Source organism: Pyrus communis, chromosome 7 (assembly GCF_041283825.1).
Source record: "Pyrus communis isolate YQ-2024b chromosome 7, ASM4128382v1, whole genome shotgun sequence".
Classification (NCBI taxonomy): Eukaryota; Viridiplantae; Streptophyta; class Magnoliopsida; order Rosales; family Rosaceae; genus Pyrus; species Pyrus communis.
Genome location: NC_142571.1, coordinates 18451804 through 18512751, shown reverse-complemented (window position 1 = coordinate 18512751; position 60948 = coordinate 18451804). Strand labels below are relative to the sequence as shown.

The 60948-nt window shown below is 38.7% G+C and overlaps 3 protein-coding genes, 1 long non-coding RNA gene and 1 pseudogene across 9 annotated transcripts; 3 read left to right on the top strand and 2 right to left on the bottom strand.

The window, feature by feature from the left end:
- Window positions 1–2037: 2037 nt before the first annotated feature.
- On the top strand, window positions 2038–4969 carry LOC137735035 (uncharacterized). 6 transcript variants are annotated; one of them, XM_088696365.1, is made up of 5 exons: window positions 2038–2338; window positions 3708–3854; window positions 3949–4068; window positions 4334–4436; window positions 4516–4969. In XM_088696365.1, exons 2-5 carry the CDS (start codon window positions 3760–3762, stop codon window positions 4765–4767), a joined length of 570 nt encoding a protein of 189 aa, XP_088552491.1. In that variant the 5' UTR covers window positions 2038–2338; window positions 3708–3759; the 3' UTR covers window positions 4768–4969. The 6 variants fall into 6 exon arrangements, with proteins under 6 accessions (XP_088552491.1, XP_088552489.1, XP_088552487.1 ...); XM_088696363.1 differs by lacking the exon at window positions 2038–2338 and adding an exon at window positions 2479–2626; XM_088696361.1 differs by lacking the exon at window positions 2038–2338 and adding an exon at window positions 2502–2626 and having other exon boundaries at window positions 3608–3854.
- Window positions 4970–8455: 3486 nt separating this feature from the next.
- LOC137733813 (putative glycerol-3-phosphate acyltransferase 8) lies at window positions 8456–11080 on the top strand. The gene is made up of 3 exons (XM_068473005.2): window positions 8456–8856; window positions 8960–9272; window positions 10030–11080. Exons 1-3 carry the CDS (start codon window positions 8537–8539, stop codon window positions 10897–10899), a joined length of 1503 nt encoding a protein of 500 aa, XP_068329106.2. The 5' UTR covers window positions 8456–8536; the 3' UTR covers window positions 10900–11080.
- A 4581-nt stretch (window positions 11081–15661) lies between these two features.
- On the bottom strand, window positions 15662–17032 carry LOC148695813 (uncharacterized). Its single transcript, XR_015964707.1, has 2 exons — window positions 16372–17032; window positions 15662–15863 (listed from the first exon to the last, which is right to left on the bottom strand). It is a non-coding gene; the product is annotated as an uncharacterized LOC148695813 (long non-coding RNA).
- A 5573-nt stretch (window positions 17033–22605) lies between these two features.
- Window positions 22606–24701, top strand: ISI1 (binding protein). The gene is made up of 5 exons (XM_068474049.2): window positions 22606–23030; window positions 23109–23314; window positions 23406–23504; window positions 23609–23682; window positions 24147–24701. Exons 1-5 carry the CDS (start codon window positions 22736–22738, stop codon window positions 24370–24372), a joined length of 900 nt encoding a protein of 299 aa, XP_068330150.1. The 5' UTR covers window positions 22606–22735; the 3' UTR covers window positions 24373–24701.
- A 28087-nt stretch (window positions 24702–52788) lies between these two features.
- On the bottom strand, window positions 52789–54974 carry LOC148695812 (protein CORTICAL MICROTUBULE DISORDERING 3 pseudogene; annotated as a pseudogene).
- Window positions 54975–60948: the final 5974 nt, after the last annotated feature.

Below are 60948 nucleotides of genomic sequence, written 5' to 3'. Positions count from 1 at the left end.
ACACATCTTTTTTGGAAAAAAAAAAAAAAAAAAAAACACACACACATCTTTTTTACTCTCTCACATATTCATATTTAATTCTGATCATTATTTCTGTTTAATTTATTTAATTTAATGGCCAAAAATAAAGAAAGATATATGATAAGCTAAAAAAGATTGGAGAAGTCATTTCCCTAATGTTTATATATATATATATATATATATATGAATACATTCGATATTATCAATACTAAAAGGTAGAAGAGTGGACTAAACCTCACAATAATCGAGTCATAATAATTTGGTTCAATTTCGCCTTTGGCAGCAATCAAACCTAAGACCTTTCACTTACCAATGAAAAGGAATACAATTAGACCATAGTACTAACTGGCAAGACACTCGTTTGTTTGTAATTTGTTTTGTTTTACCCCATGATGTTTTTTCAAGCATCATGTCTTTTTAAAAGGCGCAACTTTTATTCTTGATTGTCACATTTTGGGTTTTGGATATGGAAAAGGATCTTCGCTGGATCCTTTTCTTGAGGATCTTCTGATCGTGGCCGTTCATCGTACATCGTACGGTCAAAAATCATTTGAAAAATTTAAAATTAAATATAAATAGTACCTAACGAAAACTGACCGTACAATGTATGATGAATGGCCATGATCACAAGATCCCTAGGAAAAGGATCCGGCGAGGATCCTTTTCCTTTTTTGAGAACTGGGAATGCAATATAACTAGGGTAAAGATGCCGATTGTACACAAAGAGGCCTACAACGTGGCAAGCAATAGAAAAACCCGGGTAATGTAAGGGGGTGAATGAAACCAGACGCATCAAGTAGAGCTAAACACGTCACCCCTTCCATTACCACAACTAAATTACGAAGGGCAGACAAGTCCATCATTACATAATTCATGAATAAGTGAAGATGGGGGCCTATCGACCCAAGTAAAGTCACACATCTCCACATTTCTTCGCAATGCCAAAAGGTCTGCTACCATATTGGCTGATCTTGGAGTCCAAGACCAGCGACAGTCCTGAAAAGGATCCCCAAGGAACTTACACCTTGTCAGTGTTGGGAAAGCCTCCCACCTGCCATTTGTGATCTTACCCTTAAGGCAAGAAATTGACTCAAGGGAGTCAGATTCAATCACTACATGACTCACACCCAAAGCAACAGCCAACTCGCAACCATGGCAGATTGCAAAAGCTTCAGCAGCTGCAGCCGAATGAGCATCAATACTACATCTCCTAGCAGCAATAAAGGTGCCAACAGAGTCCCTAGCAACAACCCCAGTAAATCCCGTGTTCGTTGCCGTCACCCAACTAGCATCAACATTGAACTTGATATATTTTGTATGTTATCTTATATGTAGGTAGCTTAGTGATTGGTGATGAATTTCAGGCCCGTATTTAAACGACATATGTTGTAATTGATTCCTAGTGCTAGTGAATCACATGATGGTGGTCAGGAAAGGCTCAAAGTCTCAAATGCCTCTATAAGTTTTTCTGAACCCCAAAAAGATGGACTGTCGTGGCGATTTCAGTAATTTCTATTTTATAAATAAATATAAAAAAATAAAAACAAACAAACAAACAAAAAGAAAAGTTGGGTGGCAAGGTGCCCAAAACAAAAGTTTCAATTCCACCCCGTCACCCTTCTCCCACTTGTACGGTTCTACCTCGACATTTCTCCATCATTTCTCAGCCCGTCTTCAGCCTACACACCACTAATGCCAGGTGAAATTTGGAAAAATAACCAAATTTTGGATCACAAATAGAATTCTAACCATCATTTTAAATTTTTAATAATTATAACCAAAAGTTGATATGAAAATGCTAATACACCCTTAAAATAAAGTTTTCTAAAAAAAAAACAAAAAAACAAAGGCTCGACTGTCTTTTACCGCCATCTCTATCCTTTCTAGACGATAATTCAAAACCACATAAACCCAACCCAAGCACAGCTAGTCATGGCGTGTAGCACGATCCCTCTCTCTTCCTCTTCCTCTTCCTCTTTTATACTGTCACACACAACCTTCGTTTAGTTCTGAACCCCCAAAAATTTTTTTGACCCCCTCCACATGAAGACGACTCTCACTCTCAGTCTTAGTTAGCTTCCTCCTCTCCTCTCCAATTTTTGATTTTCAACTACAACGATGTAATCCTTGAGTTCGAGTACTTGCACCACCAAGCTCACAACGAGGCCTTCGCTCACTTTAGTGCCCACTGCCCTTCCTCAACATCTCAGCCCCTCAATTGGAACCTCCACTTCTAAGATCAGCTCCAGAACCAAATCGTTGGTAAAAAGCCCAAAATGCGGTGGTCCATTCTCTTTTTCTCTCATTTTCTCCAAAGGTTGAACTTTGGATTTTGTTTTATTCTATGATTGAATTAGGGTTTTGGGTTATTTAAGGAACTTCAATCTTGCTTTGTTTGATTTCAATGGATGATATTTTTTCATTTGGTTTTTTGAGAAAATTTTATTCGAAGGGTGTATTAGTACTTTCATATCAACTTTTGATTATAATTATTATAATATTTAAAAAGGTGGTTAGAATTCTATTTAGGGTCCATAATTTAGTTAGTTTTCCAAATTTCCCATATGTCTCAGCCCGTCTTCAGCCTTCACGTCACCACTACCAGGTAACACCGCCACTCACCCTCCACTGCAATTGCAGACTTTTCAATCTCTCGGTATTTTTCCAACAGTAAATTCAATTTATGTATTTTTGTTCATTTGGTTTCAATCTTCCCGATGCGTATCTAATTCTCACAAATCAACCTTTCTTTCTGCTTTGTTGTGTTAATTGCTCCTGTGCTACGATGCACTTCTCTGTTAAGCAAATAGAACCCATATAGTATAGAGCTTCAATTTTGATTTTCTTTCCAGTAATATAATTGTTTTCTTTTCAATCTGGGTATCTTGGTAGACAATTCGGTGAAGTGGGTAGTTCCTGTTCCTCTCGAATTCACTCAAAAATTTGAAATTTTAGTTGTTGTTAGGATTCTGGATATGGGATTTGGTGGATTTTGATTAATATGACATCAATTAGATGGGTTTTTGACTAATGATGGATTAAACTGGTTTTCGTGCTTAGTGTATCTTTAGAAAATCTGTGAAGTAGTTTGTTGTTAGTACCAACATAAAAATTAGTTGATATCAGGGGTAGTTTAAATAGGGTTTAGTAGACCATGGAACTTGTTTTTCACGGAATTCTTCTTGTGCTGTAGTATTTGTAAGCCATTCAAGTTCGAAAGATGAATTCGTCTTTTGATGATTTAGTTCTGTGTTTAAATCGTTTCCTGGTCTTAATCTTCCTTTTGTTGTTCTTTGGATTACAGATTCTACTCTTTTGGTACATTTTTAAACCTCTAATTTGTTGTAATACTTGGTTGTTCTGTTGATTCCGAATTTTTTTTTTCTTGTAAATTTTTGATTTGTTATCACTAGGAACAGCACATAGTTTCCTTAGTAATGGCAAAGAGAGATTTTCATAAATTGCCTTGCATAATTTGCTAATCCTAGTAAACCTTTTGATTTATAATGTACATATTGTAGGAAAATATAAAATAGCCTGGTCGACATTAAAATTGTGTTTATCTTCTTTTCGTGGTTAGTAACAGGTAATATCAATATGGAAACACTGAAGAATCCGTAATCTTCTATAGACAACCAAACAGCGTATTGCACTGCTGAGTTCATCTACTGCTTTCTCGTTTCTAGGTAGGAAAAAAAGAAAAAGTCATTGCTTGGAGATCCCCAAGGGGAGGCAACTATGTCGTTCATGAAAGGAGATTTACTTACGAGAACTAGAAAGCTGGTGAAGGGCCTAGCCAAGGCCGAGCCTGTTTGGCTCAAAGCGATGGAAAAGTTTGTCTCTCTCTTTCTCGCTATTCTTTTATTCTTGCAATGCCTTTTCTTTTTATTTAGTTGTTAACAACATAATGTATTGTGGTTTTTTCAGGGCACCGCCTGTAACATTTCCTCGTGCGAATGCAATTCAGAAAATCACTCTCCCAGAGGATGTTTACATAAAGAAGTTTTTCCAAAAGCATCCAGATTCCAAACATGAAGATGCCATAAAGTATGATTTATCTTTGTATTCTGTTGCAATGCCAATACTCGGTGTTCATTTACATCCCATTTCGTATGCTGTTTACCATCCAGTGTGTGAGCATATGAGTTGTGCTCTCGTTACAAATAACAATTGGGTCTTGTTATGAGTTTATCCTTGGCTAATAGATGTGGTTAGTAATTCAGGATTGAGTGTGTTGTATGAACCCGGAAGACATATTAACTTCTTATGAGAAAACGCAAGATGCATTAACTTATCCATTATGTTTGAACAGGATTTCTTCTTTTGATCCTCCACCAGCCCGTATATTTGGTTTGCGGGTGCTTGAGTTGAAAGAGCAAGGGGTTTCTGAGGAAGAAGCAATGGCAGTAGCCGATGTATGTATTTGGATTTCCTGTCCCCGTATGTATGTGCTTTCTAAGTTTTTTCTCACGTTTGTTTCATATTGTCTTCTAGATGGAATACCGGATGGAGAGAAAAGAGAAGAAGAAGGCATATTCCCGCTTGAAGAAAATTGCACGCCTTCAAGGGAAGAGGCCTCCTCCCAACCCATATCCCAGCGCTATCAAGGAAATACAAGCTGAGGAGAAGAAGTATGTTCGCGACCGCTTCTACAATCCCAAAATTATTCAACTTGTAAGGAAATTGCAAGAGGAGAAGGTAGCTGAAGCGCAGGAGAGATCCAGAGGAGGAGGAGGTTCCTGGTAACTTAAAGTGCCATCTTTTGATAATAATTTTGGTCCGTTAGTTCTTGAGATTTCTTACTGATTGACTTTAGCTTTTGATCAAGTATTAGACAAGTGCATTGGAAAGGATTCTTAAATAGTTTTCTTTCGCATCCATTTATTGAAGGTTGATGAAATGCTATACATTTGTGAAGATCACGTTATATGATTGTTATATTTTCCGATTTGTGTATTTTTATGAACTGCTTTTCCTTCTTGCTCACTTGCAACTTCTTTTGTAAGGCCTTACTCGATAATAGTTATTTCCAGCGTTTGAAATGTCTAACCTCTTGGTTTTAAGGTGCGACTAACAACTCTAGGTCTAGCGATACTTCTCTTTCTAATTAAACTAGCGGCGTGGGCAATTCAATTCTTATAGAGCTTCAGTTTCATTTTGTATAAATCCTTAGTTATCAATCATACCATATTTAATTTATCAGACTTGCATCCAAACTTGTTGAAGATGGAAGAATACGTATGCTAGTAAAGAAGGGACAATGTAGAACACTTCAATGGAGAACTTGCGTGATAGCATCCAATGGGGACGCCGAGGTGGCTGTTTACCAAACCAATCATGTGATGCCATTCGTTAAAGCACATGACTTTGGATGATAGGCTTGAGATAATGTCACATTGGTGTCGATGTAAGCCTCTCATGGTGAATGGCTTTATATGACGGAAAGAATCCAGCTACTCTTGAATGTGTATATAGTATGCATCCCGGGTGAAAGGCTGCTCAGCCTATCATAAAAATCTCTGTCAACATTGTTGGGCAAACTAACTAGTAACTACTGACCTTGTAGCACCTCGAGCTATCATACGATCAGTCGCCTACACGTGAATGAGCGCAAGTTCCGTTTAATCCTACACCCACTATCAGTATTTGACTCTCATTGGTCATAAAAGTCATCTCCACCGTTGATTTCGATTAAAAAGTTGTTGAGGTGTTTTAACTGTGTTTGATATTAAAGGTTCTAGAAACACAATTGTTTAGTCAATGTTTAGTTCAACGCGGTCACCTTCTACCTCAATCAACTCCCACCAAAGCATAGCAGCTAATAAATAACACATTTAATAACAATCAACTTCTATCAACAATTCTAACATTTTTCATTATTTGACAAAAGAATATTTTTTTTCTAGAAAAAGGGAGTAAAAAGGAAAATATTCGTGGTGAGAGTGATAAACGATATACTTAAACAAAAAGACAGAAGAGAATAATGGCTCGTTTGAGATTGCTTTCGTATGAAGTACTTATACTTGTAAGCACTTTATTTAACAGTCTTAAAGGTAGTCCCAAAGATGCCCTTAAAAATAATAAAGAAACTTTTTCTTTTTGTATGCCCATAGGGCCATAAGAAAATAAATGACCAGAAACAGATTGGAAATCAAAAGAGCTTATCATTTCCCTTCATATAGCTGAAAATATCATGTATTGGCAATTGCTATTAACTTAAGGATTTCGATCGTTAATTTTATTCAATCAAGCTACGTCATTCTTAAATACAGAATACGGAGATATGTACATCACCACATGGGAATATGCAAGTATTATCCTTAACCTAATGGGTGGTTTTCCTTATAAACAATGAATTTAACAACATTCTTACACATAATATAAGGTAGCAAAACTTTTCTAGGCAACCAAACAAGTCCTAAAATTAAAACCTTGCACGCAATCACAGAAGTTGAGACGGATTGATAAGATAGATGGAACAAACATGAATGGGAAAGCATGGCCACCAATAAAAAGCAGAGATGAAATAATCATTTAACCCCTTTTTTTTTTTTTTTTTTTTTTTTGGAAACATTAACCCCTTTAAGACTTCACCAACTCCAACCACCGCCCTTAAGATATTATTAATATTTGCTGGGACTGATCATCAAACCCCCAACGGAATTCTGTGTCCTCTATGCTTCCTGCATTTAATTTCTTGGGACACAATTTTCTTCTCCACAAAGTCAAATACATGGCAAGTCTAGATGAGCTGCAAAGGCAGTGTTTAGGTTGAATATATATTTTTTTTTTTCCGTAAATTAGAGCAGTTTATAATATTATTATGTTAAAATAATAAAAAAAAATAGCACAAAGTTTTGTTTTTCGTTGGAATGAATTAAGGTATTCATACTTTAATTATATTTACTTAGTTGACCTAATTTGTTACCGAGCAAATGTTAATTATGACAATTGGCTAGAGCAGTACACTTTTGCTTCTTTCCACTCAAGTTCGAATCCTTATTGTTTTAGATTTAACATTATACGAGTCCTTAAACTATCCTTTACTTGATGAGAAATATTATTTTTTATGAAGAATGAAATATCCATCGCCAAACTTGAGTCCTTAAACTATCCTTTACTTGAAGAGAAATATTATTCTTTATGAAGAATGAAATATCCGTCGCCAAACTTGCACATCATCATAAGTTTGATTGTTATGTTGAAAAACTTTGTTGCACAACAATGTTTGCCATCAAAATGTGTCTGGTTCACTAATTTTTTTCGTTCTGTATATTGCTAAACTGCATTGTGTGACCTAGCAAAGGAACTTTTATAGCATACAAGATACAACTCTTACATACGACATCACCCTCATAAAACCGATCACATAAATAGCATGTGCGGATTTTAATTTAATTTTATAAATAGTTACATTATTTTTTTTTTCTTGTAGAAAATGCCTACCCTAACATGCAAGCATTTTTTTTTTTTTTAAGGAAAACTAATGAAAATAGCTTGAAAACTTTGAGTTTTAACGATAAAGACAAAATAAAGGGTAAAGTGAATAGTACCATGATTGACTTTTTAGTGTAAAAATATGATTTTTCGTTAAGGTGAACAGTATCAGGAGTTTTTCGTTAAAGCTTTTTTTTTTTTTTTTAAACGACATTGGCCGATGGTCCCAAATGCAGAGACATCTCGGGTCTCATAGCCATTTTGGGTGGTTTTCCTCATAAACTAAAAATTTGTGTGTAAAGTTTTAAATTGAGTTACCGAAAATGACCATTGCTTCACAGTTGTGATAAGTTCAGGAATGAAGACCAAAACTTTGATAGGACTAATATTGAGAGACTTGTACTTCATAAACCGAAACTCCAATACAACTAAAATTTAGAGACGAAGATTCCAATTATCTCTGTTTACTAATAAATTGAGCTGTTTACCTACTTGCATCTCAATTTGTTTACCCATCCATGCATTCTTTCATTTAACCGTCATTACGCAGGTAACGCATTCGACTCTCTTCCCTGTTCATTTAATCGTCATACTATATCTGTCCATAATTAAGCAAACAGTAATTAACTTACTAACTAAGGAAACAAAATACAGCAAATAACATACATTTAACAATCGCATATATTCAACACCAAAGTATGTGAGGTTTTGGGTTCGATATTCTGAATTAGTGAGTCTGTTTAGCTCTGGGCCCAGGCAAAGTAAAATTTCAATTATCTCTTCGGATCTGATAAAAATACATAGCTGCAACTTGCCATCAGTTATTTTATTTTTTTTTAAATATTAATACCTCCGAAGTCAAAACCTAACCATATTTCCAGCCAAAATCATGAAAAATGCTTACAGCGTTAATTAATTTCAGTAGACCCACTAGGGGTACCACGGTAATTTCATTCCCACCACCCTCATTTAAAACCCCCGCTTAGTTTCTCCCTCTCACTCACGCTACTCCTCACTCCAAAAATTAGCCAAACGGAACAAACGCGTTGCTTTCTAGGAAGAGAGAGAGAGAGAGACCATGTCGTCGCAGAAGCAACGGCGGAGCTTCCCGTCGATCGCGGCCTGCAACGTGGGCGAAACGGCGTCGTACGAGTCGATCGCCGCCGACCTGGACGGGACGCTGCTCATCTCCCGGAGCTCCTTCCCTTACTTCATGCTGGTGGCTATCGAAGCCGGAAGCCTCCTCCGCGGCCTTGTCCTCCTCCTTTCCCTCCCGCTCGTCATCGTCTCCTACTTCTTCTTCTCCGAAGCTGTCGGCATCCAGATCCTCATCTTCGTCTCCTTCTCCGGCCTCAAAATCCGCGACATCGAGCTCGCCTCCCGCGCCGTCCTCCCCCGGTACAGTAAAATTATATGGATATATTCGTATATCTATCTTTCTCGTGTCGCGTAAATATTTTAATTTGAAATGTTAATTTTGAATTTATGAAACGATTGTTAGGTTTTACGCGGCGGATGTGAGGGCGGAGAGCTTCGAGGTGTTCGACAAATGCAAGAGGAAGGTGGTGGTGACGGCGAATCCGACGGTGATGGTGGAGCCGTTCGTGAAGGACTTTTTGGGCGGGGACAAGGTGCTGGGGACGGAGATCGAAGTGAATCCGAAGACGAAGAAGGCGACCGGGTTCGTGAAGAAGCCCGGGGTTTTGGTGGGAAAATTGAAGCGTTTGGCGGTTCTGAAGGAGTTCGGCGACGAAGTGCCGGATCTCGGGATCGGCGATCGGAGCTCGGATCATGACTACATGTCACTTTGCAAGGTATGGGTAATGTACTTGGCAATATAATCTAATTATTGTTATTTTTTAGTTAATTTGTTGTAGTAAAATCATGGGACCCATAACCTTAACCATCCCCAACTACCTGCCAGCTAAAACGTTGATCCCTGTGTGGAGTGGTCAAATCAAGAAATTACGGCGCGCTTGCAAAAGCTAAATAAGATAATTAAGGCAATCATGCTTTTGGATGCAAAAATATATCGGTAGTTGTTATTGAGACTATAAACTAAACTGGAGTCGATGATCATAACTTCTTATGTACAATTGTTACTTTTCTAGTACTCCACAACTATATATTTAGCGTTTTAATAAATTACGTTACTTATATCGATAGTTGTCATTGACATTGAAAAAAAAAAAAAAAATAGTTCTATTTAGCCTTTAAACAATTATTTTTACTTTTCATATTATTTTTAATTTTAGGTCAATGAATTAAAGAAAAGTATCAAAAAATTAACAAGGGTTCGGAGGTGGTAAAAATAAGTGTGTAATTAACACTCTCCTAAAAGAATAAATTACCCATTCATGAAATGTAAGGCAGTTGCCATAACAGGGTCTAACACATTACACATTCATGATATGAAAAAGTTCATTTACTTAATGACATTGTTGATATTTCATATGCTGGATATTACGAGTATCATTGTTATTTTCTGGTGAAATACAAACTCTCGTTTACTATGGAATTATGTTTGGTAGATTTTTGCTCACCATGTTTGTTCTGATCAATATTGAGCAGGAGGGTTACATGGTGCCGCCCAACAAATCAGCCCGTCCAATTTCAAAGAACCGTCTCAAAAACCAAATAATATTCCACGACGGACGACTAGTGCAGCGCCCGGACCCACTCAACGCCATCCTAACCTATCTCTGGCTGCCATTTGGCTTCATCCTATGCATTATGCGTGTGTACATCAACCTCCCTCTCCCCGAACGCATCGTCCCCTACACGTACGCAATGCTCGGGATCAAGCTCAAAATCCGCGGCAAGCGTCCCCCGCCGCCCTCCCCCGGCACCCCCGGAAACCTCTACGTCTGCAACCACCGCACGGCGCTCGACCCGATCATCATCGCCATCGCGCTCGGCCGCAAAGTCTCCTGCGTGTCGTACAGCGTGTCCCGCCTCTCCCGGTTCCTATCTCCAATCCCGACCGTCGCTTTGACTCGCGATCGCGAGGCCGACGCAGCCCGACTGTCGTCGCTCCTCCAAAAGGGGGACCTCGTGGTGTGCCCTGAGGGCACCACGTGTCGCGAGCCGTTCCTGCTGCGATTCAGTGCTTTGTTCGCAGAGATGAGCGACAGGATCGTCCCCGTGGCGGTCGACTGCAAGCAGAGCATGTTCTACGGGACCACCGTCCGTGGGGTCAAGTTCTGGGACCCGTATTTCTTTTTCATGAACCCGAGGCCGACGTACGAGGCGACGTTTCTGGACCGGTTGCCGGAGGACATGTCATGCAAGGCCGGGAAGTCGTCGATTGAGGTGGCGAATTACGTGCAGAAGGTGTTGGGGGATGTGCTGGGGTTCGAGCGCACCGGATTGACGAGGAAGGATAAGTATTTGCTGTTGGGAGGAAATGACGGGAAGGTGGAGTCTATGTACAAGAAGTGAGCCTTGTGGGTGGTCATTTTGGGCTGACAGATAAAGAGATATGTTCGGCTGTTTGGGGTGTTTTGCTAGTCTATTGGGAAGGTGTTGAGAAGGGTATATTGGTCTAAGTGCAGAGAATTTATATGTGAATTTGGTTAATGTCATTGATTCAGCTTTTAATATAGCCGTTTCTTGTGGTTAACTATGTTGATCTATTTACAATAGGGAAGTTTTGTTTAAACCCATATAATCTCTTTTTACACTCAACTTAAATTTTAAATGTTAATCGTCTATTTTACTCTATTGCATAATTACTATTAAGTACAAAATAAAATTAATAATAAAAATCAAATTTATCAGTAGACTCACATACCATAATTAAACCCCTAGCATCACCCTTTGTTTATCCTATGTTTATTCCGATTAAGACCCTAATAGCTCTGATAGAGAAAAACAAGTTTTTTATATTGATGGATGGTGATTTTGAAGTTTTTAATCCTCCAATTAAGGTATGACTCGATTTATAGATATTTTGTTTGTTTGCTTCTTCATTGGATTAAATTTCATACTTTTTATAATTGTATTTGTTTTTCTCTACCGTATGTATGCGTCCCAAAACACTAATGCAAGGACTTTTGATTAGTACTGCAAAGACATAAAACTTGATTCTTGGTGCAAATAAATATTGTTCAACCTTAACCACAAACTAGCGGGTGCCATGTCTTGCACCTTTTTTATTCGAAATAATTCCAATTTCTTTATTTGTTTATTAACATAGTAGCAAAACACTTAGCCCTATGTCACTTCAAAGTTTCTTAAAAAATACATGAAAATGCTCGATTTAAACAAGACTGAACTGGAGCTTGCATAGCATTCTCTTGACAAATTCAAGTCTATGGAATGATCTCTTGAATCCCAAGTCCATGGATGGGTTGTGGTAGCAACAACAAAAAAAAACCAGCCATGGAAATGCTAGTCTTATACGGCAAAGGACACCTCTTTGGAAAAAAAAAAAACAACCGTCAATTAGAAATGTTATTTTATAAGGAGAATGAGTGTAAAGATAATTTTACATTTTAAATTGGGTTGAGAGGGTAGTTTAGGTAATAAATTTGGGTTTAAACAAATATTAATTCTTTAATAAAAAAAAACAATATGGGTGAAGAGAGTAAATTTGGTGTAGAAAAGAAATTAGATGGGTTTAAATAAAATTTTTCTTTATAATATTGTTGATGGAAAAGTCAGTCTCGGCCTCAACTTTGTTTTTTTTTTTTTTTTTTGGGAGCTTAGTCTAATAATGAGTTAGCAATAATCTCTACTAATTAATAAAACACTCATTGTCAACCAAAATCTTATGAAATTACTAGTTTAACCCTCTAATTAAAACATAACATGAATAAGAAATATAGGGTAGAAATATAATTTCACACAACCAAATTTTGCTGTTTTTTTAAGCCTCACATACATGTAATCCTAACATATCTTTAATTAAAAAAAAAAATTCCACTCTCACATTCTCTATCACTTCATCTCTCATTCTATTTCAAAATAAAAAAAAATCTCACTTTGTGTGTGCCCATATGCTAGTGTGATTTAAACGAACTTAAGACTTCTCACTTACAAGTGAAGAGGAATATCACTAGACCGTAGTATTAAATGGCAGCATGCAAGTGATTTCTAAACCATCCGGAATCAAATAATTGTGGGACCCGCATAAAATCAGGATTTCTGAATCTTCATACTTTTCAACCTAGAGAGAGATAGGATGTATAGAAAGAAGGTAAAAGAAAAATAGCCATTTTCCAAGTTTATTTTTCAAACCATTGGCCACTAATTTCTTTGCCCCAAAACCGTAGACGCTAGTATGCATTTCCAGCCTTTTCCAGTCGAGCTTTGTATGTTGTCAATTGTTTTCTCTACCCAATAAGATTCTTTCATGCCCCAATAGGATCTTTTTTGGATTCTCCACATGCTTTAAATTACATATTCACCAAGAAAAGCTTAGGCTGTCTCTAACCAATCCGGCTAGAGGACAGTAGGGCTAAAAATAGCCCGAAATGACATGAAAGTCGTCTCCAACCGAAGGCTAGGCCAAATGGCTCGTGGGCTTCATCGGGCCATAATTGTACAATCAGGCCAACCGACTGGCCCGAACCAGCCAGCCAGCCCTGAGCCGATCTAGAAATTCAAGCCCAATAGCTAACGCTAACTAGCAACGGCTAGCTGACGTCATGTTGATGTAGGTAGGCGTTCGATTTGAATTTTTTTTTTTACAAAATAAAAAAAAATTAAAAATTCTAATTTTTTTTTCCCTATAACTACCTAAGCCATTAAACAACTTTAAATAACATTAAATAACATTAAACAATATTAAACAATATTAAACAACAATAAATAACATTAAACTCAAACAACATTAAAGAACACAATATCCACCCTAGTACTAGTTGGGGAAGTTATTCAAACTTAAACAACATTAAAAAAACATTAAAGAACACAATATCCATCCTAGAGCCAATCACTGGCCGAAAGTATGCCGACGAGGACGTCGGTCCCCTAAGGGGGTAGATTGTAAGATCCCACATCGTCGAGGGGAGTGGATCATGTAAGCCTTATATGTATATTCCCATCTCTACCTAGCACGATGCCTTTTGGGAGCTCATTGGCTTCGGGTTCCGTAGAAACTTTGAAGTTACACGAGTTCGCGCGAGAGTAATCACAGGATGGGTGACCCATTGAGAAGTTGCTCGTGAGTTCCTAGAAACAAAACCGTGAGGGCGTGGTCGGGGCCCAAAGCGGACAATATCGTGGTATGGCGGAGTTGAGCCCTGGATGTGGTAGGGGCCCAGGCCATGATGTGACATATTCAATTAAGATTTTAAAGAAGTTTATAACATTCCAGATATATTCAATTAGAATTTGATTTTAAAGAATTTGACAAAGTTAAGGAATTAGTGGGAATTTGAGAGATTTTGCAGTGTATTTTTAGCATCCACAAATCCTACATCTCCCCAAGAGATTTTGAGGGAATTGAATCAAAATTTTACATGAAATCTTTACAAATCAATTAGACTCCATAAAAATCCATACATTTATAAATCTATTAAAATCTTTCAAATTTCCAATTGAATACACCTTCCTAATTTTAATGGTGAGGCAACTTCGGGTTTTCTAATTAGAAATTTAAATGGTCACATTATTATAGCTAGGTGATTTCCTTTTAATATCGAAGAGTTTACAAGATCATTATTCAGGCCATAAAGAAACATGTTTAGATTCCTTAGAGATTTGCTTCAATCACGCAAGACGTTTGGCATCTTCTTGACCAAATTCCTCAAGAAGTGAATATGGTTGCAGAGGCTTCGCAGCTGTTGGTCATTTTTGTGATCACTCTTACACCTAGTTCAATAACTTTCTCAATTTAAAGTTTGTTTTGGAATAAATTATATTATATAAAATTAAAAAAAAAGTGTAAGTTATTTTGGTTTAGTTTCATAAATAGCATGGGTTATTTTGCTATAGTTCCAGAAATAATGTGGGTTATTTTGGTTTAGTTTCATAAATAATGTGAGTTATTTTGTTATAGTTTCAGATATAGTGTGAGTAATGTTGGTTCAATTTTAAATAGTGTAGGTTATTTTGCTATAGTTCCAGAAATAGTGTGGGTTACTTTGGTTCAGTTTCATGAATAATGTGAATTATTTTGTTATAGTTCCATAAATAATGTGGGTTATTTTGAGTCAGTTTCATAAATAATGTGGATTATTTTGTTATAGTTCCAGAAATAGTGCGGGTCATTTTGATTCAATTTCATAAATAGTGTGGGTTATTTTGTTATAGTTCCAGAAATAGTGTGGTTTAGTTTGCGATAGTTCCAAAAATAGTGTGCGTTATTTTGGTTCAGTTCCATAAATAATGTGGGTTTTTTTGCGATAGTTCCAGAAATAGTGTGAGTTAGTTTGGTTCAATTTCATAAACAGTGTGAGTTATTTTGTTATAGTTCCAGAAATAATGTGGGTTATTTTGATTCAGTTTCATAAATAATGTGTGTTACTTTGTTATAGTTCCAGAAATAGTGTGGGTTATTTTGCAATGGTTCCATAAATAGTGTGAGTTATATTGGTTCAATTTCATAAACAATGTGAGTTATTTTGTTATAGTTTCGGAAATAGTGTGCGTTATTTTGATTCAATTTCATAAATAGTTTGGGTTATTTTGTTATAGTTCTAGAAATAGTGTGGACCATCTTAGTAATATAGTAAAGGTGATGGGTAAAGCCAATTAAGCTATAAGGAAAATGAAGCTAAAAACTAACATAGATTTTTAGTTTTTAGTTTTTATGTTCTTGCTAGAAATAGAGGCTTACATGAAACTGGAGGGATGAATAAGGATATAGGAAAGGTGATGGCTAGGATACATAACAAATGCAGATGGAATCGTACACAACATGAAAACAAAACTAAACAAATTTGAGTAGGTTGTCTTTTTTCTGCCTTGGTTAGCATTTTATGTCATTCCATGTGCATTTCTTCCTCCTACCACACGGTTCACAACAATTTTTCTTTTTTTATAATGAAGGACTGGATGATGCTTTCGAGTAGAACAATGTAGGAGCGGAGACAAAATATATTAATAAAGAGATTGCATTGCCACAACTACATACGAAAAGTGAATCAACAAAAAACCAGATCGTATCCATTAGGCCACCCACTGTGGAAGTATGATATACGCCGGTGCGGCGATCAATCACGAATGCAAATGCAATTTGTAGCATGAAACAGGGTGGATATCAAAAATCCCAATGAGGTATTATTACACAAGTTAATGACATTAAATTTATAATCCGACTTGTAACGTAAGCACCACTTCTATGGGATTTAAGAAATGGAAGAGTTGACAAAATAACTCATTCAGAAATCAACAAAAACATCACCACGGATGTAGTCATTATCTACCAAACTGACCAAAAAGTAGCTGCTCTGCACCTGCAAAAGTTGAGAACAAGATCGTGTCAATATTACTACCTTGATTTCCATCAAAAGATGGAGTGGAAAGGTGTCTGGGTGGGGGATCTCTGTGTAGTAAGCATACATTTCAACAATCAAATCATAAATATGTTAACAATCAAAATCATAAATATGCTAACAGGCAAGAAGAGACATTTCAACAATCAAATCATAAATATTAAAGGTTTTTGATATGTAGCTCTTGGGGGAGCAGTTGGGTTGCATACCAGAAAATTGGACAAACATCTTCTTTAACACGGAATATATTTGCAGGGTTTTTCAATCAGATCAAGATTCAGCCAAAGTAGTTAGTACAATTGTCAGGGGAACATATTTGGTGGTAAGTTTTAATCAAACAACTCATATTGTTTTCATGTACATCTGAAGTCAAGCCAGACAGAAAAAGAAAGATATGAAAAGAAAACCGTTAATATAGCCAATGCAGATTTCTCCATGTTGAGAGTATAAAGATGCAATGTCCTAATACCATGAGCCAAAATCTTCTTGCACATCTCGGTTCCAAGGTGAATTCCGTATAATCTCACAACTTCTCCGTTGTCCTCAATAGGCTCCAAGGCAGCGGTAACCTTAGTTGGTATCTACAGTGTGCCATTTTCTTGTTTGTAAAGTGGGGTGTTGAGGAAGAAAACAGCAGAGTGAAAAGTAATTCCAGGAGCAATGGGACAAGTAATTCCATTTGGCTACAGTCATTCACCAAGTTGGCGACAGTCATTCACGAATTCAGGGCGCCATCATCAACCTTTCTCTTCGAATAAGGTAGATCACTCTGATACGCTTCTGGAGAGGCGAGCCCATCAGCTGCAATGGTGTCTGAGTGGCTTATCTTTAACTACAATTTCTTCATCCTCAAAGGCTCCTAATATGGTGATTCAAAAAAATGGTGGAATACTGAAATTCGAATGGAATTGAAAATGAAAACAGAGATGAGGAGAGATCGAGAGAGAGAGAGAGGGGTAGAGAGATCAATCCGATTACAAAAGTGGAGGAATTGTTTCTGTGCAGAGGAGAGATCGAGATTAGGAAGAGAGATTGAGAATGAAGATCGAGAAATAGGGATTAGGGGGAAAGACTGAGAAACGGAGAGAGGATCTGACGTGAAAGGTTTGCTGTTAGGGAAAATTGGAAACTCATTCTTGGGCCGGCCTTATTGTGTTGGTTTGATGTTGAGCTTTGATTTAAGGGTAAAGTACAAAAAATTACCTCAACTATTTGGGTCACGACAGTTTCATACCTCATCTTTTAAAATTGACAATGTCATATCGCATCTTACGAATTTGTGATAATGTCATACCTCCGTCAATTTTTCTGTTAAATGCTGACGTGACAAGAGACGGAGACCACTTTCTATTAAAAAATTATTAAAATATTATTAAAAACTAAAAAAAATATTTAATATTTTTTAAATATTAAAATAATAAATAAAAGTAAAAAAAAAAAAAGGTAAAGTACAAAAAACTACCTCAACTATTGGGGTCACGACAGTTTCATACCTCATCTTTTAAAATTGACAATATCATACCGCATCTTACGAATTTGTGACAATGTCATACCTCCGTCAATTTTTCTGTTAGTTTTTCTGTTAAGTGCTCACGTGGCTTGATTCGGGACATACTTTCTATTAAAAAATTATTAAAAACTAAAAAAAAATTATTTAATATTTTTTAAATATTAAAATAATAATAAAAAGCAGAGAAAAAAAAAAACCATCAGTTCGTCCCTCCCCTCCCCCTCCCCCCTCCTCTTTCTTCCCCCCACCTGCAAACCCAAAAAAATAAAAAAAATAAAAAAAATTTGAAAACCCAACAACCCCCCCTGCGGAAGAACAAGAAGGAGAAGGAGGCGGAGGAGGAGGAAGAAGAAGAAGAAGAGGAAAAAAAGGAGGAAGGAAAAAAAAATAAAAAAATTCCCCCCTTGTCGGCGCGGAAGAAGAAGAAGGGAGAAGGAGAAGGAGGAAGAAGAAATAAAAAAAAATTTGAAAACCCATCAACACCCCCCTGCGGAAGAAGAAGGAGAAGGAGAAGGAGAAGGAGGAAGAAGAAGAAGAGGAAAAAAAGGAGGAAGGAAATTTTTTTTTTTTTTTTTTTTTTTTTTTAAACCATCAACTCCCCTACGGAAGATGAAGAAGAAGAGGAAGAAAAAAAGGAAAAAAAGGAAAAAAAAATAAAAAATTTTGAAAACCCATCAAACCCCAAATCCACCACTTTCATCCATTCTCCACATCCTTTTCCGCACCCATCCTTCACCTTCTCTGCTCACCCATCTTCCCGCCGACGGGATCTGGGTTTTTTTTTTTTTTTTTTTTTTTTTTTTTCTGGGTTGCAGGAGGGAGAAGAGTGTGGGTGTGGGTGTGGGGAAATTGAGTATGGGTGTGGGGGGAAGACAAATTAGATTTTTTTTTTTTTTTTTGTTGGGATTTGCAGGTGGGGGAAGAAGATGAAGATGGGGAGAGGAGAGAGGAGGGAGGAGGGGGGAGGGGAGGGACGAAATGAGGGTTTTTTTTTCTGCTTTTTATTATTATTTTAATATTTAAAAAATATCAAATAATTATTTTTTAGTTTTTAATAATTTTTTAATAGAAAGTAGGTCCCGAATCAAGCCACGTTAGCACTTAACAGAAAAACTAACAGAAAAATTGAAGGAGGTATGACATTGTCACAAATTCGTAAGATGCGGTATGATATTGTCAATTTTAAAAGATAAGGTATGAAACTGTCGTGACCTCAATAGTTGAGGTAGTTTTTTGTACTTTACCCTTTTTTTTTTTAATTTTACTTTTATTTATTATTTTAATATTTAAAATATTAAATATTTTTTTTAGTTTTTAATAATATTTTATTAATTTTTTAATAGAAAGTGGTCCCCGTCTCTTGCCACATCAGCATTTAACAGAAAAATTGACGGAGGTATGACATTGCCACAAATTCGTAAGATACGGTATGACATTGTCAATTTTAAAAGATGAGGTATGAAACTGTCGTGACCTCAATAATCGAGGTAGTTTTTTGTACTTTACCCTTGATTTAACCATTAAATAAACGTATCACCTGGTTTTTTTTGTTAAGATTTAAAATTTTGAAATCATTTCCATTAATTTTTATTTTTTTATTACATTAAATCTTTGTCATTTTTATTAAAGTTCAAGTTATTTTTATTAAATAAAGTCATAAAATGATTCTTGGTTAAAATAAATTTAATCCAAGCCTTTTTCATTAAAGCTTTCTAAAATTAGAGCTTGAATTTGTAGGAAGTGTAGTATATGGTCGAGAGTTTATACACTAGATTCATTATTTAAAAACAGCTTGAGCGATTGCGCAAAATAATTAGAAATTAAATTATAATTGTTGAATTCATGAAATTAAATATTAACAACTTATTAAAAAAATATTGACTACACAGCAAACGAAGATTGATGACAATAATGACGCAGCACAAAGCCAACAGGGGATACAAACGTAAACCTAGGCTTGGCATTTTTAACTCGACCCGACCTGATTCGTTAAAACTGGGTGAGTGATAAACGGGTCGAGTGGTTAATGGGTCAACCCGTTAATCACCCGTTAAATACTGGGTCATTTTGGGTGAACCCGAAAAACCCGTTAACCACCCATTAACACCTATTATTAAGGACTTTTGTGTAATTTCAATAGTCCTAATAGAAAAACCTTAGGTCCCTCACGACTCTTTCTCGTGCACATGTTGCTCTAGATTTATGTACTCATTCCCTTCTAGCTTCGGTTATCTCCCTCATCTTACCAATAAGTTGTCTGCAATCTCATAAATTTCACAGTGCAAATTAACAATCCAAACAAAGATTGGAACTTTTAATTTCCATTTTCTGTTAATTTCCTAGAGAGAGAGGGGGGAGGACCCGGCGGGGTTTGTATCGGCGGTGGGATTGGGTTCAGAATCTATTGACAGAGCAAAAGAGGAGGAGTCGGGCTCCGAAGCCATCGCCACGGATCGCCATGGATCGCCATCTGGAGCTGCTTGTTGATATGGGGCTTCTTGGGTAGCTGAATTTGGAGCAGCCGGCGCTATGCAGTTTGTACAGACTGCACCAATTTGTCTATCTCTCTCTCTCTCTCTCTCAAACTAGAAGGCAGAGCTTTCTGTTTCTCTTCAGGTTTCTTTCATCAAGCTCACCAGAAGGCAGTGGAGTCTTTCTGCAGATTGGATGGAATATAAAAAAAAAAAAAAAAAAAATGTTAACGAATGAGACGGGTGATCCATTAGCTTAACGGGTTGGGTTTGGATGATTCGTTAACTTAACGGGTTGAGTTTGGATAACCTGTTAACTTAACGGGTCGGATTGATCCGACCCGTTTACAAGTCTACGTAAACCATTGAAGAACAATGTTCTAGAATTCACCAGTGTGTAGGAGAAAATCGAAAGGTGTATTTGATTAATTTTGAATGTGTATTACACTAGAAGTCAAAAGGCTTAATTAAGCAACTCAGCCCCGTGTAAGTTTAGTGGTCCTATGAAAATTGAAATGACATAAATTGGACAGAAAACCAAAAGTTCGATTTTTATTACAAACTTTAAAATGATGTTTTGGATGTCTAAACGACATCGGATGGCTAAAATCCACCCTATGTGACAAAGAAACAATGAGTTTGAAAAGGGATGTCATGCTCTTTCCAGAAATGTATTATGCACCCAAAGCGAAGCTCGGACGCCAAATTTTTAAATTCCTGGTGCGTTCTTTTTTCTTCCTTCGATTTGTTTCGTCTTCAATCCGCTCGGTCATCTGTTCTATATCAATAATCACAATAATCAAATAGTGACGACATAAATAATTGTTCATTTTAGTATATTTTCCAAAGAGCTTAACATCTAAAAAGCATAAGAGAAGAAATAAAATAATGCGTGATGATGTCAATGTATCTTCTTTGTTTTGTTTTACTCTATTTCATCTATGCAACTTCACTTATAATTCATAAACAAAATAGTTTTTTAATTTAATGAGTGTTAAAAAGAGAAGAAATATGTATTTGTGAAGGAAAGTGTTATTGACACTCCAAAAATCTCATTCTACACTTCTCATAAGTGTATTTTTCTTTTCAAATATAAAAAGTTTGGAGTGTAGAATGAGATTTTTGGAGTGCCAATAACAATTCCCTTCGTGAATTGTGATATACTTATATGAAATTAGTTATTTGTAGGACCAGGTAACCATAATGAGTAACGGGATTAGAGAACCATTATTATATTTTAATAGTTTCGAATTTTTCTCTTTCCTCCTATTAATGGTAAATAAAGGCACATAAGTTTTGAGTCAAGAGCATGGGAACACATTAGTGGCACGTTTACGTAAGGGTAATTGGAATAAGGAAAGGGAATTAAATTCCGATTACATGGTGTTTACTAAATTTTAAGGAATAAAAAAGTGGTGGAGCCCACACGAAACAGGGAATCCAATTCCTGAAATTGGAGGAACGGGATTCCCTAGTTTTGTGAGGTATTTGAATTCCTTGAGGGTAAGGGAATCGGGAATGCATCTTTTATTCCTATTATACCCTCACTTGTTTCTTATTATCCCAACATTGCCCTTCATTTGGCACTCATTATGTCATTTTTAATAAAGAAATAGAATATATTTATACATTTTCATATAGATAATTTTATTATATAAATTTAATTAAGAATTTAATTTAATTAATTAGTATGAAAATAATTTATTTATGTAAGGGCAATTTAGTCAACTTAGTTTTCATTCCGATTGAAGTGAATTAGTAAACAACTTATATGGACTCAACATTATTCTTGCCATCTTTTAATAAATAAATAAAACATATTTATATATGCTTATATAGATGAATTTTATTATATAAATTTAATTAAGAATTTAATTTAATTAATTAGTATGAAAATAATTTATTTATGTTAGGGGAATATAGTAATCAACCTAATTTTCATTCTCCCTCAATCTAATTCCTCTCAATTTAATTACGGATTAGTAAACGCGCCATAGATTGTTCTAATTCAAAGTTTTTTTTTTTTTAAAAAAAAAGGGGAACTCTAGAATTTATCTCAAAACATCCAAAATCTTTTTTTTCACATAATTGAAAAAATAAAATTAAAAAAATATTTATATACAATTTGATAAATATAAAAGGACTCTACCATCTCCATTACATAAAAATATCTCATAAAAAATTTACCTAAACCATCTCTAGGGGCGCTTAACGCCCATAATAACAAGAAAATTTTCATTGTAATAGGAACACAAATGGTATATCACGTGTTTTTATGTAAGTGGTGAGAAATTTTATTTTTTAAGTTATTAGCTTTTTAATACACATATCTCACTATTTGTATAGTGACACGTGATGTACCATCCCATGTTCTAATCATATTGAAAAATATCTCTATAATACTAAGAGGCCTTCCCAGCATGCAAAGGTGTGTGCAATAAGACTTAGTTTAATATGATTTCTTGTTTAAGTAATTAAGTAAAATATGGGTGTGTTATCCATATGTCTTTTTTCACTTCTTACACAATATGTGCTAATTTTTATCATTTAATATTCTTCAATTTATTTAATATAAAAATTGAAAATTAAAAGAATGCGTAAAAAATAAAAAATGTGCATGAATAGCACACCCCCTAGTTTGAGTAATCACGTGACCGGCACAGATATGTGAGACAGGACTTGCAAACTTACAATGCTACACCGAACCGTCGTCGTTTGTTAGCCTGTGTTATGGGGCCGAAAAGGGGCCCAAAGAGGGCCGAAACGGTCGTCGTTTGGATCCGAACATTTCCGGAGACAAAGCCAGAAAGAGAAAGGAATAATTCTCCGGAGTTGGGAGTGGAGACTGAGCGATGTACTTGAAGAAGCCGTTATGGAGCGAGGGAATAACACCGAAGGCCTCGTCCGGATCTGAACAAGAACCGCCATCCACCGCCGTCGGCGATCTGGTCAACTCGTTGACCCAGCAGAGAGTGTACCGCGAGGTCACGCTCGCGCTCCGCAGCGGGCTGCGCGACGTTCGCGCCGAGTTCTCGTTCCTCCGTGTCCGCGGCCTCCGCGGTCTACTTAAGTTCCTCCGATCGGTCGCCGAGACCGACTCAACCATCAACCTCTTCTCTCAGACCCAATCGCTCCCCGAGCTTCAAGGTAACCAGAAAGTTACAAACATCGTAATTTCTGTTTAATCTTCTGATTATTGCAATTGATTTAATTATTGTTTTACAGTGGTGCCGGTGCTGTTTCAGCACTCGCTGAAAGATTCGGGCGATGAGATCGTTCGGAATTTGGATCACATTTTCGGCGTCGAGCCGCTGAAAATCACGAGCCCTTCAACCGATTCCGAGGTCTCGCTCGCGCTTAGGGTTTTGGAGGGTTGCTGCCTGCTTCATCCAGACAGCGCGGTCTTGGCTCACCAGCACAAAGCCATTCAGGTACTCAATGTAGCCACAACCCTCAACCAAAATCTGTGGAGGTTGGATTTCTGAGATGAAAATGTAGTTTCTGTAATTGTTTTTTGTGTAGGTGTTGATGAATATATTACCGACTCGCGGCGTGATTGAGCAAGGAGCTTGTTTGGATGCTTTGATTTCTATTATGTTGGATTCATCAGCTAATCAAATGGTAAAGCTTCAAACTTCAGTTTTGGTTCAATTTTATTGTGCTTGGTTTTGGAGTGGTGATGGGGTTTTATGCTTCGATTGTCTTTGTTTTTGTGTAATGCGCAGGATTTTGAGACTTTTCATGGTATTGAGGAGGTTGCAGAGCTCATAAGAGATAAGCAAGTTGATGAGAATCTCAGGTTTTGATTTATTTTCTCTTGTGCTTGCTTTATTTTTTCTTATGTTAATTTCGAGTGCACAGTATCTGGAATTATGATGTTGAGATGGTGTTCTCATTGTCCTGAATTGGGATTTGAAGCTCTATCTGCTTAGTGTAGTTTTTGGAGGGTAAAGTCTTTTGAATGAGTAGTCCTCTTGATAAATTCTGAGGTGATTGGCAAAAATAGGTGTGGTAGCCAGACGATTGCTGTGTCCTGTGTGTGCTAGTTCTTCATCATAATCCTTGCATCTTTATCATGAGTTATGCCATTTTTTGGCTTGCATTTGACGGGTCTTGATAAAATCCCGTCTTTCCTTACCTTCTAGGTTTTAAGTTGAGCTATGTCCTGTTGCTCATTTTCATGTTTGTCAATTGAGTAACGAGGCCATCTTTCGTTGCTAATATAATGCACACTGAAGAAAAACACCTGTTGCATTTGATTAGGTTGAAATGTGGAGAGTTCTTGCTGCTGCTCATTGGTCACGTAAATGGGAGGGATAGGCCACCCTTGGCAACTGTACATGAGGACATAAGGCGGCTTTTGGGTGAGAAATCTGCTTCCTTGATATGGGCAGCCAGTCAGTTTGGTTCGACTCTTGATCCGGAGCAGAGACTAACTGCACTTCACATCCAAGCTCGTCGTGTGATAGAGTCCTTAGACTTGTACTGAGTCTGAAAGTAGAACGCACTCTAGGAATTTCCGTTTGTTTTTCAGTGAAATCACATTTAATCTGTAACCATGTTTTTGTCCATTTGCTTGTCTATTAGTTTACAGTGGCTGATTTTCAAGAATGTTAAAGAAAATGAGTTGGAAGAAAATGTGTTTCATAAACGAAACAAGTGTAGGGCTGTAAATCGGCTCGAAACATTTCGAGCTCAACTTGTTTTTGTCTCGTTCCAGCTGGGTTTGTATATCAGGCTTGCTAGGAAAATGAACCGAGCTTGAGCTTTTGGTATTTTAGGCTCATAAATCCAAATATTACATTCATTTTCTTAAAATCCAATGTCTTGGAGCTGAGCCAAGCTGAAGTTCGAGCTTCTCTACAAAATCAATTCATTCAAGCCAAACAAAGCTTTGAGTTCCGATTAAAAACGAGCGAAACCAAGCTTTGAGCTTGAATTATTCATTTGAACCAAACTTGAAAATAGGTCTACGAGCTTATTCGAGCTGATGTTGTGCAAGGAGGGCCAAAGGGCCATGTTTAGCCTTATAGCTCTGTAAAAAATTATATTTTAATGAACAGTGCTAGACTATATTTTATATCACCTCCATCCTAGGGGCCAAAGGGTCATAGGTCAAACATAGCCCTTTGACAAAAAACTCATCTCCAACGGAAGGGGCCTAAGGGTCAGGCCAAACATAATCCCGTCAATAATTTTTCATTTTAATTGAATTAACACTGTTTTGATCTTTCATTGCAGTTCATCTTGAGTTAGAAAATGGTCCATTGAAACACCCTTTTGCACCTACCACAAAGTCAAGCTTGACATTTTGACGCTAGTTAGCTGGGTTGAAGTGCTGGCTGGAAATGGCCAACCCTCTAGCCTGATTTGAGGGTTTTGGCCCGGTGGGGCCCACAAACCCTTTGCCCTAGCCCTCAGTTGGAAATGATTTTCATGTCATTCCGAGCTACCCTTTGGACGGGTTAGTTGAAGATGGCCTTAGTACTTAGCTTATCTCATTTACTCCCCTATTTGAGCTAAAACAATAACTTAAATGTGAAATTTTTTTTTACGATATTCTTATTTGGTTGGTTTATAACATTGGCGGCGTTGAGCCACTTAGTACTATGGTCTAGTAGTATTCTTCTTCACCTCTTAGGTTAGATTCTCGCTAAAGGCGAATTTGAACCACATTATTGCTAATGCATTGTGAGGTTTTGCCCACTCCCCCATCCCCTTAATGTAGATAATATTGTTTGGTAAAAAAAAAAAAAATATATATATATATATATATATTAACGGTGTTGAGCATGGACAATCTGAAAAATTAGAACAAAAATAATAAACACAACCAAACGCCAACATATCTCTTATTAACTTGAATGGGAGTCGATTTCGAGAGTTCATGGAGTGTCCCACCTTAAGAGCATTTTCTTAGCATTTATCTTCTATTGAAGACACCTCGATCAATCTCTATTATGATTGTTTTGGTGGCCAATTTCCAACTTTATCTCATCAAGAATGACTTTAATCTCATCGAAGACTTTAACAGTGTAGAAAATATATCTCAATTCACTACTTACAACAATCTCAATAATAAATGCTTTTGATTGGCTCGAACTGGAAGCAGTTAAAAAGGGCTTGTCCGGTAACGTACTACAAATGGTTTTTGAAGAACCGTTTTGTAAAATGAAAATGACAAATAGGATTTGCAATTTTATGATCTAAGAACGCGTTTGGTAGTTTAATCCGAGAAAGATTTTTTTGAGAAGAAAAACATTGAAAACGAGCTGGGTACCAAATGTAAAAAAATATATAATAAATTTGTGTTTGTTAGTAATGGTGATGGTAATGGTAATGGTAATGGTGGTAGGGATCATGACTGAGATGAGAGTGGTGTTGGTAGCAATGGTGGTTGTAGTAGTGATATTAATGGAGACAATAGTGGTGTTAGCAGCGGTAGATATAGGTCATGGCAATAGTAGGGTAGAGGGCGGTGATGGAGGAAGTGGAAGTGGTGGTTGCCGCGGTGACTGCGATGGTGGCAGAGGATGGTTGTGTTAACAATGGTTGTAAGAGATGGTTGTGAAAATGTTGGTTGAGAGGTGAGAATGATAGTGACGGAGGTGGTGGTGGCCATGGTGAGGATAATGAGGTGGAGATGGTGCAATGGGAGGTGGTGGTGGTGATGGTGGCAATTATGTAATCAGAGGTGCAAGTGGTGGTGGTTATGGTTAAACATTGGCAATAAGTCAGTTGTGTCGATGTGAGATGGTAGAGGTGGCGGAGAAGAATATGGTGGTGGTGGTGGTATGGTGACAATAGTGGTGGCATACATGATTTTATCTTTTATTAAAGGGAACTGTTATGAATAATTTTATTTGAACCCATATTACCTCTTTCTATACTCTACTTACTCTTTAATTAAACTGTCAACATGCTTGGCCTCTCAATTGTGTGAACAGACTTGGGAATCGATGGCTTGGTGAGCCTCTACTCCCACCCCCGGGCATCAGAACTATTCTTTGTGAGCAAAGGAATTGTGCTTGCTGGGTTTATTGACACCCAAAACCAACCATTCCAAAAGGTTCTTACAGCAGGAGATGTGTTTGTTTTCCCAAAGGGTTTGCTTCATTTTTATCAGAATGATAGGTACGATTTCACTAATATTTTCTCAATTTTCAATAACTAGGATCCAGTGATTGTGGGAATTTTTTGTGCCATGTTTCAGTTTGATCAGGATATGATTGAGAGGATGATAAAGGGGTTTCTCACTCATCACATTGGAAATCTCACTCCTAACAAGCAGCAATTCAAAAAGTTAAATCCTACTATTTGAAGATAATTAAATGGTTCTAAGTGTATGATCTAGTAGTTAAATGCATAGGTGTGGCATTAATCTCATGAGTTTGTGGTTTGAGATTAAAAATCATCATATTCTAATTTATGAGGAGGGGTTCGGATTTGAGTACAAGCGGATATCTTAAACAACATTCCTAATTCATGTCTACAAAAATGATTATAAAGAAAATTAATAGTGAAAAGACAAATCAATAAAATCTTGAATGAAAAAATAAATAAAAAAGACATGCTTATAAATATAAAATACCAAATGAACCAGACAACAAAAATGAATTAACCTCAAAATGTTAGTGAAGAAATGTATACCTGTGCCATCGGTTCCCATGTACAAGGGAAGGAACATGTTAGACTTTATAAAAATCCTCACCTCTTTCGCTAAGCTTATTAAAGAACGTAGAATAAAAATTGCATGATTAGGGTTTGATGATAGGATAAAGATTACGTGATGGTAGGATTTGATTATTAGCTTGGGTTTATTGATAAATTTTAGTTTTATTGTTAATTTCATCTTGTACTTGATAGTAATTATGCAATCAAAGTTTAAGTTGGGTGCAGATTGAGATTGTATGGGTTCAAATAAAATTTTCTAACTGTTATTAACACTCCAAAAATCTCATTCAGCACTTCTCATAAACGTATTTTTCTTTCTAAATATAGAAAGTTTGACGGGCAAAATTTGAATTTTGAAGTGCCAATAACAATTCTCTTATTGTGGCTGGTGGCTTTAGAAGGATAATTTCTAGACGAATTGGCGCTGGTGGCGTACTAAGGGATCATTATGGAGATTGGTTGGGAGGCTTTGCTGTCAATTTGGGACAATGGCAGGTTAGTAATGCTTAGTTATGGAGTTTATATTTTGGTTTGCAGATTTTTTTGGATAAGGGTTTTGCTGATCTTATCATTGAGATGGATTGTAAGTATGTTGTTATGTTGGTAAGCAAACTCTTATGGATAACTTTTATCATCTTGACACAATTATACAAAGCTGTAGATTGATGATGAGACAATTGAGGAGATGTGAGTTGAAACATATTTACAGGGAGAAGAATTATGTCGTTGATCAGTTGGTAAACTAGAGTTTTAATATGGATATTGGCGTTCATGTATTTGATAAGCCTCCTGCTTGGATTTGATCATCGCTCATGGATGATACTAATTGAGTCTCTCGAACTCGCTTTGTTTCTTATGATGTTGTAAGTTAGCTTTGGGTTGTATTCCCCGTTTCTTTACAAAAAAAAAAAAAAAAAAAAAAAAAAAAAAAAAAAAAAATTCCCTTATTAAAACTCAAAACTCTAACTTGTTGTAGGCATAATTTACTAAACAATTATGGAGGCCAAAGAGAGAGAGATGTGAAATTGTGGTGTGTTATATTCCACCCCATTGTGCCTTTATTCCAAGATATACTAGGATTTACATAATCACATTCCTAATCTAATAGGACCGCAACACTCCCCCTTGAGTGTGTAAATACTCAAGTAAATGGCGCATCAGGTTTTCAGTGATGAAGTAAGTATAGTTGATGAAGTCGTCGGTATAATGAGCGAATGCGAGTCTCAGATCAACGGAAGAATGCATAAAAAAAAGTAAAACTCACAAAACCTCGCTATGGTAAAACCCAAGGTGGGAGAAAAACCCATAGTCTAAGGAGAAAAGTGAGAAGTTGCATTAAGTCAAAACTATATGTTTTTTGGATGCAAGTAGAAGAGCTCACAAAGGTATGATCAGCCCAGGATAGGTGCCTCGTTAAAACCTAGTTAGGTAGCAAAAACCCATTGAGAAAAATGCTCCTAATCTGGAAAAAGAGTACATTAAGATCAAGTGAGTATATTTCTAGATACTCCCCTTGGGTTTGACATAACTTCCACATGAGAACTACAAGCATTGCATATAAATAGTTAGGCATACCAATTCCTCCGACAAGCTTCTGGAAGGTTGACTTCGGCAGTGATGTTGTGTAGAGGTTGGCAAGGTTGTCTGGGATCGGCTTGCATGACTTCAATCGCTTGATGCTTTGCTGAAGTAGATGTAGATGCAATGTGTCTTGGCGTTGACTTCGTTGATGTATCAAGGCTTGGTCGGGTTGATACATGCGGCATAATCTTCATAGATTGTCATTGGGACTTAGGAATGGATGAAAAACAGCAAGTACTTCGAAATGCTCAACACCATGTCTCACTTGTGGCGTAGTGAAGTAAGGTGAGTCTTGGAACGATTCAAAGATTTCGCAACTAAGGTCATATCGTGGACCTCCAAGATATTGCGATATCCCTAATGGTAAAGACATAACCATTTAGGTATTTTACCTTGTGCGGGTTTGATAAGTAACCTGCGTCAGCATAACAAACAAGGAAAACATCATTCTAAGGATCAGGGGGGTTGGATACGCTCAAGATGCGTTGGGATTTGATTTGCCCAAATTTATAGTACCTTCAGAGTACGTCTTTAATACCAATTCAGTGGTTACGTGTAGGCGCGATGCTACATCTTAACAGTGAAGGAGATGTCCTGTCTAATACAATGAGATAAGTACAATGAAGCACAAAGTTTAACTTAGACATGGAATTTCGGATTCCATAACCTCTTCAAAGATCTCATTTGCATATAACGTATGGACGATCAAAGGTATACTCAAAGGAACACTTTTAGGGTGTAGTTCGACTGGTAGACCAAAATACTGTCAAAACAATGCTTCAACTTCAGGTCAAGGCATAAACGAGTTTTCCTAAGATTTTTCATCTCAAATTCCATCTTCAGGTGCAAGGAAGTTTTCTCAAGCTCTTCCGAAGTCTTAGTGAGATTCGTGTTAAAGACATAAACTGTAACTCTAACAATTCAAAATAAAACTTCATAGTTTAACATGCAAAGCCATAATTCATATCCCTGACTAATCAAATAATCACTTAAACGGGTATACCACATCTGTCGGAGTGTAAGTGAACGCCTCAAACAAGTTAAGAGGGTGTTCCGTGGTTTGGAACTATTTGAATTAGTCCATGTAATTCTTCGGGAACTTACATGTAAATCACCTATATCCCCATGGAGAAAACACTAACCACATTTCACGATGCTGCTATCAATCACAGGATGTTTTGAGAGAAACCTTGCACTATAAGGTGTGCATCATATCACACTATTTCATTCATCTCATAATGTTTCCTTTCCCACTTGTAACACAATAGGGTTACCTTGGGCAGTGTAGGAACAACAGGTCCAATACACACTTTGTCAAGAAATTTGACCTAGATTGTAATTTCGGTTGTCTAATCAGTTCTACGTTGTCACTTAATCAACGGAACACGGTTCGATATCGTCGCTTTTCATTTATATTAGTAGCTACCATATAAGTGAAAACATCATTGATGGTAATCTTATTTCAATTCTATTTAGCTCATCCAAACTAGTATACTGGACCAAGAACTTCAAGTCTCAGGAGTAATCCGGATTATTCTTATGAGATGGAAATGATTTGAGATAGTGATTGAGTATGGATTCATTGTTGTGCCGTGTCTTCTTCTTCTAGGGAAGTGAATCCTATGAACCAAGTGATTTGTTGTGCTCTAGGCCAAGATAGATTGATTGGCTATTCGTCGGTGTACCGGGCCGTCCAATAGGAGAGTCCAAATCATCCAACAGGGGTGGCACACCCTCTAGGGATGTTAACTCGACGTTTGTTAAGTACGTCTATCCTTGCAGGCATGTTTGTAGTTGGTATATGATCTTGTCACTTTAGCTAGATCAAAGGAATGCATTTAGAGCAACATTCTGAAAGCTAGAATTCATCGCACTTGCTTATCACACTTGTGTAGTATGAGGATCAAGGTAAGACATAGTGGGCAATATCCACGCAACTTCGCCGTTCTACAGAAATGTTAACATTCTTATCTCCCCCTAACGGTGGGAAGACTGTCTAATTAAAGTGACAACCCGCAAATGAGCGGTAAAGAAATTGCATCCAAGGGCTCGAAGAGAGCTAGTGTGAAGGAGAATCATAATCGACAAAGATTCACATTCTTCGTTGAGGACCCATATTGGTACGTTGCGGTGACGCAACTTAGCACATGGAATGCACACCCAAATACGTAAATACGAAAAAACGCCAGGTCTGTACTAGTAACCAATTGTAACATTAAAATAGTTGGGTGGCAATGAGCCTCAAGGTGGACCAACATAACTGCGTAAAAGATTGGATAGCCCTAGGCAGAAACTGAAAACTTGATACATTACTAAAATCCAAACTATCATTGAAATTGCGCTTTATGATCGCTAGGCGAGGATATTTAGGGTGAATCATGGGAATTTGATGTTCAATTATAAACCCAAAATACATGCAATACTTTATCGAAAACCGTCGATATAAACTCTCCAACATTATCCAGTCTCTCGAACTTTATGGGATAAGTAAGGTGTTGAACCTTAATCAGCCAGGAGGTTTAGCAGCAATGTGTGTGGACAAACATGTGACCAGTTTGTCGATTCATCAATCAAAACCATAAGTATTTATATGGTCCGCATTTTGGTTGGATTAGTCTATATATATTCCCTTGAATCCACTGTGAAAAAGGGGTGATTTCTTACGAGGGATGTTTTAGAAGATCAATTTCCCTAATGAGCAGGCTTGGCAAAGTGTGCTTGTAGGCACAAAATCCTTACTTCAGGTAAGGAGATGCATCGTAGCATCATTGTTTGACCTAAGTGTCCCAAATAGTGGTGCTAAAGCAAGTAAACTGCTCAATCACCAGGCTTCAGCCCGGCCACATGTGGTGTGTTCCCAGTTGGGGGACAACCCATTGGCCCCAAATCCAAGCTTCAGGCTTATTTTTGGAAGTGGTGCAAAGATATGTCACTCTATGTTCTTCAGTGGTTCATTTATGATCATTTTCATCTCGAATATCCTTAAAACTCAACGACAGGGAGAATTTAAGGTCCTTTAAATGGTAATTCAGTACCATTCATACAACGAGGAGTGTGCCAATGCTCTTAATCAGGTTGGATAGACATGAAGTTGTTGTTAGAGATGTGATTTAGGTGTAAAGTTGGTGTGCGTAATATCGCATTCATCCAGACAACTAACTTTCCCACATTCCTACCTAATCACGTATTTAATTGAATTTGGTCACATGTATACAAGAAACATGATTCAATTAACTCATATTCGAGGACAATATCAATAATATTATCCATAAGTAAAACAGACACCAAACATGAATCCAAGAACATGGAAAAATGTTCACAAAGTAAATGGTTTACTAAGGGGATTCGGCTAAGAAGGCCATCTATATCAAAGTTCTGCTCTTCCAACGATGTTTGGTGGAGAAAAATTAGTCTCACATATTGACTACTAGAATGGTACTCCTTAACAACATTGGTAGGGGCACGAACATGTGCATAACCAATGATCTATTCCATCAAGATAGAAGTAGATTCTGCAGGGTTAAGGTTTAGGAATACTATACCTTATTCCTGAAGTTTTAGGTCTTAGATGCCAAGGATCATGCTTCGGGCATGATACCACACCTTGGCAGGCCCTGATTCTACCATATGTTGTAAAAACAAACTTGAATTGGATTGTGAGAGAGATAGACTTGAACTGGGTTCGGTAGGCTCTAGCCGAAGCAGAGCAATACCATTTGGTGCATCCCTACCGAAGCAGGGCACCACTATTCGGTAGGCTTTGACCAAATTGGGTTAAGCCATTTGGTAGACTCCTGCCGAACTGAGTCTATACCTATCTCTCACGTTTATGGTAGTAATCAGATCCGAGAATTTGGTAAACTTCCGCTTTCTACACTGCGACTTCATGAGTGAGTTAGAAACATGAAAGGACGAGAAAAGTATTCTCTAGTCGAAATTCGATCGGATTTATAAACTTTGGAATTGTACTCATTCATGGATGAACTCATGGTGTGCTTCAGGTAATGTCTTGAACCCTACATAAAGTGGTTTCTATTAGAAACATCCAAATAAGGGAAATCGAACTTGTGACAGTTCGAAAATCCACTGAATTTGGAGGGAACAAGATTGTGATTGGTGTTATGGGAATGAATCATCCATAAGCATCAAAGTTAGAACATTCGGGTTCTAAGACATGGTTTTCATGAAAAATTCTAGTTTTCATGAGTGTATTGTTTTATGAAAATTTCGGGTTTCAAAGGTACTAAATTTGAAACTACATGTTCAATTTAGTTTATGAACGTTTAGTTCATAAAAGAGAGGTTCCTGCAAGAAAACAGAATGCAATATGTTGATTTAAGTGTAGTGGATTTGAGTTGCTTCAGGAACTCAAGTGTGAGTGCTTCGGGATTACAAAAGTGAGTCAACGGTTCGGAGAAAAGAAATAAAATATGGAATCGTTAATGTCCAAAAGTGATCTTTAGGTCAATAATTTTGGATTTCTTGTCAAATTAATGGACTGCTGGTTATTTTTAATTAATTCAATAGATCGGGACCATTCATGGTCGATCGTAGAAGCAAAAATAATGACATTTGGGTTTTATTAGCTTTAATTTATGGCAGACCAAGTGACAAGTGAATTATAGCTTAATTAGTTTTAACTAAAAACATCCCATAAATATTTGGGTATGGTTAAGAAGCACGGGATGCCAAAATTTGGCATCGGATCGAAAAAAAAGAACCTAAAATGGCACAACCCATCACGTGTGGGCTGATTGTGTGATGCACGACCCTGCAGCAAAAATTGCATGCCTTTGGGCTCGGGTCGTGCTGCACGCGGCAGCCCATTCAAGAAGGCAAGCTGCAATTGTAGCAGGAAGTGGGCCAAGGGGAAGAGACACGGGTCAGGCTGCACGTGGCAGCCCATTCAAGAAGTGGGCTGCAATTGCAATTGCACGGGTCAGGCTTGGGAAAAAGCTGCTGTGTAGCCCAACGTACAAACAAGCAGTTGGAAGCAGCGAGGCCCAGCAGCATAAAGGCTACTGGCGATGGGCAGAGGCGTGAGAAGCCCAGCACGTTTGCTGGCTTCTAGATCGGACCGAGGGCTTGAAGCCCATGCACCAAGGACCCAAACAGCAGGCTTGGTCCAATTTGATCAGTAAGCCTAAAAAGGCTATCCAATTGCTTACCCAAGCTTCAGGCTTGGTGCGTTTCAGACGTAAAATTTTCCCAAAAGTTGACTTGGGTTTTTTTTTTTTTTTTTTCCTTCCCGACAATCTTAGGGTTTGAAGAAACCCTAATTGCTTCTAATTTCTTTTGATTCTTTGACTCACAAATTCTACATATTAAAATTGTGTAATGCATGAAACGTATATATTGACAAATATATAAAACATATACAATATATATATATATATATATATATATATATACATACACACACATGTATATGAAGGTAAATATAAATGTAGGGGGTTCATGCATCATAGGAATGTTTTCATGCTTCATGGTCATTTCAAATATCTTCCTTTATTTTAAGCGTACTTGATTGGTAGAAAACAACAAAAGCCTTTGAATGTGTAGAAGATCCATCTCGGAAATCCGGAATTTCATCTCCAATGCGTTGTATCACGTTCAACAAAGAAAAATTAAATTGAATCAATAGCATGTAGATTAATTCAATAAAACAATAATTTAATCATAAAAGGAAATATTAAAACGTAATACTTCCCAAATTGAAGATCAAACGCTCTTTAGCGCAGTGTCAAGAGCGTGCTGATAATGTGTCGTAGACATAATTTATTGAACAATTATGGAGGCCAAAGAGAGAGAGGGATGCTGCGGCAATAGTAGAGAGAAGAGAGAGATGTGTAATTGTGGGTGTGTTCTATTATACCCCATTGTGCCTTTATTTACAGTAGTAGGGAAGGTTAACTCCTTACCCTTTTAGGATTACAACTCTTAATAGGTAATCAACTCCTAATAGGAATATAAGAGATATTCCAAGATATACTAGGATTTACACAATCACATTCATAATCTAATAGGACTGCAACATAGCTATGTTTTTATAATGTATCTTTTATTTTTATTATTTTGAAACTATTTTTGAGAAACATAGGAAATTCTACAGAACTTAGTCTAAATATTGTTTTTTGAATTTATTTTTATAATACAGTTTTATGAAATTCATTTTTCATCCATTTTCATATCTACGAAACAAAAAATTGTTTTGCAAAATGTTAAGGAACAAGACCTAGGATTCCCCTAAAACCTAAACTCTAAGAGGAAATTGTAGCAATGATCTGTCACCTTTAACCCAATTGGAGTAATGGTCCCTCAACTTTATTTCCTTGACCATTAGTCCCTCAACTCGTAAAAATGTGTAGCTATGATCATTTTCGTTCACTTCGTTAATGTTTTTGTTAAATTTAATTACGTTCATGGCATGTGAGACTGACTATAAAGGTAAATAAGGAAACATAATTTTGTGAGGGTTGAAGTCGATTGAACGCAACAAAAGGGGCTGGAGGCTACGAAAGAAAACATCCCCATTTGAAACTTCCTCCATGCCCAATCTCATATTCTACATGTTCTTCAAACCCTTTTAGGTTGAAACAAGCAAGGTTATAGCAAAAGCAGCCACTGGAAATTGGAATAAAAATTGTCACAGAGTAAAAGATTGCCAAACAATAGAATTATATTCCTCCCATACTTTCCCTGCTCATATCCTTCCTTATTGGCTTCTTGGTACTATTGGTAACGCCTCCATGCCTTTTCTTCAATTGGGGATGTTTTCCTTCATAGCCTCCAGCCCCATTCGCTGCGTTTGATTGACTTCAACTCTGCGAAATTATGTTTCCTCATTTGCCATTACAATTAGTTTTACGAGTTAGGCACTTGACTGAATCTAACAGAAACATTGACAGAGTGAACGAAAATGACTATTGTTGCACATTTTAACTAGTTGAAGGACCAATGATCATGGAAATAAAGTTGAGAGACAATCGCTCTAATTAGGTTAAAGTTAAGTGACCAATACTGTAATTTCCTCAAACCCTAAGGACAGTTTTTCAAGTTGGTTCAAAAGTCACAATTAATCATCTTGACGGGTCGGTCAATTCCTAATCTTACAATTAATTCTGAGTGCCCACTTGTCACGTTTCTTCCAATTAATTATCTTGCTGGGGTCGGTCAGTTGGATTCCTCTTTTCCAGTTGTACTAATTTTCTTTCTTTCACAATACACTGGTCACTGGTGTGGTGTCTAACTTTATAATATTGCCATTTAGTACTATGGTCTATTAATATTCTTATTTACTTATAAGTGAGAGATCTTAGATTTGATTATCATTAAAGACAAAATTGAAGTACATTATTATGATAAGCTTATTGTAAGGTTTAGCTATTTTCCCACCACCTTAGTGTATATACTATTGTTTGCCAAAAAAAAAAAGTAGCTTTCTAATATATTGCTTTCAAGTTCCACAAAGGAACTTAAGGCCAGGGTCCAGAGGGCCAGAGGGTTGAAAATAGCCCGAAAACCATCTCCAACTGAGGGTTAGGCCAGAGGGCTGTGAAATCTGAGAGGGCCCCACGGAATCAGAGAGGGTTGGAAGGCTGGCTGCATGCCGCTAGTTAGCCAGCCCGGGGCTGGCCAGAATTCAAATCGACAGGATTGATTTGAATTTTTTTTTACAGTTTTATTATTATTATTTTTTATTTACGAAATTTTTCCTATAACTTCTATTTTTCATTTTTTTAAGTTCTATTTTTTTCCTATAACTTTTATTTTACAAAATTTGTAGTTTTTAACAACATTTAACAAATTATTAAAAACATTTCTAGTTTTTCATATTTGTTAAAAAAAACATTTAACAACATGAAACTTAAACAACATTTAAGTTGTAGTTTTTAAATAATATATTATGTTTGGCCCTATGGCCCTTGGTTGGAGACGGAAGCAAATATGGCCCTATATTGTTCATTAAAATATTAATATCTTGGAGAATCTTGGAGGGCTAGAGGGCTAAAACGAGCCATCTGGCCAGCCATCAGTTGGAGATGGCCTAACGAATCAAAACAATCACCGTGGATGGACTTGGGTTGACTGTTGCAGGTTTTGTCAGTCCATCAATCTAATCACTCCTGGCCTGTATTTATATGCTGAGCTGATTAATTATACTCGATGAACCATATCAAGTTTTCATCAGACCCTTCAACTCTCGATTAGAATGTGAGCACACATGTGTATTTTGTGGCAGATATTTAAGTTCAAATTCGTTTAAAAAAGTCTTATGAAAAGAGGATTAATTGTCTTAATTTATATGAATTTGGACTTGACTAGGTTATGAATGTGATTGTGTAAATCCTAATAAATTTTTATCGGGTTTTACCATATAGTTTTTAGATAGTATCATTTTTGAGTTAATACCTATTGGGTAAGAAATTTACTATCCATTGGAGAACTTTTTCCTTTCTTCTTCTACCTCGCCTTAATGAAAAATTTAGGAAAATAATTCTTACACACATAATTTCTTCTTCTACACATTTTTATGTATGTATGTCCGTTAATTCACCTTTAATTCATTTATTTAACAGTTTCCAAAATTTATGAATCCCTCACTTATTTTGAGGGTCGTAATATCGCAAGTTTGGGTCTTTGTTTTTGTGGATTGATTTGAAGAAAGAGGATGACGAGGAAGATACCATTTTAGACCCAAACCAAAGTTGGTCAAAGTAGAAGGCATTAGAATTTTCTAAGATAAGGAAACCGTGTTGGGCCCTTCCTAGTCCACAATCCTAGCTCCACTACTGATGAAATTGAAATAAAATAATAAGTAAATGTATGAGTGCAATGTTTTAAAGATATAGTATTAGGATGCAAATGAACATAAACCTAAAGGGATAAAACGTAATTCACCCAAATATAAAATAAAAACAATTGCTTAGTGTATAAGTGACACGACCCGCCCCCGATATCCCCATATACTGGGATAGACACATGCTGACCGACACTCGAGGGCGACGAAGCCATTTCAAACATGCATACAAATAAAATATGTAATTAAAAAGAAATATGCCAATACAGAAATGTGTTCAGAGCATACAACTAATCAAGAATAATGTGAAAGAATTATTATAAAAAGTACGAACAAAGGAATGATTCTTACGTTGAGAAGACTTGAAGATACCTATACGGAAGTGCCCTAACGCCGGGATCGTATGCCTCGATTCTAACTCTTAAAGGGGGCATAAAACAAAGGGTGAGTGGACCAAAGTTTATAATACTAATACTAATAATAAGAAAACTATTTTCTTTTTTGAACATACAAACCCCCTATTTTGAAAACACATATAGTACTATATAGTATGTTTTCTTAAAACTCTAACATGCCATGAAAACATTCGTGAAACATGTACATGCAAACCAGTGCTCAGTAATGGTAATATAGTTGCCCAAAGGAAAATCCATAACACATCCATAAATCACATCAATGATGTACTTAATTAAGGGTATCATAGTCGCCTGAAGGCATAACCATCACCCTAAGGTGAAGCTGCACGATACTGGGTCATGCCAATGAAGAAATATGGTAGGTCCATCACCCGAAGGTGAAGTTATACGACTTTGGGTTATGCCACAGAAGAAACATATACATAACATAGCACACTGACACTAGTCGTGGCTAGTGAAGCTGTTCGACACTAGTTTCACCAGTGAAGCTAGGAGTATGTCATAAATATCCTCAACTATGTCCTATGGTCATAGACGTCTACATACTCGTGTTGTGTGTATGTGTTGTATGATAACCCACTAGATAAGCACATAAAACGTATGTCAAAGTCTCATATCAAATCACCGGAGCTCAAAAGTACAAATCCTCATTCGATAAATTATAAATAATGCATAAAACTTAAAATCATGAAATCATGTTTTTCATGAATGCAAACCTAATATTTTATAAAACATGCAATTTAAGAAGGGGTTCACTAACAAGTATTCAACTATCAAGGAGCTGCTTGGACAAGGAAGCGTATGGTCACTTCTAATTGACGCACCTAAACACAAATAAAGACCATAAAATAAAACGATTGAATTTAGGAAAACGAACATCAAATTTGAATTCGGCACATTGAAAAACCTAAGGAGGAACCTCGGGTTCCCCCACATGTCGCCATGGGTCTGCGCCCCAGCAGGCTACGCGTCACCGCACGCATGCGAGATAGGTCGCCGGAAAAGTTGCTGAAAATTTCACCGAAGCCATTGTGGTCAACGCCATGGACGGCGGCGGAGCATAGTTCCTCTGGCGGAGGCATGTGGATGACAGCCCTCCACACGCACATGCGTGCGGCCTACGTATCGACCATGGAAAGCTGGGAATTGGGTCTGGGTTGGGTCAAATCCAGGTCGGATCTTGGTTTTGGGTTGCTAGATTGGCCCAGCATCTGGGTTGGGCTTAGTTGCTGGTGTTAGATCCCACATCCCCCAGGGGAGTGGATCCTCTATGCTTTATATGTACATGCCCACCTCCGTATAGCACAAGGCATTTTGGGAACTCACTGGCATCGAATTCCATCGGAACTCCGAAGTTAAGTGAGTTTGGGCTAGAGCAATCCCAAGATGGGTGACCCCTTGGGAAGTTGTTCGTGAGTTCTTAGAAATAAAATCGTGAGGGCATGGTTAGGCCCAAATCGGACAATACCGTGTTACGGCGGAGTTGAGCTCGAGATATGGTAGAGCCTGGGTTGGGATGTGATAGCTAGGTTCGATCCAGTGTTGGGTTACGGGTTGGGTCGACCTAGTTTCAGGCCATGGCTAGGCCAGAATCTGGGCAGAGTTCCTAAAGCTCCGTTCGAGCTCATTTTTTCACCATTTTCAACGTTTTAGCTGTGAAAACGAAGCTTAGAATGAGAAGAAGAGATTCATACCATTTTGGAGCCGTGTCATGGCCAGAGTTGGCCAGGAAATGGCCTGGAAGGCGATTGTTCTCATTGGAACCTAGAGAAAGTTTCCCTTGAGCTGTTTCTTGCGCCCAAAACTATACCACACAAGTCAAAACTATCCTAATCCTGCCCTAAGACATAATTTAAGGGGTTTTAGAAAGTTTACCTTGGCCGTAGATAGTGGAACTCGCCGGTGAACACAAGCACATTGACTGTGCTACAATACTGAGAAGAAGAGAAAGAGATGAGCGCCTAGTCGAGGATAAGTGATTGTCGTCGCTGCCAAATTGTGGTGATTGGCTCTGGCACGACAGGAACAGTGGTGGAAGTGTTGTTGTGGTTATGATGTTTTTGTGCTTTTCCGGAGAGGGTATAAGAGTGCAGAGATGAGAGGGAAAGAGACAAGGAGAGAGAAAGAGAATTCTAAAGAGAGTTCACCCGGGGAGAGAAATGAGAGAAAAGAGAGGGAAAAAAGAGAGAGGGCCGATAGACATCAAAATAGGGGTGGGTCCCACTAGCACTCCAACCAAAGTGGGAAAGGACGAAATGAGAAAATATCTCGCGGGACGTAAAATCACCATAATGCTTCTACGTTTCGAATTCTATAAAATCTTCGTTTTAGCTCCAAATTCAATTCCACTTGCGCCCGCGCACTCATAACGACGAGTACTACAAGGATACGCTAAGGAAATAAATCTCATGTGACACGACGAGGTGGTCAATGAAAGTCAACGTTTTTTCTCAAAGGGTATTTTCGTAAATTCACATTTTAAAATTATAAAAACCATAAAATCTAGAATGGCTTGTTACAATCCACCCCCTTTAAAGAAAATTTGGTCCCTGAAATTTGAAATAACTTATGCTCTTAGTAAAGAACATGAAACTTGTCAGTTATTCACACTAGAACAAATTAAAACTTATAGAAAAGATGGTTACAATTACATTCACATAGGTATAGTCCAAATAGCAGTCAAGCCCTTAACAAGAGAAGGCCTCAATACACCTATTTTGTTATGCCTTCGAGATGCAAGATTCACCGACTTCAGTGATAACATTCTTGGGATGATTGAGTCAAGTCTTTACAACGGACCAATTCATTTTGATTGTTTACCAGATCTCACGATAAGTATTTCAGATCCCTACATGCTGAAAGCACTCATATTAAACATCAAAACTTCCGGGTACTAAGTCCTTGAAGGAGTCCAACCATTAACCTTAATTTTCAGGGTATACTACAAAGTCACAGGAACAAACATGAACTAAAACGAATCACAAACAAAAGAGTCAACTCGATAACTCTTACCAAAAATTGGTATTGAAGGCCAACACCTCCGAATATTCAATTCGAGGAAAGAAACATCCAAAACCAATTCTCAGTCTCGGCTGATAAACTCTATGAATGGAACATAGATGAATTATCAGAAGAAGAACTTTTGAACAAATTACAACACATCTCCATGGTTGCTAATAGTTATATACTAATCATAACCTCAGTCAAACTTAAGTTGTCAACTTTTTGGTCACTGGATTTACAGGAATGCTCCATTCCTGGTGGGAAAAACATCTTACTAAACATTCCAGAACTGAAATAAAAAATGCAGTCAAAAGAGATGAAGAAGGAACACCTATTTTCGATGAACGTATCGGAAAAGGAGTCCCATATGTGGTTAACACATCACTTTTCACTATCATAGAACATTTCACCTAATAATGTCACCTCCAGGATTCATGACCAACTCAGTAACTTAAGATGTCCAACCCTAAGAGATTTTGGTGGTACAAAGATGTTTTAATGTCCAGAATCATGCTTAGAGAAGATAGCAATCAACCATTTTGGAAAGAAAAATTCATTAATGGATTACCAAATCTATTTGCCCTTAAAATCAGAAACGTTTTAGTTAATGAAGAAGGTATCATACCATATCATACCCTTACTTATGGAAATATTATTAGTATTATCCAGAAAGAAGGATTGAAAATGTGTTTTGATATGAAAATTATAAAACAAGTCAACAAAGACAAGTCAATAGCCAAATACGAATTAGGAACAATTTATGAACAATATGGATTGCCTCATATTGCTCCATCCAACAAAAAGAAAAAATCAGAAGCCTTTAGTAGATATACAAATAGGTACTCCAGTAGGAGACAACCCAAACATAACAAATTCAAAAATAAGAATTTTGAAACAAATAAATTTTACGAGAAACCTAAGTCTAGCAAATGGAAAAGGAAACCCTTAAGAAAATCCCACTCCAAAAATCAAGAACAAAAAGGGAATTGCTACAAGTGTGGCAAATTCGGTCATTATGCAAATAAATGTAGAGTCAAGAAAACAATCAACCAGTTGAAAATCTCCGAGGAAGAGAAAACCTAGTTAATCCAAGTCTAAGAATTAAGATTCACAGACCATAGTCAATCTGAAGATGATTTAGATTTTAATTCATCCTCTTCTAGTAATTTCTCAAGTAGTCTTTCATCCCCCGACATTAAGGTAGGATGCACAGATGCTTGTTGTAAAAAGATTTTCGTCCTCAATAAACGAGATCAACTTGAAGATCTTTTTATCAAGTTAATCAGCAAAGTAGATGACTCTGAATTAAAGTCATTTTATTTAAAGAAACTTAAGAAGTTAGTCTCTCTTGAAGAAGCTAGTACTAGTCAACCCCAAGTAGCCCCAAAAATCTGTCTTAGCACAACCCTGGAAAGGTTTAATAAGGCTAAGAAAGAAATTACGGTCAAAGACCTACAATGGGAAGTCAACAAAATTAAGAAAGAAATTAAGTCCTTAAAATAAAAAAAACATAGAAATCCGCTCACATGTCATTAGTATTCAAACACAAGCATTCCTTAGCAATAATGATAAAGAACACAATAGTTCTTCCTCCGACGAAGGATCAAAATCCAAGTCCATAGAAAATCCAACATAAAACCTAGTTTTAGGATTACTACAAAAAATTAGGATCCAGAAATGGTATTCTAAAATAAAAATAAAAATTGAAGGCTTCCAGTTAGAAACAATTGCCTTAATTGATTTAGGTGCGGACTTGAATTGTATTCAGGAATGACTAATCTCCACAAAATATTTCCACAAGTCAACAGAAATCCTTAGTGCAGCAAACCAGTCGCCAATGCAATTAAAATATGAAATCCCAAAAGCACATGTTTGTTTCAAAATACCATTTGTTTTGATAAAAAAACATTTCAGACCCAGTCATTTTAGTACTTCCCTTTATAGCTCTCTTCTATCCTTTTAGGGTTCATTATAACCACATAACCACAACAATGTTAGGTCAAAAAATCACATTTGAATTCTGCACGGAAACAGACCTCAAAAAATTAAGGCAATTACAAAAAGATAGTATCCCAAAAACCATCAATCTAGTCACCAAAAAATCACAACAAATTAATTTCTTAAAAGAAGAAATTAATTACAAAAGAATTGAAGAACAATTAACAAACAAATCTTTGTTACAAAACATTGACAACTTTCAAAAGAAACTTGTTAATGAAATTTGTTCTGACATTCCCAATGCTTTCTGGCACAGAAAGCAACACATTATTAAACTTCCATACAATAAGAAATTTGATGAAAAGAAAATACCAATGAAAGCCAGGCCAATTCAAATGAGTCAAGAAGTCATGGAATTCTGGAAAACAGAAATTCAAGAACTTCTCAATAAAGGAATAATCTACAAAAGTAAATCACCCTGGTCTTGTCCTGCTTTTTATGTTTAGAAAAACGCTGAATTAGAAAGAGGAACTCCCAGGTTAGTCATTAATTACAAACCTCTTAACGAAGTCTGGGAATGGATGTGGTATCCAATTCCTAACAAAAGAGATTTAATTAAGAGACTTAGTCAAGCTGTAATCTTCTCAAAATTCGAAATGATGTCTGGATTTTGGCATATTCAAATTCATGAGGATGATAAATACAAAACTGCATTTGTCACTCTTTTCGGTCATTATGAATGGAATGTAACTCCATTTGGTCTTAAAAGCACACCTAGCGAATTTTAGAACATCATAAATGTATTATTTAATCAATACAGTCATTTCTCAATTGTTTATATTGACGATGTTCTCATTTCTTCCAAATCGATAGATGAGCATTGGAAACACTTAAATATGTTTGCTAGGATAATTAAGTCAAATGGATTAGTTGTCTCAGCAACCAAAATTAAGTTATTCTAGAACAAAATTAGGTTTTTAGGATACAATATTCACCAATCAACTATTCAGCCAATAGATAAAGTAATTTAGTTTGCAGATGAATTCCCTTATGAAATTACTGACAAAACCCAATTAAAGAGATTTCTAGGATCTTTAAATTATGTTGCAGAATTTTATCCACATCTTAGGCAACAATGCAAACCTTTTTGGATCGTTTATAAACTGTCCAGCATTATCTAGTCGAATCGACTTGATCGGATAATCAAGATGGTGAGCCCTAAGCTTAATGATTTGTGCTAGGAGTTTCTCAAATGTAGCATTGCTTGTGGACAATAAGCAGACATGTGACCATCGAGTCGATGTATCAATCAACACCATGAAGTATCTAAATGGTCCACACATTGGTTGGATAGGTCCATAAATATCCCTTTGAATCTTCTGAAGAAACTTAGGGGTCATGAATAATCTTTGTAAGTGAAGGTTGAATGTTCAACTTCCCTAAGGAGAATACTTTGCAAAGCGGATGGCCGGGATAAGATTTTAAGTGATGCCCATTAGATACTTTGAGGAGACGATGTATCATATCTCGTCTGAGGTGTCCCATTCGATTATGCCAAAGTAGGAGAGTGTCCTAGAACCCAGCCATAGGGCTGGCCACATGGTGTGTCTCGAGGGCTCAAATGGTTGTTATGTACAACCAACTCAAGAGACATTCCAGCTTCTCGTGAATATGCTTCCGGCCATATTCATAAGAAGTGATACAAAGAAATTCAGAACCATTCTTTTTAATGGTTTCAACATGATATTGATTATCTCGAATATCTCTAAAACTCAACAATGTTCTTCCGGAACGTGGAGAATAGAATGCCTCTTTAATTGTTAATTTAGTACCATTGGACAACATTATACGGGCCTTTCCGTATCCTTCTATCAGGTTAGATGGGCCTAAGAAGGTTGTCAGAGGTGCATTCTTAGGTAGGAAGTTAGTAAAATAGTGTTTCTCACGTAATATGGTGTGTGTCGTTGCCCTATCGGCTAGCAATTAACTTCCCCATTAGTGATACTTAGAAATAAATTAATTGAATCGATCACTTGCATAAATATAACTCCATTCATTCATTTAATCAATTCGAGAAATAATGTCCATAAATAATATCCTTAATTCAAAACAAACCAATCCAAACAGATAATTCCAAAGTCTTAGAAAAATTGTCCCAAATAATTAAACCATAAACCTTACAAAATAGGGTTGGGGTTTAGCCACTAGGGGTAAAAACGACCTAAAACATGTCTTAGAAAAATAAAACTTTATTTTTCCATAGGAGCGGATGCCTCTTGAAAATTTGAAACCTCCAGAGTTGTAGTAGCATCTTTGGGATGTTCCGCATGCACAAAGTTAGTCTCACGACGGGAATGATACTTGGCAATGGCCTTGGGGGTAGCTCGGCATACATGTGACCAATGATCCTTTGATCCACATCAGTAGCACATGTCTAGTTCAATGAAATATGATTGAACGGTAGCTTTTCCCTTGTTCTTAAAGTTTGGGGCCTTAGGGGCAAGGGGTTGGCCCTTTTGGGTCAAGTTTCCTTCCTTGAATGGGCCTCTGTTCGGTGGACCTTGGGCCCATGGTGGGTTTTGCTGCCCATTACCATTACCACGGCCACGATGATTTTTTCGTCATTTATGGTTCAGGTAGAGCGTTCAAGCCAATGGGTCGAGCTTGATGATTCTTCATCAAAAGCTGGTTCTACTTTTCAGCGAGAAGTAGAACAGATATCAAATCCAAAAATTTGGTGAACTTATGTGCCCTATATTGTTGCTACAGGACATATTGATGGCATTGAAGGTCGAATAGGTCTTCTCCACAAGATCCTGTTCAGTTAAGTCTTCATTAAAGAACTTAAGTAGTGATCAGATTCTTCAAACTTTAGAGTTTTATTCATTCACAGACTTAAAGTTTTGGAAGTGTAAATGCTGTCAGTCGTGTCTTGCTTTAGACAAGTAAATGTCTTTCTGGTGATCGAAGCCAGAACGAGCCAGAAGGTACGTGGATCCTCCTTTGTGAGGTACTTGGTCTGCAGTGCATCATGGATGTGTCTTCGAATGAAGATCATAGCAGTAGTTTTCTGAGCTTCGTCGATGGGTTTATTGTTGATTGGTTCCTCGATGGTAACTCTAAGACTCTTTGTAGTAAGATGAAGTTTCACGTCTTGAATCCACTTCAGGTAGTTTCTTCTAGAGACTTCCAGAGCAATGAAATCAAGCTTTTTCAAGTTCGACATGTCCCTAAAACAGAGGGTACACCAAAATGTGGTTAGTCATATGGAAAGCCATAGATAAATATCGTAGAACATACGGGTTCTTTAGACATGTATTGGTTTAATTTAAGCATGAAAGCTACAGGTTTCATGTGGTAAGTTTTGAATGAAAACTTCAAGTTTCAAAGGCACTAAATTCAAAACTATAGGTTCGATTTAGTTATGAATGTTTAGTTCATATATGGGTACCTGTAAGAACACAAAATACAATATACAATAAAGTGTATTGAATTTGTGGATTGCTTTAGGAACCCAAGTGTGTGTGCATTAGGACTACGAAAGATAGTCAACGATTCAAAGAAATGAAATAATTTATTGAATCATTAATGCCAAAAAGTGAGCTTTAGGCCAATAATTTTGGACCACTTTAATTAATTCAATAGGTTGGACCATATAAGGTTGATCATAGAAGCAAAAAATAATAATAACATTTGGGTTAAAATTATTTAAAATGCCAAAAATTAGCATTAAATTCGAAAAACCATAGCCCAATAATAGTTGGGCTCAGGTACCATGAATAAAGCAAAGCCTTATAGGCATGTGGGCCTTGTGTTGGCTACATAATAGTCCACATGTGGCTGCAAGCTACAGGCTGAGAGGTGGGAAGCCCAACAGCAAAGCTGTTGGTGATATGGGCCGAGACCAGGGCACATGTAAGCCTAGCCTAAGGTTGGTTGTGAGGGGAAGCCCCAGCTGAAGTTGGGCTTCGGGTTAATGAGTCGCAGGGACAAGCCTAGCAAGCCAAAGGCTTACGACATGTGGGCCAAGGCAAAATAGGAGCCCAACAAATGGCGTTGAGGCGTGCTGGCTTGGACTCAGGGGTTTGACCGGGGGTTGCAGGCCCATGTGGTAATCAACCCAGGGCGGAGCCTGGTTGGTTTTCGAGAGACAACAAGCACAAAGGGTTGCACGCATGGTCCAAGGTGTCAAACGACACCATTCCCCACACGACTAAGCTTCAGGCCAGCACAGTGGTTAGGCTATGGTGCTATGGTGGTGCGGCGATGGTGCCGCAAAAAAAAATCCCAATTTTTTCTTCTTTTTTCTTTTTTTTTTTCTAATTTTTAGGGTAAAATCCTAATTGCTTCTAAATTAATTTCGATACTTTGACTCACAAATTCCTCATAGCATAATTACGTATTGCATGAACAAGTATATATATTGACAAGATATGTAGACATATATACAATATATATAATTGAAAGAAAAATATAAATATAAGGGGTTTATGCATCATGGCGAATGTTTTCATGCTTCATGGTCGTTTCAAATATCTTAATTTATTTTAAAAGAACCTGATTAGCAGAAAACAATTGAAAGCCTTTGATGTTGTAAAAGAAAGCCTCCTCCTACCATCCTTTAGTTCCTTAGCTTCTGGCAAGAGCGTGTTGATAACTTGTTGTAGGCCTATTTGATTGAACTGTATTTAGAACAGAGAGGGAGAGGGGCCGGCGGCAACAGAGAGATAATAGAGATATGTAATTTTGAGGTGTGTGTTGTATCACCCCCTTATGCCTTTATTTATAATAGTAGGATAGGTAGAATCCTTACCCTAATAGGATTACATCTCTAATAGGAATTAAACTACTAAAGGGAATATACAAAGATACTCCTAGGTACATTAGGATTTACACTATCACATTCCTAATCCAATAGGATTGCAACAGTATAAACATTGTTACGAGCTTCAAAAACTAAATTTGTCCATAACGAGATTTCATACTCTTAAAAAGTGTCATAATATTTTCATTGTCATTACAAAAAAAAAAAAAAAAAAAAAAAAGGCTCAATGTAAATAACTAAACTATCTTTTAACAATTGATGAGAAAATGAATGTGGTTAATCAATAGAAAACTGAAATAGGCGGTGGCCTTCGGTGGTTGGGTGGGGTGGCGAATGGGGATATTCTATTTAGAAAGTTGGAATTGGTAAAAGTCAATGGGTTTCGGTTGGATGAAGTGTCATTGGAATTGGTGCTCTGTTTGTAAACACGGAAAATTCCTGAAACAAGAAACAAGAATACGTGTACAAAATATATTTTGTGTTTAATGATTTTGGGGTTACAATCTCTTTGTAATTTGATCCTCTGATTCTATCTTCGTAGGGTGTAGGTTTGTGGATGAGCTGTTGATCCAAAGGGCCGTCGGGGCTTGATCTAAGGATGAACAGTTGATGAATGGATCTTCAAGGGGCGTTGGGCTTGATCTTGAAGAATGGGTGTATGAGTTTGTTGAGGTTGTTGATCCAAAGGGCCGTTGGGGCTTGATCTTAGGATGAACGGATGATGAACACTTTCTTCAAGGGGCCGTCGGGGCTTAATCTTGAGTCGGTGGAAGTTCTTCAAGGGTCGTTGGGGCTTGACCTTGAAGGAGGATTTGACGAAGAACGAAGAGTGTTTTCTTGATCTTTCGGGATTTGCTTGAGAGCTTTAGAGTTTCAAGGCTTCAAGGTTTTGGTGTGATGTAAATTCCCTTCTTTCTTTCTCTTCTTTCCTTTTTTTCTTTCTTCCCCCAAAATGAATGCCTTGGCTTCCTATTTATAGAATTCCAAAATTTGATTTTTGGATTTAAATAATCAGATGAAATAAATCATTTCTGCCAGGTATTGACACGTGTCCTATTTGATGACTTTTCCAATTTATTTCGATTTTTCGTTGAGTCACACGCTACATGTAAAATTTATGTGACACGTGAGCGTTGAAATTTTAATTATTGGTCAACATTCATTTCACCGAAATTTTGATGTCTACAAATGCCCCCACTTCAAGGCGCGTTGTAGACATGTGCTTGTCACGCGTAGAAGATGCGTTTTGAAGTCCCTTAATGTAGATGTCAACCCAAGGGCCGTCGAGGCTTGATCTTGAATTGGGCTGGAAATTTCTTCAAGGGCCATCGAGGCTTGATCTTGAGTTCGACTGGAAGACTTTCTGGTTTCCTCCAATCGTTGATTTTCCACAGGCTTAATCTTGAACTGGGCTGGAGGATTCTTCTGGTCTCCTCCGAAGGTCTGAACTTACTCCTTTTATCTGAAGTTGAATTTGATTCAAGGGTGATGAACACTTGATTTTGAATCGGACTTGTGATTTCTTCAAGGGCCATTGAGGCTTGATCTTGAGTGAAAATAGGACCATGAGCGGTTTCAGGATTCAGACACATGGCAGGCAAGCACGAGGTGGAGGTGATGATCTGTTTCTTTGTTCAATCTTTCCAATTCATATTTGAAGAGGGTTAGAGGATGACTCAGCATATGCAGTTGTTGCGTTTGCTAACGATCCACAAGATTGATGTTTCATTGTCACTCGTCTTAACTGTTCTCCAAGCAGATGTGGTCCCTTCTCTGGAATTGTATCAACCGTTGAAGATGACTACTCGAGAGCAACGCTAGGTAAGCAACTAGGGAATAGATTCCAGGTGGTCGGTTCCAGATCGGAAGACTGACTCCAAGTGCCGGCTGATTGCTCTTTTTCTCTTTGCCATGCGAGTAATAACAAGGACAAAGGAAAAGACAGGGAAAAAACATGATATGAGATACCTTTGCTTTCGAAGAAGCAGCGAATGAATCAGCATATATATTTGTTGTGCTTGTCTCCACATGCTTCGATGTATCATTTTCACTTGCTTTACTTGCTCCCTTTGCAGAAGTGGTATTTCCTTATGCAGGTTTAGCATTTTCTCGTGTAGTATTTGTCCTCTGATGCAGGAGTGGAATGCAAACCTTGCATTTGAATGGACCATCACTTCTTGGTGGCAGCGCAAGTTTGAGTGGAGGTTCCGACATATTGCTTTCTCTGTTCTTGTCTTGGCAGGTGAGAACAAGGGCAAAGGAAAAGACAGGGAAAAAGCATGATATGAGATACCTTTGCTTTCGCCCTTGATGATATGAGATACTTTTGCTTTTGAAGAAGCAGCGAATGAATCAGCACATATATTTGTTGTGCTTGTCTCCACATGCTTCGATCTACCGTTTCCTCCTGCCTTATCTGTACTCCAAGCATCTGGTATCTTCTTTGGGGAAGAAGAAAAAATTGAGTATTTCGAGAGGCTTTGCTGGGAGTGCGCCCTCAGAGGTGAGGAAGAGTTGGGCATTTTTTTGCAGGTCTGCCTTGCCATAAAAGATGAAGGTCGACGTATATAGGGATTTCGCAATAGCAAGTGGTGGTACTGTTCTTTTACCATTGTCGACAAAAATTTTAATCCAGCAAATCCGGCTTTTTGAAAAAAGAGTGTTGACTCTTCGACTTCTGAACGAACGCCTCTTTGATTTCTGAGCTAGCGCCTCTTCGATTTTTGAACAAACGCCTCTTCGATTTCTGAACGGCAAGGAGTAGTGCGGATGCGGCTCTGTCAGAGATCTTTTGACAAAGTTGCACGCGTTTTCTGAAAAGCAGAGAAAGCGTCGCCGAACTTCACGCTTGTCAGCAAAAGTGTGTAGTTGCGATGATGACCTCCAGTTTTCAACTTTGTCAGAGATCTTTTGACAAAGTTGAACGCGTTTTCTGAAAAGCCGAGAGATGTCGCCGAACTTTACGCAGGAAATTTCGGTTTTTTTTTTAATCGGTGGTCGTGTCGCCTTGGCTTTTTATAGAGGTATCGATCACCTCCAACATGCACACTTTGAAGATTGCCCATTCTTGAAAATCGTCTCCGACCCTTTGAGATTTTACTCCCTCCAACCCTTCTCTTTGAACACCTTTGAAAAATGGCTAACCCATCTAATATCTGCTTAGATTTGAGTCTCAGCAGTGATCCGGTTGCGCCCCGTCAAGGTAATGTATGGCACCCTTCTTTCTTATCTTCTAATGGCCCTCTTACAGGTGAAGACTCCATGATGACGGATGCAACAACAGCTACAATAGTAGCTAGGAACCTCCTCACTCCTAGAGATAGTAGGCTGCTTTCAGGACGGTCTGATGAGTTGGCCGTTCAAGAGTCCCTAGCTCTCAGTGTTCAGTGTGCGGGCTCCGTGTCCAACATGGGCCAACGCCTACTTGCTCGATCCCGTCAAGTTGAATCATTGATGGCGGAGGTGGAAAATCTTAAACAAGAGATCCAACAGCTTAAGCGCGAGAATAGAGGTTTGCACGTGCTTGCAAATAATTATTCGACAAGCATGAAGAGGAAGCTTGATGAGCTGCAAGAATCTGAAGGTCGAATTCAAAGTGACCGTCAAAGGTTTGCGGCTTTCTTCCAGAGGCACCTTTTTCCTGCGTCATCTAACGTTCAACCAAGTATTGAGGCCTCGAATGATCTATCTTCGATGCCTCCCGCTCCTGGAGTTTTGTGCTTCACGTGAACATCTTTTGTGAAAGCTCCATCTTTTTTTATTTATTTATTTTTTTTTTGTACGCACTTGTAATTTCTCGGAGATCAATGAACATGCTTTATTTTATTCAGTGTATTGTGCTAATACAGATAAAACATATACATCACCAAGATGTTTTTTTTTTTTCACTTGATGCCGTCCATCATCATTCCCTTTTATTTTATTTTATTATTATTTTTTTCTTTTCTTTGCTTTCAGTGGTGCTGATCCACCAAGATTCCACCATTTTTTTTTTTTTTTTTTTTTTTTTACCTTCAGCTTCCCAACATCATCATTGCTTCCTCTTTTCCTTTTTCTTTTAACTTGCTAATAGTAGCATGCATCATTTTTTTTTCTTTCTGTATAATTGCTCTCAGTGCGCCTGGCACCATCAATACTTTTCTTTTTTATTAATATTTTGTTTATTTATTTATTTTATTTTTATTTTAATTTATTTTTTTTATATATATGGTGCTCTGCAAGGCTAGGTTTGTGGGTGAAAACCCAGGCCGAGTTCGAGAGAAGACGGAGGAGGAAGGGGTGTCCGTGCTGCTGAAGCTGATCGGTAGAAGGAGAGGGCTCGCAGAGGAGGACGAAGACGGACAGAGAGCTGGAGTCGAGCTTGGAGGTAGTGCAAAGCGTCGAGCTTCACGATCGGCTAGTCGTTTGACAGCGGTCGTTGAAGTTCTTCTCCAATTCAAATGCAGCAGCAGAGGCAAGAAGATGGATGAGGTCTTTGGGTGTGAGTTGACAAACTTTGGTTTTGTTGATCACATTCAAAGGCAGCAGCCATGACGGAGGTGCAGAAGCAGCCAGAGCTTGAAGTAGTGCCAAGCGTCGAGCTTCACGATCGGCTAGTCGTTTGACAGCGGTCAATGAAGTTCTTCGTCGATTTTGACCACGGTGGCCGGAGTGAGGAGCTTGAGGTAGTTAGTGGATGCTGTTGCTGGCATGTGCATTGAAGCCATCGAGAGCTCCAGCCATTGCAGACCCAGTAAGGTTCTTGAGCATGTTAAGTTCACAGAGGGACGCCACGTTGGTTTTCAACACCTTCTGCATAAATCTGGCCTTGTCTTCCTCTGTCGGGTAAGGCCACTTGGAATGCGATTGCCACCAAGATTTTAAGACAAAAGTTGTGTCGCCTGGCAGTTTCCCCGCTCTTCTCTTACGCAAAATTTCCTCTCTAATGTCGACAATTTTTTCCTTATAACCTTGTTTCAGTTCATTCCTTTTCGAGACGGCTCAATCCAGCCACTTGTTCACTCGCTTCAACTGCGAAAGAACAGCTGCAATGGAGCCACAGTCGATTGGCAGTTTACCGCTATCAGCAGCGCACTCTCCAAACACACGAAAACCGGCATCCAGCGCTTTCTCAACAAACTGCAGAAACCACATTTGCATCTCGGATTGCAGATGAGTGGCAAGCTCGACTGTGTCTTTCATTCCGTGACCCTTCGTCCACGTCCCAACGCGAGCATTGGACTGCGGTGAAAAGGAAGGGGAAATCTTGAGAAGGGATTTGGCCGGTGTGTTGAGAGATTGTCATTTTGACAGACTTTTCTGCAGAGCTGATGGGGTTTCATTGTCTTGGGTGGTAAGGAGAGAGACAATGCCAAGATCAGTAGCTAAAGCGACTTCAACCCAAAGTGAAACGAGTTTTGATTGCTCAGTGGGAACTTGAGCATTGTTAGATGTATCCGAATTGCGGTTACCAGCAATTGATTCAACAAGTGTGTTTGATTTAACAACTTCATCATAGATCCAAAAGAAGCGGTCAATGGCAGGTAGAGGGTTCCCGATCTTGGATGTGGAAGAGAGTTTCGCAAACATGCTTAATTTCCTCACAAGAGACTCAGTAGCAATGGCCTCCTCAAGTGCTTCCGCTGCAGCTGCAGAAGCAAGAACTTTTCTCTGCAAAGCTTCCTTTCCAAGCCTTGCGATGTCTGAAGAGACTGCATCAAGTGAGACACTTTCATCAGTCCATTTTTTTTTCATGGACGGTGATGCTCGAAGCTGCTGCGCAGCTGGGTTTCTCTTGGACCACAAAATCTTCCGGTGACCCAGATTTTGTTTTATCCTTGCCGGAAGAATCATCACCGCCATTCGGACTTCCACCTTTCGCATCGCTTAATCGTCGCGCAAGAGCAGCCTGAGTCCTTATAAATGCTTGCAAATCTAGTTTGATCTTGGCCGAAGGCTTCTCTTTTTCCTCCACCGCTGGTGCCTCATCCCAGCCCTTCCGATTACTTTTTCCAGACCCAATGAGGGCTTCTGAAACCTTCGAAATCCCTGCAACGATGCTTACCGTCTTCTTCTTGGCAGCAGAGTCCTTCACTCCTGCAGACAACCGCCTCCCGGGAAAAAACGAAGCCCTCTGGGAATTTGGCGAAGGCTACCTCCGCTGCCCAATTGGGGATGGCTGTCGGTACCTCGACAGCACTATAATCGCCGCCTCTTTCGACACCTTCCGGTTCTCTTCCTTCGCCAGAACTAAGCTCGGAACCACGCATTTCGAGGGGGCTGGAGATCCCGATCTCTTTCCCTTTCCTGCGGGGGATGGATCTTTCTCAGCCGACACCGGGTTCTTCTTTCCGACTGACACGAACCTCTTTGCTCCGGCCGGAGATGAAAACCTGGAAGCCGGCCGATCGGAGATCTTCTTAGCCTCATCTGTACTTGAATTCGAATTCACATGCCCACCCGAATTGACATTGTCTCGAGGAGCAAGAGGCTGCCTTGATAGTGATGAAACGCCATTTTTTCGAGTTGAATTGTGAGAAATCAGAGCTTAAGGCTTTTTCAGTGCATATAGGAAAAGCGCAGTTTGGGCTTTGAGAGCCGGGCCCAGGCCTGGTGGGAGAAGAAGCAGAGCTCCTTGCACAGCAAGCTCAAAACAATTGTGTGTTTGAGAAGGGATGGGCCTGGCATTTGGGTTCCTCTTTTTGTGGACTTCAACTTCTGTTTCTTTGAGTTGGTACAAGTCTTAAGTGTAGAAGGACTCCCTCTAACGTGTATACATTTTTTTTTTTAATATACAAAGAAAATTGCAAAATTTTTTTTATTATTATTATTATTATTATTATTTTTTTTTTTTTACAAGTGCTCACTGCATTCATGGATTTCCTTGCTGTTTTAATGGATTACCTATGTTCACGATTGGCGGCAGCTTCTTGTGAATTTGCAATTGGTGACGGAGTGAGCAGGTCGTGGGTGCAACCGTGTTCTTTGCCTGGTGCTTGTTGCAGTACGTCACTTCTTACCGTGTGGTGCTGTGCAAAAGACTGCAGCGAGTTTATGCTGTGTAGTGCTTTTTTATCATAATTTTCCTCGGTGGTGACGTTGGTGTGATGCTCACCCTTGTAATACAGCTTTGTAACCAAATCATTCCTTTAAAGAAATAAAGTGTTTGCATTCTTGAATTTGCTCTTTATTCTTCAAAGTGTTTGTGTTTTTTTTTTTTTTTTTTTTTTTTAGATGATGTGACTGTACTTGAAGTTTTGAAGTTTCAAGTTGCCTACGTACCCTTGGTTGAGGAGGGATCAAGTCATGACGTAGTTCAAATGAGTGATGGTTTTGATGATGATTTTGGTGATGATTTTGCCGTACACAGTTTATGCTCTTGCGGGCTAGGAGCGTGGTGCGTTTGCTTTAGGGGTAGTAGCGCTTCAAAAATCTGCCGTTGATGGGGCCGATCTTCAACCCGTCTTCTGCCATGATTAAGTAGGCGCCATTGGTGTAGATCTCTTGTATTACGTAGGGTCCATCCCACTTTGATGTGAACTTGCTTTTTGTTTTATGAGTTGTAATGATAGGCCTACGCAATGCCATCACGAGATCTCCGGCTTGGAAAGACCTTGGGCGGACTTTCTTGTTGAATGCCCTGGATAACCGTGCTTGGTAGCATTCCAAGTGTTGTTGAGCTTCGAGCCTTCTCTCATCCAGCGCTTCCAACTCCTGAAGGCGCAACTTTGCATTTTCTTCATCAGTCAAGCCTTCTTGTATAGCCATCCTTAGTGAGGGGATTTGACTTTCAAGCGGTAGAACAACTTCTACGCCATATACGAGAGAATAAGGTGTAGCTTGGGTAGGAGTCCTATGTGTAGTCCTATATGCCCAAAGTGCTTCACTTATTCTTTCATGCCAGTCTCTCTTTGTTCGGCCGATTACCTTTTTCAGGAGGTTGCACAGCGTCTTGTTGAATGCTTCCGTGAGGCCGTTGGCCGGAGCATGATACATGGAAGACTTGTACTGCTTGAACTTGTATTTGTCGCAAAGCTCGTCCACGAGTCGGTTGGAGAACTGCTTTCCGTTGTCAGTGATAATGTAGCGAGGCACCCCATATCGGTGGATGATATGCTCTTTGATGAAACGAACAACAGTTTCCTTTTTTACTTCCCTTAAAGGTATGGCTTCAGCCCACTTGGAGAAGTAATCTGTTGCAGCTAGGATGTAAGCTTCCCCTGCAGATGACTTTGGCGTAATTGGTCCTACAACGTCCAATCCCCATGCGTCGAACGGCCATGAAGCAACTGTAGGGTGTAATGGTTCAGGCGGTTGATGTATGAAGTTGGCGTGGAATTGGCAAGCTTGGCACCTTTTGGCATGTTCCAGGCAGTCCTTCACCATGCTCGGCCAGTAGTAACCCATTCTTTTAAGCCGGAAATGTAGCTTTGGTACAGACTGATATGCCCCACACACACCTGAATGTGCTTCTTCCATGGCTTGATTAACTTCTTCCTCACCTAGGCATCTCAGGAGCACTCCTTCAAAAGAGCGTCGGTAGAGTGTTCCTTTGTAGTAAAGGAAGCGAGGTGCTCGTTGACGTATTTCGGAACGGTGTCTAAGATCATCTGGAAACTTTCCGTGCTCTAAGTAGTCGATCAGCGGCTGTCTCCACTCTTCAGCATCGACTGGAAGTACTGAGATGACATTTGTATCATCTAGTGACATTTCACTAACGAGCGGAATCACCCATCTTTGGTAAATTGGCACGTCTGCAACTTCATCTTTTCCTAGTGTCATACTCGAGGCTAGATTGGCGAGAGCGTCTGCCATTTGATTTTCCTTTCTTGGCACATGTTCTAGTGTCACAGCTTCGAACTTTTGTAGCAGTTGGGTCGCTAGCCGAAAGTATACCTCAAAAGCTGATTGATTATGAGCTTGGAATCGCCATATACCTCAAGAGCTGTGATTTCCATGTTGATCGCCATTTGGAGCCCGATGATCAATGCTTGGTACTCAGCAACATTGTTGGAGCATAGCTCATTCAGTTGGAAGGAGTAAGGTAGTATTTACCTTTGTGGCGACATGAATACTACTCCTGCCCCCGCTCCGTCTGCTCGTGCGGATCCGTCGAAGAACATCGTCCATGTCGGGAAGATGTCAATGTAGAACACCTCCTCGTCAGGCAAGTCGTCTGAGATTTTCCAATCAGCCAGGATTGGATGATCGGCAAGGAAGTCTGCTAGCGCTTGTCCCTTGACGGCTTTAGCTGGGACGTAGATGATCTCATATTGATTAAGAAGCAAAGCCCATTTAGCGAGTCGCTCTGTCAAGACTGGCTTAGTCATAACGTATTTGACAGGGTCGGCTTTAGCAACCAAGTGGATGGTGTAAGCATGCATGTAATGTCTGAGTTTCTGAATGGCAAACACCAAAGCGAGGCACATCTTTTCTATTGGGGAATAGTTCAACTCAGCGCCGGTGAGAGTTCGACTGAGGTAGTAAAGTGCTCCTTCTTTTTGGGATTCATTCTCTTGCGCCAAGAGTGCTCCAATTGAACTTTCCTGAGCAGCAATATACAATATGAGTGGTTTCCCTGGCACAGGTGCCCCCAGGACAGGTGGACTTGACAAATATTTCTTTATGCTTTCAAAAGCATTATGGCATGCTTTGTCCCATACGAATGGAACATCTTTCTTCATAAAGGCGACTAAACGGTTGACAACGCCCTGCGAGGTTGGAGATGAAGCGTCTGATGAAGGCTAGCCGTCCTTGTAGACTTTTCAGCTCGTGCAGGTTTCTTGGCTCTGGCATGCTTTGAATGGCCTTGATCTTTGATTGGTCTACTTCAATACCACGGTGCTTGATGATGAAGCCGAGGAATTTTCCAGAGGTGACGCCAAACGCACACTTTAAAGGGTTCATCTTGAGGTTGTATTTTCGCAGCCTTTCGAACATTATTCGCAGATCCTTCAAGTGGTCTGATCTTTTCTTCGTCTTAACCACCACATCATCTACGTAACATTCTACGTTTTTGTGTAGCATGTCATTGAAGATTTTCTGCATTGCGCGTTGATACGTAGCTCCAGCGTTCTTTAGACCAAAGGGCATCACCTTGTAGCAGTAGATAACTTTTGGAGTACGAAAGGCTGTTAGTTCCTCGTCTTCGAGGGCCATGCGAATTTGATTGTACCCAGAAGAGCCATCCATGAATGATAATGCCTCACGGCCAGTGGTTGCATCCACCATGATTTCAATGATTAGCAAGGGGAAGTCATCCTTTGGGCAAGCATCGTTGAGGTCCCGGAAGTCTACGCAAACACGTATTTGTCCTGATTTCTTAAGGACAATGACGATGTTGGAGATCCACTTGGGGTATTGCACTTCTCGAATAAAGCCTGCTTCAATTAGCTTGTCGATCTCGACCTCGATTTGTGGGATAAGCTCAGATCGATAGCGTCTTTGAGTTTGCTTTATCGGCCGTGTTCCAGGCCTGACCGCAAGATGATGAACAGCGATGATGGGGTCCAGGCCGGGCATTTCTTTGTAGGTCCAGGAAAAGACGTCTTCGTACTCTAACAACAGCTGATAATACTCCTCTATCTCATCTGTACTTAATAATGCACTTACGAAGATAGGCTTTGGTTCCTTGCTTGTACCTAAGTTGAGTTCCTTGAGATCATCGATCGTGGCTTGCCCCCCATCTTCGAGCTGTGGTGGTGCAGCAGTGACACCTTCCTCGGGGATTTCGTCTTCTTTACCTTCTTGAACCGTGATGTGGAAAACATCTTGGATCGCCTCTTCAGTGCTGTCTTCTCGAGCTTGTCGGCATAAGGATTGTCTGGTGTTCTGGGAGACGCGTTCCTCGCAATCTTCATAGAAAGGAGCCTTGACCGAGTAATTGAAGAAGTCTTCTGGGAAGAGGTCGCACATTGTGATGGGGATGGACGATCTTTGTGTCGAAATTTCATTATCTCCAACACTTTCACATTGTTCTGGAGGTTGGCGAAAACTGTTTTCCCTCCTTTCTGATTGGTGCACTTGTGGAGAAGACATATGTTTCTCGTGTAGTTTCTTCGGAGTGACCTGAGTCCATCCTTCAATTTCACTTGACTTGGAGCATGCCCCCAACAGTCGAGGTGAAGACTTTGAGTTGAAAGAGCCAGAAGTGACATCTTTCTTAGGGATTTCATCTTCAGTGCCGTTCTCTTGGGTTTGTTGGCATGAAGATTTGCCAGTGTGGACGATGATGCGCCTCCTTACCTTCAGTGGTCCTTTTGTGTCGACCTCTAGGATTGCTTGGCACTTCATCCTTGAAGGAATCAAGCTTCGAACGTCGTCTTTTTCTCCTAACCCATCGAGCTTTTCTTCCTTTGGTGTAGTCTTCCTTTTTCCAAAAGGCTTCTCATTACCTTCAAATCTTTCTGAAGCTAATCGTCGCAGAGGAGAGATAACTATGTTGCTTTGTTTCTTAAGCTTTAACAACCTTTCAAAAACAGAGCTTTGGGATGTCGGCGCGTTAAGCCTCTTGAAGACAGAGGTTCGGTCTTGACCACCAATGCGATTAAGCACTGAAGTTCTGGAGCTTGAATGGCTCATCCTATCGAAGACCGACGTCCGAGGGGAGGGTTTAGGCTCTTCTTGGTCTTGTTCAATGCTCATGCTGACGTATTGAGTGCTAATGTTTTTCGCTTTGTTTGAAATCATCACAGGTGCATTTGGTGTGAAACCAAGTCCGGCTTTGTTGTTGTCAACTTCGTAACCATGCTCCTTCAACTTCTTTTGAGTTTTGGTGAGGTTACGTTCTTTATCATTGACAGTGTTTGAAACCTTCTTTCCAGCCACCGCAGAAGAAGCGAAGTCGTACCCGGCCTTTGACATGAGTTTGTAGGCGTTAGGGTCGAAACCTTCCACGGTCCTCTTGGTTGGAAGAAAGCTTGATTCCACCTTCTTTGGTAGAGCTTTTATGAAGCCTTGTGGTAGTCTTGCGGCCTTAACACCCCCTAGCTGTGTCAGAGGCAAAACTGCATTCGTCTTGAGCAACTTCACATTATCTGTGTGCCACTGTGTGTCGGATTTTCTAGTTTCGAATGGAGATTGACCATTCTTTCTTCTTGACATCGGGATATACCGGAATATGGGTGCGTTCGGTCCTTCTGACGGCATCCTACTCCCTTTGGTTGTTGCAGGTTTAGCAAACTCATCATCGTCTTTGCTTGAAGATGGCACGGCCTGCTCTTTTTGCTTTTTAGGCATGACTTGCCACTCCTGCTTTTTAGGTGATGCTTTGCCCGTGGATCTGATATCTTCCGGAAGGGCTTCGGGTACCATGTCTTCATCCATGTAGAACTTGGCGTCTGCAAAGTGTGATTCAGCTTCGGTGAATGGCTTGGTATCACCTTGGATCACCTTCACTCATTCTCGGTAAAATTTTAGGCATTGGTGAAGGGTGGACGGCACTACCCCATTTGCGTGGATCCAAGGTCTTCCTAAGAGCAAGCTGTAGGAAGTTCTTGCATCAATCACGTGGAATATCGTGCTTGATTTGAGCTCACCCATGGTCATCTCTACTCGAATCATTCCCATCGCCCTTTGTCCTCCTTGGTTAAAACCCTGGATCAGCAGACGGCTTAGGGATAGTTCATTCACCTTGATGCCGATTATGGTCATTGTTGATTTTGGCATGATGTTTATGGCCGACCCACCATCCACAAGCATGCGGTTGACTTTGTATTCCCTTACGTACCCGGAGACGAAGAGATGATGGTTGTGAGGCTTTGATCCCAACAGTAGGTCTCGTCAGTGAAGTTAATTACGTCATGGGTGGCACAACATGTGGCACATTCATGTGGCTGAAGCTTCGAGCCT

Excerpts from the sequence above, each read along its gene's own strand:
- LOC137735035 (XM_088696365.1), top strand. The coding sequence starts at position 3,760 with ATGTCGTTCATGAAAGGAGATTTACTTACGAGAACTAGAAAGCTGGTG. Across the intron at positions 3,855-3,948 it reads TGGCTCAAAGCGATGGAAAA|GGCACCGCCTGTAACATTTC; the intron begins GTTTGTCTCTCT and ends TGGTTTTTTCAG. Across the intron at positions 4,069-4,333 it reads AAACATGAAGATGCCATAAA|GATTTCTTCTTTTGATCCTC; the intron begins GTATGATTTATC and ends ATGTTTGAACAG.
- LOC137733813 (XM_068473005.2), top strand. The coding sequence starts at position 8,537 with ATGTCGTCGCAGAAGCAACGGCGGAGCTTCCCGTCGATCGCGGCCTGC. Across the intron at positions 8,857-8,959 it reads TCCCGCGCCGTCCTCCCCCG|GTTTTACGCGGCGGATGTGA; the intron begins GTACAGTAAAAT and ends AACGATTGTTAG. Across the intron at positions 9,273-10,029 it reads ACTACATGTCACTTTGCAAG|GAGGGTTACATGGTGCCGCC; the intron begins GTATGGGTAATG and ends AATATTGAGCAG.
- ISI1 (XM_068474049.2), top strand. The coding sequence starts at position 22,736 with ATGTACTTGAAGAAGCCGTTATGGAGCGAGGGAATAACACCGAAGGCC. Across the intron at positions 23,031-23,108 it reads ATCGCTCCCCGAGCTTCAAG|TGGTGCCGGTGCTGTTTCAG; the intron begins GTAACCAGAAAG and ends ATTGTTTTACAG. Across the intron at positions 23,315-23,405 it reads ACCAGCACAAAGCCATTCAG|GTGTTGATGAATATATTACC; the intron begins GTACTCAATGTA and ends TTTTTTGTGTAG.